Genomic DNA, 72,089 nt, shown 5'->3' on the forward strand with positions numbered 1-72,089 from the left:
AAAGACATTAAACACTCATTAAATATTATGACGAACTTTTCCATGTACTATCAGAGAACAAAATAATAGATATAACCTCAAAAGATATTCAATATTTACGAATCTGTTGTCAACAGTGAACACACCACACCAAAATTCATATGCATAAAGTACACCGTTCAACAAAATATAACCTCTGTACGGTAATCCACAGTTACCATCATAGCAGCTGTCAATGCTACAGGTCAAAGTGTCCCACCGTATTATGTCTTCCTAGGACAACGTTGGAACGACGAATTTTTGAACGGAGCATGTCTATAGTCAGCAGGGAAGATGTCAAAGTCTAGATGGTCCAATACATCAGTTTATATGAACTCTCTGACGAAACATTTGCTATCTTCCTACAGACAGCGAATATCCCATACTCATACTGTACGATTGTCACCGCTCACACAATTTATTATTATTGGCTGAATGGGCAAAAGCAAATAATGCCATCCTTTTGGTTCTGCACCACACTTGAGTCATTTAACCCAGCCCATGGATGTAGGCATTGTTGGGCCATTCAAAAACATCTATTAACAGGAATTTTAGCGCTTCATGAAGATAAATTCTGGCTTGAATATTACCAAATACAATAATTTCGAACTAACAGCAAAGCCCTATTAGAATGCCATTTCTCCAGAAAATTTAGTATCAGCATTCAAGAAGACTGGAATATCACCATACAACATATTAGTATTAGTAATTAAAGACTCCAAGATAACACCATATACAATCTTTGACGAACCAGATATTACCACCGAATCAACAACACAAAGTGAACGAACACAAAACCTGATGAAGAATGCTGGTGATGCAAAAAAAAGATTCTGAGTCTCCAGCTGTTGATTTCTTTTCCACAAAGACAATCAATAAGGCAGTTAAGCCCAAACCTAAAAGTTTTGTGCCTCCAATTAAAGTAGCATGCAACTTGATGTACGAAAAGAATGTTCAGCAGCTAACAGCTGCAGCCAACATCAACAGTCACTCGTGATTCTGAAGACAAAGAAAAGGACACACGAAAGTGACCCAAACCGAGTACATCTGGACTCAGCAAAGAAAAGTGCCCATTTGGAGTCTTTAGGATGCGAACAGCAATGAGGACATTGAAACTGACTTTGAATCATGTTGCGTGTGCAATAGGTTTGAGCCAGCAGACATTGACAAGTTCCCATACATTACATTGGTGACATGGGGTAAGTGTGACAAATGTCCACATTTGACTTATTTTAAATTATGTTTATAGTGATAAAATACTATGTTATGTACCCTATTGAAATTTTCATGGCAATTGTTGCCCACCATACTTGAAATGTTTTCTTTTTATAACATTAGCGCGATATTATGGAGTGACCTAGATTTTACGGCCGATTTGACAGGTTATAACCTTTCTGCTTATACGTCTATAATTCTCACAACAAAGTGAAATAAATATGCGGTTGTTTTGTGAAATAATGATGTTTTGAAGGATTTAATTTAAACTTGAGGTAATAATTCGACGTTTTTGCAACCAAGTAATTGATTTTCGACAAGTACCGCGATACAGTGAGGTTCCCTGACATATCATTTGCAGAATTGTAAGTAGTATTTGGGGCATAATATACTTTTGTTGTTTGTATTAAGAAAGCATCATTACTTGGTCAAAAAATTACTCAAATATGCTGTCCTTGATTTCCATGCATTTACAACACAATTATTTTCTTCCATGGCATATTTTGTATTACAAAATTAACGCAAATATTAGCCTGATTATGTAATGAAAATCACTGACAGGGTGCACTTTTTCTTCAAGACACTTTACTCCCATTATCATTAATGAAACTGTTAAACTTGAAAAAAATGCTTAATCCATGTGCCTTCCTGTTCCGAGCTTTGTGTTGATAGCAAAACAAGGCATTACTGTCTTGAAAAGTTGAAGACTCTTCTTTACGTGCTACGTTTTGCCGTACAACATTTAGTACTTCATAAGCGTATTTATCAAATAATAGTTGTTTTTCGCACATACACGGATAACGTTCGGAGTGCCGGAAATGTACGAAATAAGGCGATACTGCACGAAGTTCATTAGAGAGCTAATACCTTAAAATGGGAAATTTTCTCAAAAATTGGAAAATAAAATTTTAAACACCTATTGGAACGATTTTACTCGTCAAAACCAATCGAAACTCAACTTTACCTTGAAAATAACGCCATTAGCAATCGATGTATCAATTGTTTGCCAGTTTCAATGCGTCTGCATAAATAACTGGTACTTAAACAGTGCTAATTAGTGTGAAAACAGTTATAGTATTGTTAGTCCGTGTACAACAGCAATTGACGGTTCAGGAAATCGCAAAATATTCCATGAGTAATCTCCACACTCAGACCAACCAGAGGGAAACGGTTGATACTCGATGAAACCGCGTCCGGCTGGCCCTATGATAGGCGTCATCCTATTAAAAACAAGTAAGTAATAAGAGTGATGTACCTGTTTAAACACTCAAATTTTCCATCTTATCGAGGTTTCGGCGGCCATGTTTTCTCAATTCTGACCACGTGATTCCCCGCATTGTTTTCGTGAAATAGCGATCTTGTCTTTTAATATAGGACCTTGTGCGTGGCAGGCAGTTCAATCATCTTGATATATTAAGTTGTTTGTATGCCCCCGGATCGAAAGATCGGGGGAATATTGTTTTTGGCCTGTTTGTCATTGTATGTGTGTGTCCCAAAACATTAATAAAAACTTTAACCTTCTTCATAACTTTTGCAATATTGAACGTAGCAACTTGATATTTGGCTTGCATGTGTATCTCATGGAGCTGCACATTTTGAGTGATAAAAGGTCAAGGTCATCCTTCAAGGTCAAAGGTCAAAAAAATATTCAAATTCTTTACCAAAACTTTAACCTTCTTCATAACTTTTGCAATATTGAACGTAGCAACTTGATATTTGACATGCATGTGTATCTCATGGCGCTGCACATTTTGAGTGGTGAAAGGTCAAGTCACGATCATCCTTCAAGGTCAAAGGTAAACAAATAATCAATGCGACGCATTAGGGGGCATTGTGTTTTTGACAAACACATCTTTTGTTTTTTAATACACCGATGCTGGAAAAGGTTTGCTCCGCACCGACGTATACAGAATTATTTCTTAGATTTGATCTTTACTTTAAGTGTGAACTGACTATGGACCTCAGGCATGGTTCTTTCGCGAAACTCCGTCTCAGCATGCACGAAATAAAAGTAAAATATTATGCAAAATCATGCTTCAAACTAGCCTGGTCTAAAGTATATGACTTTCTTTAAAACAAACTATGCACTGTATGTTGTCGATCAATTATAAAACATAAATTGACATATACAAACACGTCTTTGAAGAGGTTTTGGTATATTATAATTATTATTATTATAAAGATTATACTATATCATTCAAATGAATAACAACGTTTATAGTATTTGGAACGGTATAAGTGATTATTCCACTTCCTTTTGTTTCCAGCGCCGGAAAGCAGTTTGCATTTTGTTAAAGTTTTTGTTAAACCCACCCACCACACTCTGTTTGCTAGGAATGATGTATTGTTAGCTTCATGTCTATTGTTGAATCGTCACATAATTTTGTTAACTTTGCTGAGAAAAGACTGCTTTTGCTTGGTTTGTTTTTCCTATATATTTGCAGCACATATCTCACTTGTACTGGAGTTCCTCTTGCAGTCAGCACATGTACGCCTCCCCAGGTTCCCACCATTTACTGCTACTGATGAGCTATTACCAGAGCCAAATCGGGGCTTTACCAGCCTTCCTTGGGAATTTCTGCAATTATGCCTCGACGAACGCCTTGTTCATTCTTCGTCCTGCTACATACAAGCCACTACCATTTACCCGATTTGGTGTTGTGAGCTTAAAGGGGATCTCTAACAAACATTTGGGAACACTGGGGACTGTGGCCTATATAATTATATTGAAGCAGACGAAAATTCATTTCTATTTCTATGTCTGTTTCTATTTTAAAGCTGTAATGGTTCATTTCATCCTTGTTAGTTATTATGCTTAAATATTGTTCTTATACTGGTGCTTTTAATTCATTTTTGTGTGTGTAAATTTTCATGTGTATTTAAGTTTTAATGTTGATTTTACGCTTCTAAGTTATTGTGCTGCAAATAGTGTTCTTATAATCATGCTTTTGATTTACTTTGCTTATTTTTCATGTGTTAAGGCAAAAAATTAAAAATTATAACTTTGTTGTGTGTTATTTGAAATTCATATACTAAAATAATACACATTCAACATACTTTTCAAAAGTAATAGATGCATATAAGTGCAAGAAATACAATCGATGATGATTATTTACTCATAAGCGCATTAATCATTTAACCGGACTTGAACGATTCAGCATAAACTTTATGAATGCAAATACGTGTTCTGTGAATAGCATTAGTCATTGTTAAAGTAATACAATTATAATTTCCGTGTGTTAACATTCACGTAGCGAACACAAATAGTATGATTGTAACACGTTGAAATTTGTCATCAAATCGTTATGTGCAATTGAAGTAAGCAGTGGTTCTAAGTGAATTTGTTAAGCAAATAGGCTGTTTGAAGCTACAGTTTTAAATAATGGTTCTGAAAACAAGTAATGTATTAGGTTTCGGAAGCGTTATATTTTGTCTCTTGCTTGATAAGTTGATCATAACTTTAAATTCATACCTATTAATCAATTCAGAATACGAATTAGAAACCATAAGAGTGTGACATGCTTTGTATTGACATAGGTCGGTCAAATATAATATATTATTATTTGCACGGAAGAAAGTTACAACTCTTTATTCATTTCGATAAGTTGTATCATTACACGCATATCGATGACCTAATAAACCTGTATAGTTATTCCTATATGTATTGATTCTAGCGTCAGTTAAAATCATGCTTCCTACATTGTATAACACGTAGGCATTTGAGATCTATATAATATATAACATATTGAATACACATATAAGTAAGGTGTCGGTACCCGAGTATCTATTCAACTTCAACAAAATATTAGCTGGGTCATTCCGTTTGAATTGTGTTTATGTTCTATATTGCATTTAAAGCATGTTCGATGGCCTATTTGTCTTAAACTATCCGATGGCATGCAATTATTGTAATCAAATGAAACAGCAGTTTTAAATTATGGTTCTGACAACAAGTTATATATTAGGTTTCGGAAGCGTTATATTTTGACTCTTGCTTGATAAGTTGATAATCACTCTAAATTCGTACCTATTAATAAATTCAGAATACTAATTAGAAACCCTAAGCGTGTGACATTGCTTTGTATTGACATAGGTCGGTCGAATATAGTATATTAATATTTGCACGAAAGAAAGTTAAAACTGTTTATTCATTTCGATAAGTTATATCATTTTACGCATATCGATCACCTAATAAATCTGTATAGTTATTCCTATATGTATTGATTCTAGCGTCAGTTAAAATCATGCTTCCTACATTGTATAACACGTAGGCATATGAGATCTACATAATATATAACATATTGAATACACATATAAGTAAGGTATTGGTACCCGAGTTTCTATTCAACTCAAACAAAATATTAGCTTGGTTATTCCATTTGAATTGTATTTATGTTCTATATTGCATTTAAAGCATGTTCGATGGCCAATTCGTGTTAAACTTTCCGAACGCATGCCGTTAATGTAGCGAAATGAAGTCGCCACCTTTTACTGACATAAAATTAATGTAGCACTTCTATTTAGGACTCATAAACATGCAAACAAATTACTTTATTTCGTTCAGTATCATATGAGTTTGCAATCAGTTTATAACATGTTTTGTACGGCATGTTAAAGCATTTAATGAAGAGCTATCCCTCAAGTTGAAGAGGTCATTTTACAAATGCAAACTATGTGCTTACATTGTATTGAATAAATGCATTATTATATTTCAGCTTTATCTTGTTAGGTATGTCAACTCGAAATATATTTATAACCATTTATGCTTTGTATCAGCGCAGACATTTTTTGCAACTTATAGGTACAGAGTATTGTTCAACATTGAGTGCAATATGGAGGAGCGACGAACCACACATACTGGAAATAATGTGCAACGTAAATAACATAAAAAAACAATCATCAATATTTTTTGAGGACGAACAAAACCAACGCGTTGAAGTGCAAAGAAATGGTACGTCGTGTAATCAACGCATAGGTTCTCTGCCGATTGTACACTGCGGATGTAATCTTGATAATAACGCAGTTTGCAATGTTTCGATGTCTGCCGGGGAAAACACACACGGAAAAGACCAATGTGGTCAGTGGCGCTGTTCAGCAGGGATTATGGGTGTTTTTACGCGAAGCAATCATTTACAGGTCTGCTCGACGGGTAAGGACTTAAAACCATGTAGTTATATGTCAAGTATTCACACATGTGCGTATGCGTTCATATAAAAAGTACCATATGAGATGTTATTGTGAAGCGATGGAAGACCATGCTTATTATTTACTCCTTGGAAATAAAGCTTCTGAATATCATATAATATTATTTCCCCTCTAGTTATGTTCGATTTGTTTGTGATTTAAAGTAATTATCGATTGCTGTGAACATTGTTCCTGAGTTGCAGTTTCAAACAGTTTAAACACATTTTTGTCCGGAAATAAGTTTGATGTTGACGGTTTCTGTTTAAAATGCTAATATTCGAACTTTAAACAGAACTGTCAACATCAAACTGTTTTGACTATTGAAGCCCCTCTGGCATTGATATTTACGTTAGCTTGTATATAACGTATGATCTGATTTCATCATGATGTACGAATACAGGTACGTAGTTTAATGTTAGTAACTATGAAACTAAGTGTGAAGGACTACTTCGAAGGAATTAAAATGATGTAGCGTGTTTTTTTGTAATTGACCGCGATGGCTTCGACGTCAATTACATAACTTGAACTGCATGTGTATCGTTTATTTGCGAGAAATTGTATGCACATTTCAGTCAATACGATAGTTCAACGCCGAACTGTGACATGTTCGAAAGATCTGCTATATCCAGAGGTCACACACTGGAAGTTACAAGGTCGAATTTTGAACAGTAACACAAACAGTGTTGAACTTATGAAATTAAGCCTGCACAACATTGGTTTGATTAACTTCGCTAAAGAACACAATGGATCTATTTGTGTTTGCAAACTCGACGAAGAACAGCAATCAGAATGGACCATTTCCATCATATGTAAGTTAACCCATTTTGCTGTTAATCCCACAAATCGAGGAATAAACTTATCTAATGACATGGGCAATTACCAGACTAAATATAATGACGACTAAATGTAGAGATTACTTTCTAAAAAATAATACAGACTTTGTCTCTTGCTTACAGATCCTACAAACGCATGTTCCGATGTAAATGTATCAAAACAGTTATCAAGGCACGCCTTATGTGGAACTGGCAATCCGTTGATCACAGAACTAATTGAAGAGTACTCGTCCACTGAATGTCCATCATTAAATATAAAATCCACTGTCAACGTCACGTTTTGTGAAGCTGTCAATAGAGATGATATGGAGGCAAGATTGTTTTTAGGAAATGTGAGCGGACCATTCAAACTTGAGGTTCTAAGTAAGTGGTATTGTTTTTTGCAACGAATATAAGCGGGTCCTAAATACACTTTCGACTGTTTTGATTGTTAAATAAAAGGCGACAAATTCGACTGCGTGAATAACATAATACAATATTTCATATGTTTTAATAAACAAATATACGAATTATTGTTTGCAGATCCAGCGATCGTGCGCAAATTTTACGTAGAAGAATTCGGAGACCAGACAAACATCACGCTGAATGAAACTAGAAGTGTTACGTTCATATGTGACGGGGACGGCAACACACCGCCTATATTAACGCTTGTATCAACATCCACACCTTTCAAAACAATATATTCACATCATCTGGAACACACAATAAAGGTGTTCTCCAGTCGGGATACCGGCACGTATCTGTGTTTTGCTTCTAATGGACTTGGCAACGATAGCAAATCAATAGTGTTCGATGTAATCATACTTAAAGGTAAAAAGAACTATTAATTGTATGTAAACATTCGTGTCGCCCATATACAAGCAATAATTAAATGACCAGTAATTAAAATATAATAAATACATCATAAGCATGCAACAACACAATTTGACCAATATCAAATTGTTTCTTAGTGTATATAACAACCGCTGGTGTTTTATATGTTTTATATGTTTTAATTTGTAAACTGAAATGTTTCACAAACGTGAAGAGGATTACACTGATAATATCCCTATACGTTTTGCACCTTAAACAAAGCTTACAGGAACAGTTAATTTCATTGTAATTTTGTATTTGCAACAATAAACAGGTGAAGAAGGGTCCTCTTCAATTACCATTCTTCTCTTTATTGGGAGCGCGTTAATAATTCTGAGTGTTGTATTGTATCTGATACAACGTCGCTGCAATGTGTTGAAGAGTTTGCACACAACAGGTACATTTCTGTTTGGTGTTTAGTGTTTGTTAGAAGTAAACTAAGCAAATCGGTAGTTCAGAAGCAAAACATATTAAAAGGTAGAAAGACTTCTATCGAGATGAGAAAATGGGGTTCATAAACGTGTATCGTATTAAGTTTTTGATACATGTCTTAATGTTTTGTCAAATGCACTTCACGTTTATATTGAAATGCTCAGCTATGATTTAGTTACATGACATGGCGTAATGGATATGGTGTCCGCCTAGCGACCGAGAGGTCACGGGGTCGATACCCACATTGAGGGCGTTTTTAAGATCTATCCCATAGACACCAAGTACTGATTCTAGTTCCAAGAAATGGACTCGATGGCGTTTGAAATAAGCCTTAGGCTTTCTATGCAGTCAAGCTAAAATAAATAGGTTTAAACTACCTTCCGTATATTTAGATTACGTTCATAATTCCATCAATGATATTTGAATTAACACTATTATTTGAATATATAATCATGGATAATATATATACAGTTTCCATGCATTTTGTTTAGAGCGACTTCAGAAGCAGTAACCCAGACAGACAATTCTCTTCAAAATAACGGTAAATCTTATGTTAAAAACGTGCCATGTGGATAAAGTTAGCATTATAACCCTTGCTAGAGCTGATAAATACATGTAAAAAGTATCGAATATCCATATATATAAACATACTTTATGCATATTATGATTTTAAACGATTTGAATAAACGAGACGGACATAATATTATTTGATTTGTCTTGTGCTTATATGACCAAATGCACATCTACTTTCTGTAGCGTGTAGCATTTTCGGCAATGTGATTTGTTTTTTATCCGGCACTAAAATTTTGCATTGTTCATAGACACAAGCATTGAGGAAGAAGGATCGCAAAATAAAACAGGCCAGGAATGTACCATGTCAACTGACAGTGTCCTCAAAAATAGTGGATTTTGTAATGAAACGTACGCTGTTTCTAATCGTTCGATAGAGAAGACGGAATGCGCAGCGGATGGTAATGCGGTTTTCTCATTTGATAATTTATGTGGAGTTTTCTTGTCCTATCCAATAATTAACTTTAACCACAAGTCTGAATTAAATCATCATGCATTGACCATTTGTTCATAGAATAAAACAATTGCCCTTTTTCAGTAGTCTTAAATCACTAGTCACTGTATTTGCTTGCAAAATCATCATCAACAACAAGATAAAATAATATAGCATTTATCTTTGCACGCAGTATGTATCTTTATTATGAAAATGAAATCACACATAGTCAAGGCTTTGTTAAAGCGAAATGCAAGTAAATAATCATTGAACATAAATTTGAAAGTATTTTGTGTTTTAATAGAAAGATCTTTTAAGTGCACACAACGTACATGCACAACTAACTTCAATACATTTGAAATTTCTTTCAAGCAATATTAATATTTGCAACAACTACTTCCAGTTTTAAACACAAATCACCCAAAACACGACATCAATTAAACACAAGCTAATATTATCATAATATGAACAGTAATTCTATCGAGAACTAAAAACCAGGCTCTGCCTATTGATATCGATCTAAAGTAAACTATATTACTTCAGCAATTTTATCAGGTGAATGTAACATATCTTACTTTTTTTCCTTTAGCCACAATGCCAAAACAGTTTAAACTTGTGCATTAAACGAAGTGCTAAGGGTTTCTTTTAACTGCATTAAAAAACTTCTAATAAGGAATAAACTTCCCACATCAAAGGGTCAAAGATTTGATTGTTAACACTTGCTAAAAATGACTACTTTCGGTGTCTGGGTTTATTTTTCCATTCACATGAGAACAGTCTAGTTGATTTCAGGATTAAACGATCATAATAAAAAGCTCGGAAACGAAACAACCGGCGTTGCAGTCCAAGAAATTCCAGGATTTTATAACGAGTTATATGCTTATTGGGGCAAACCTTCAACAACAACTGACCATACGAAGAAGAAAGGTATTTTGAATAATTTTGAAAGGTTATATACAGTGATATGAAATTGTTTGTACCAGGACAAACCTTTGTCCTGATTGTTAATGTATAGTATATAAATCATTATGTTTTAATTGAAGCACAAATAATGATATTTAATCATTTTGCATTAAACAACATTAATATATTGTTTCAGATTACATCAGAAAGGAACAGAGGTATGTACTGTTTATTTACCATACATCTAAATGATAAAAAATATGCTTACAATGTGTACACAAACAACAACACCAACAACAGCTACGACTTCTAATTCTCTCAAACTCAGAAACTACTACTGCTGATACTTAATATCAATGTTATTACTTATACTATTATTGTTTAATAAAAATATTATAAAGCAAGATTTGTGTTTTGAAGTTTTCTTTTCAGTTATAAAACAAGGCAAATTAAAAAAGAATTGGAAGACTGTACGTACGGTGTGGTCAACAAAAACACACGCAAGCACAGAGGTAACATAGTACATGTTCATCCAAACAAAAAAGCTTTCGATTAGAAACATTGTGTTTGGTTTCATTGGCCAGATACTATAACTTGATGTTTTGTTCTGGCCCCACCATACCATCAAATAACACGTGAAAGAAATTATACAAATGATATTGCTACTTCTGCTACTTCTTATAATTAAAGCACTGGTTAAAAAAATGTTATTATTTGTATTATTATTATTATTATTATTAGTAGTAGTAGTAGTAGTATTAGTATTTTTATTATTCATTTTAAATAAAATAACATTTTTCAGATCATGCTTCAAAAGACTCCGTTAGGTAGGTAGAAGATAAAAAATACTTTCGAACACTATATTGGTGTTCAGTGTAAGTAAAAAATGACGTTCCTTTTGAAATGTTTGATTTTGTTGAACAACTTAAAGTCATTTGCTCAGGTCCATTTCATACAACAGTTTGTTAAACACGTTCAAACGTTTTGGCCCACTAGCATAGTTAGTAGAGCGCTGGACTACACACCATGGAACCACGGGTTCGAACTCCGGCCAAGCAACAATACTTGCAATATGAAATCCTTTACACGGCTACTCTCTCTTACACTCGTTTTCAAATAGGTTTGTTGTCAGTATAAATTAAGGACTGCTTAATCAGCTTATTCATAAAAAGGATGAGGTTTAAAAAAAAGACGTGATATGACTTAAATACTTTTCAAATAAAATCCAACAATCATACTAAACAAACATAAAAACAAACGAACAAATGGAAACATTATTTTATAGCAAATTTCCTGAACGAAGCAAATGACATTTTGTGTTGCGAAATATCATATGATTAGCTTGCTTTATCACGATGCCTAATAACACCTGATTATTAACACCTTTGTTGGAAGTAAAAACAACAAAAAAGCGACCCTGGTTAAATTTCCGAGGATACTTAAGAAAAAAATGTGTTTACTATTTTTATGCTCATTCATGGGGATTTTTATAGGTATCATGAGTTTTTAAAACAAATAATAACTTTTTTTCAATAAAGTGCAACCGCGAATTTGAACGGTTAGAAAATGTAGGATCAGTGTGTAGACTTTATATTATTTGGACACAAACACATCTGGTTAAATTGAGCAATATACGTTAAGGGCGGTGCTTATAATATATAATTTTTTATGCATTTACATGTTTCTGTTATATACGTGTGAAAAACAGTTCAATAAAAATAATTAATATATGTACAAGAATAGCGTGGTATCAAATTTTAAAGAATATGTGTATATATAATATATATATTGATCCCAATACAAATAGTAAAATACTAAAAATGTTATCATTGAAGATGTTACCTGATTCTCACTTTGGTTATATTTTCCTCCCCACTTATATCTTAAAAGTCACTAGGTAAAGGTACCGTGTTTCTTATGTTGATATATTAAGTGTGTAGTGTACTGAGCGTACGAAAATTTATAAAAGCATTGACATGTCATTGGCATGTTATCAGTCAAACAATATGAGACAAATTCAAAATAACAACATGTGATATACATAAACAAAAGCAATGTGTGGTATAGCTATATCGTCCGAAACTAAAATGTCACACGCTATAATTAACTGTTTAAATGTGTCGTATTTTAGTTCACATGCGGATATAATCGAACAGAAAAATGGCGGTCTTTACAGCATGGCCAGGGAACCGAATGAAAAAGGTAATCATTTGGAGGAAAACGGGATTGCTTAATGTTTTAATAGAAATATTTGTGCGGGTCATTGTCGTTTCACATACAACATATATATAAATAAATAGTGTAAAAGAACGATATGCCTTTAAAATGGCGTGATATTCGTGTTCATTTTCTTTGTGACACGTAATCTATATTTTTGAAGTTTTTCTTAACGGCATATATTGATAGAATTGTTCCTATGTTTGTAGATTCAGCCGTTTGAAAGTGCTGTTAATGCATACTATTATACCATGTGCAACGGAGGACGTTAGAAGAAAAAGCCTTTGAACCATATGTGTGACTACTTGAAAGACTGATTTTCTACTCTGATGGCGCAAAGATAACATAATTTAATGAAGTTAAAAGTATGCAGTGAGCCTGAAGTGTCTGCTTATTGCTAAGTATATGTCATAATCTAAAATTATATAAAAACAACTAAGCAGCCTATAAATTCCTTTTTTGATACTATTGTGAGTATTCATTTGTTTTGAAAGTGTATTTATTTTGTTTTGCTTTTATATATTATGAATGTGTACGTGTTCGTGTCAACTTAAAAGTGGTGTTCACGAGTGTTTTACTGTATGTTCATTTCAAAAGCTGCATTTAGCATATGACTTCTTTACAATTTTTAATACAAGTTATTTGTCTGCGTGTGAATTGTTTCAAGTGTTTTGAACTAAGCACTTACAAAAATCTTACTTAAAAGTGTACTTAGATGATTTTATCATGGCTTAATTTTATTTTGGTCTTTCAAAACATGTTTTTATTTACCATATGTTGTGATGTTTTTAAGATGTGTACAAGGAGTGGCTCCAGCATGCATGCATGTTTTTGTATGACTGTATATACCATTAAATAAATTATTTAATACTTTACTTGTATCATTTACCGCATATTAATAATGTGGTATTATAGGTCTCGTTGTCGGATTTTGTTTAGCTTTATGCATTTATTGTCTTTTAAGGATATGTTTCAAAGCCTCAAATGTAAATTGACTATATGAAGAAATGTTTGTATCGCAGTCAGTAAATGTGTCCGCTTGAAACAATTTATAATACCATATATGGCCATGCCACTTGAGCTGGCACGAATGTATATTTCACTTCAATACTGATAGTTTAAAGACCTCTTAGCAAGATACAATTAACAAATACGTTTGTTAATTGTAAGATAATGCACTACTATCATTTGATAATTGTTTCCTCTTGCCTGAGGAGCCAATCATAGAAAAACGTGAAACATCTAACAATAAACAATGCCATGTCATAATTGTTCTACACACTCGACAAAATACGAAGGATTGGTGATCTGAACAGCGTTGTATAATAAAAGGAAATAAAATGCAAACATCTTGATCTAAATGGTCTGTGAATTTTGAAAACAAAACTCGGTTTCAAACAAATCTGTGGTTTAAAAATATAACTCTTGTTTAAATAAATATTCCTCGTGAAAAGTAAATGTATTAATGCATTGAACTTATTTTCTACGTGATCATAAATAAAGCGATCTTAATCATGCAATATAATCTGGAAACAAAACAAAATGTCCCATAGATGACATACTAAACGTCAGTTGTCGTCATATCTAGATTTTTGTTGCTCGCATTTAATTGGTTTTACACATTCTTTGACAAAAATCAAACATTTAAAATAAATATCTCTTTTTTGTTGATTTTGTATGAGATTGGTTACTCAGACTTGGATGGGCATTTTCTGGTTGTCATTTTGACCAAGGGAACAGTTAAACAAAACAGAACTTTTTCTAGACATGTCTGATTTAGAAACGCTTTGAAGAGCGTCTACTTAATGCCTCTCGATTTTTGTTTACATTATAACATATTTCCTACCGTCTACCGTAACTAGTATAAAACCAGATGAAAGATACTTACATAACAGAGCACTAACAAATCTATATTTTATAAGACAACTTCAATGTCCTTAAAAAATAACATGAGTTCAAACTTTAAAGTCAGGTTTTGTAATCATTGTTATAAGTCGAACTGTTGTCGTGTTGGTCATACTACTATTGTAAGACTGTAATTGCAATCGCAACTGCTTTGGCTGACATGCTAACTGATCAAAGAATACTATCATGAGGTTAAATCGTTACTCATTGTAAACAATCACTGGATATCTGATCCAAAGCGCGTGTTTGAAATTCAAAACCTCATATCAATGAATACAATCTAAAACATGTGTACAATTACGGGCGACTCAAAAATTACCTTAAATTGCATTCCCATTAAGGTCAATGGGGTCAGCTAACCAGACAATGCAAGTTGATCAGTCATTAGGTTTATATAGAAACACAGTTTACGGGTGAACAAGCTAGTGATAAACCCATTGTATATGATGATTAAGTATCATTTGAAGAAGTCAAATTATTTTATAATAAATACAAAATACTATTGACTGCTTAAACATGTTGTTTTTTTATTTAAAAAAAAGCTCAATACACATTGTCGGTTTAAAAACGAAACACATATATTTAAAATGTATTTAATAAAGTTTTGATGAAATGCATTTTGTACCAAATAGGTGTTATATCGCTTGATAATGCAGCGCACGTGTACACATATGAGTCGGGTTGCATTTATTACAGCAGTGGAAGGGGAGATCACTGTATGTAAATAACAGAAAACCTTCTATCAATTGTTTTATATCAAAACTTTGTTATAACCCTGTCGCCATTACACATCACTTGCTGACGCAATCTCCACGCAGAGTTGTCGTTCCTTGCTCTCACATACACTTCTGCGTAAGGCTCAGCATGCCATTTTGTCTACCAAATAGGTAAAACCGAACAAACGCATTCAATGTAAATTTGAGTGGATATTTAAGATCGCATGCATTAAATTAAGAAATATGACTTTTAAATTTTCGATAAATCGTGCAAAAACTTGTGAGTTTTAATGCAACTCTTTGGAACTATTTTATTGCCCATTTACACAGATGGAATCATTCCACGCACTTCACAAATGTAAACAATTGTGCTTATTTTTTATTGAGTGACGTTAGGCATTGTTTCGACGTATTTATGTATGTTGGTTTCTTATTATAAAAAAAAACATATCAATTTTATAATAATTAATTAAGACTGATATAAGATATCATGGTATGAGATGGTTTTCTTTTTAGCAGTGAATGCAATGTAACCGTCGTGCAAGAGATTGTTTAGTATACTGTAACCTCAATGATGAACGCTTGGAATGATCATGACATGAATGAGACGCTTTCATATCAGTAGTCCGTTCTGAGCCCAACACAGAGGTGAATGTAATGTAACCGTCGTGCAAGAGATTGTTGCTGACGGTCGATCAGTTATGTTATTTAAAATGGCTTGACGCCTTCATTTTTATTTTTCATTTTTCAAACAAACCCATATATAACAAGTTTTATAATGTAGGAAGCACACGGGTTTGTATATTATACGAACAATTTACAAACTAGAAAAAGAAGATTTCGCAGGTTTTACCGTTAACCCGCATGGTTATTTAACGCCGCGAGCTGAGTGAAACTTACAGGCTCAAACACGGTTACGTACATTGATGCTCCTGATGGTACCTCCCCCCTAAATGGCGGACATGTCAGAGGCCTGTTACAACCCGTTTTGTAATAAAAACCCGAATTGTAATCATTATTACAAAGTGGGTTGCGATGCATTATTACATTTCTTGTTGACAGTAACAACCCGTTTTGTAATAAAAATCCAAAATGTAATAAATTTTATCATGTCCATTAAATCAGAGATACAGACTTTTTGAGAAATTATTTTCAAGTTAAAATTAGTTTTAGAGTAGGTATTGACACTGTTTAGAGTAGGTATTTAGAGTAGGTATTTAGAGTAGGTATTTAGGGTAGGTATTCTCCCGACCTTTGTTCTTATAGACTCCATCAACAAATCATGAATGTAATAATTTATTACAAAGTGGGTTGCGATGTATTATTACATTTCGGGTTGACAGTAACAACCCGGTTTGTATGTATGTATGTATTTATTTTGACCTTGCGGTCAAGGATAACCCATGAAAGTGTAAGCACTTATTTCCACTGGAGTCCTTTAGTTTTGCTGAAGAGACAGCAAGCAGAAGAGACAGTATTGGGATACAAGGAATCCGGGTGCGATACCCTAGCTCTTTGCGAATAGATTCCTTGGTTCTTTTACGTGCTCAGTGTATAGCACCGATACCTGGGTTTCATACCAGTACATCTCTAGTTGGGTGGGAAACACTTGAAGCATTTCTGAAATTTCCAGTGCCCCGGCCGGGATTTGAACCGGGGACCTCTGGAATGGTAGACCAGAGTGTTACCACTCGACCACCGCACCACCCTTTGTAATAAAAACCCGAATTGTAATAATTATTACAAAGTGGGTTGCGATGCATTATTACATTTCGTTTTGACAGTAACAACCCGTTTTGTAATACAAACCCGAAATGTAATAAATTTTATCATGTCGCTTAAATCAGAGACACAGACTTTTTAAGAAATTATTTTCACGTTAAAATTAGTTTTAGAGTAGGTATTGACTGTTCCCCCGACCTTTGTTCTTATAGACTCCATCAACAAATTATGAATGTAATATTTTTTTACAATGTGGGTTGCGATGCATTATTACATTTCGGGTTGACAGTAATAACCCGTTTTGTAATAAAAACCCGAATTTTAATAAATGTAACTAAGTCAGACAAAGTCCGAGATACAGTCATTTTTTTAAGTTATTTTCAAATTAACATACGTTTTAGAGAAGGTATTGACAATTACTCCGACCTTTGTTCTTATAGACTCCATAAACAAATCATGAATGTACGAATTTATTACAAAGTGGGCTGCGATGCATTATTACATTTCGGGTTGACAGTAACAACCCGTTTTGTAATAAAACCCCAAAATGTTATACATTTGCCCATGTCGTATGAAGTCCGAGATGTTGATATGTTTTGAATTTATTTTCAAGTTTAAATACAATTTTGATTAGGAATTGACTATTCACCCGACCTTCGTTCTTGTAGACTCCATAACAAAATCATGAATGCAATAATGTATTGATAAGTGGGTTGCGACGCCGTATTACATTCCAGGTTGACAGTAACGACCCGTTATGTAATAAAACCCCGAAATGTTATAAATTGTCCGATGTCCGATAAAGTCCGAGATATAGATTTGTTAGAATATTGTTTCATGTTTTAAAATAATTTTAAGTAGGAATTGACTATTCACTCGACCTTCGTTCTTATACATTTCACCAAACAAACATAAATGTAATAAATTATTACTTGGTGGGTTGCGATGCATTATTACATATCGGGATGACAGTAAAAGTTATTCAAACGATCTGCGAACATATTTTCATATTTAAATATAGCGACTGACCAAATTATTTACGACGACATACATGCGTTTTCAATCTGACTTAATTCGTCGCTCATTGTGCATATATTTGTAAAGCGTATGTACTTTCAGTTTCTATTACGATGCGAAAAATAAAAATGTCTAAGAGAGGTAGAAAGACGTCCTCGATTGTTGCGCCAAAATATCAGTTGACAGTTACAAAGATATCAGTTAACAACAGTTTTTTTATATTTAAAGTGTATGTATATAATGGACAGTTTCAAGGATTAAAGATGTTATCAAACATCAGTTTATTTAAGTTAATTATGATAGTTTACAATTTTATTGAATCAATACAAGTGTGCAGCTTCAACAGAAGTTAAGCAGCAATGACTTTAAGGTCTGCACTTTCATAACTCATTTCACCCTATTTCAAGAATGAAAGCCTCCTATTTTTTCAAAATCAATGGGTGAAAACAAAGAACAATGGTCGGGGGAACAGTCAATACCTACTCTAATACTAATTTAAACATAACAAATAACTTCTAAAAAAGTCTGTATCTCTGATTTAATGGACATGATAAAATTTATTACATTTCGGGTTTTTATTACAAAACGGGTTGTTACTGTCAAAACAAAAAGTAATAATGCATCGCAACCCACTTGGTAATAATTATTACAATTCGGATTTTTATTACAAAACAGGTTATTACTGTCAACCCGAAATGTAATTATGCATCGCAACCCACTTTGTAATAAATTATTACATTCATGATTTGTTGATGGAATCTAAAAGAACAAAGATCGGGGGAACAGTCAATACCTACTCTAAAACTAATTGAAACATGAAAATAACTTCTAAAAAAGTCTGTGTCTCTGATTTGATGGACATGATAAAAAAATTACTATTACATTTCGGGTTTTTATTACAAAACGGGTTGTTACTGTCAAAACGAAATGTAATAATGCATCGCAACCCACTTTGTAATAATTATTACAATTCGGGTTTTTATTACAAAACGGGTTGTTACTGTCAACTCAAAATATAATAATGCATCGCAACCCACTTTGTAATAAATTATTACATTCATGATTTATTGATGGAGTCTATAAGAACAAAGGTCGGGGGAGCAGTCAATACCTACACTAAAACTAATTTAAACATGAAAATAATTTCTAAAAACGTCTTTATCTCTGATTTGATGGACATGATCAACAATTTTTATAATGCATCGCAACCCATTTTGTAATAATTAATATAAATTCGGGTTTTTATTACAAAACGGGTTATTACTGTCAACCCGAAATGCAATAATGCATCGCAACCCACTTTGTAATAAATTATTACATTCATGATTTGTTGATAGAGTCTATAAGAACAAAGGTCGGGGGAACAGTCAATACCTAATCTAAAACTTATTTAAACATGAAAATAACTTCTAAAAATGTCTGTATCTCTGATTTAATGGACATGATACAATTTATTACATTTCGGGTTTTTATTACAAAACGGGTTGTTAGTGTCAAAACGAAATGTAATAATGCATCGCATCCCACTTTGTAATAATTATTACAATTCGGAGTTTTATTACAAAACGGGATGTATATCCATATAATCAACAACGAGCGAATTACAAAACAATAAATATGCTAGGAAATTATATGTGTACAGTGTTCTTACCCGGTGAAAACGCAATTTTCTGGTAAATAAAATATGTACAGTACATTAATTAACCCAACCAACACATTTTCACAGACATTTAAATAATTTCGTAAGGCGCAAATCGCCTTTCTAATTAAGATATTTCTTACTCGGTATCAATATGACGTTTCCGCAAATAACGATAAAATTAGGCACGGAAACAAAACTTTAATCAGCGCTGAACTAAATGTAATTTACCGTAGTTTGAAACAGTTCATGTTTTACTTCTATTATCCATATAAAATGTATTATAGCGTAAACCAAAACACAGGTTGAAGAACATAATTGGGTGCAGTGTTATGTTAATCGACCCAGTGGTTCAGTAATCAAATTGACAAACGCATGTAGATTTGATTCGACAGGACCTCTGTCAAAGCAATATATCGTCTTAGCGTATGGTAGCCGTTATATCGCGAAGAATATTGGAATTAAGAGCTCCGGTCAAACTACGTGTGACGAAATGTTTTCCTATGCTGTATGCTACGCGTTTTATACGTTGTTATTAAACGAACATGCTCAGTGGGTATGAAAAGACACTGTTTAATAATTTAAAATTTATAATTATCTAAGGAAAGAATTTGATGGATACAAAAGTAGCGATTGGTACTATCAATATCATGGTTAGAACTCGTTTATATGCTATTTATCCAGCTCGTAAAAATATATCAATATCTGTTTCAAGATCTAAAATGTCGTTTGGTTCAAACGCGTGTAAACAGCGTTGGATAATTCCCTCAATTTATTACATGTTCACCTATGTATGTGAAGTATGTTCAAGTATGTGAATGTTTAGTTTATCACGAAAATCTTCTTTCGATGCAGGTTAAGTTTGCATAGAAAGATCCCATGTGTTCCATCCATACAAAAGATCCATACCATTACATTTTTTACAACAATTGCACCATACTTCTGTCATTATGAATGTTTACATTTTTTCGTTGAGGAATATCTAATATAGCAGCATCAAGTAAGAGTGAATAGACAGACGATTATTTTAAATGCTATAATTAAGATAAGTTTTTTTCCAAAAGTCCGCAGTTAATAGTATTCGTTTTGAGGTAACAGGTAGTTGTTAGAATTATGTCTTATGAATCCAATAATGTTAAAAATATCGACTGTTCCTTGCAAAGTGAATATATTGTTCATTTAAATCAAATCCATGAAAAATGCTTGCAGATCTTATCCATGCGCTTTATAATGATAACGGTCGCACTCTCAAAAAATATGACAAGTAAGTGGCGGTAAATTGAAAAACTGAGACAACATAAAAAGTGAGGGTAGTTACAACTAACTTGGTTTGATGAAAAACTTAATTTTCTTAAGGGATAACACTTATTGATTTTCTAACATCAATAGCACTCTTGCCATGTCAGAAAGTATAAGAACCGTGGAAGTGCGTTTAAAAACTATTGCAATATAACATTTAAATTAAAACAGATAATAAAATACAAATTAACCAATCATTATAAAAAGACCGTGCTCATAGTGGACGAAAGTGAAGCAAATCAAGCCCAGACAAAATAAAGACAGCAGTGTCTAGGTTAATGAGTAGCTTAAAAAATTGTGTAAATTTTTGTTGTTGTTGTATAATGAGGCTGAAGAGCTTCGTACTGTTATTAACACTTACGGCAATAATGACACATCGAAAAAACAATATGATGTCTCTAAATCGAATGACCATTGAATTCGTTTTGGTGTTGTATATAAGAGTTAATATTTGTTGTCGTAAGATAACAATGAATGGTCGAATTTAAAGCTTGTTTTCGCGTTGAGACGGGGAATGAGATGCGTACATTATGATGGAATCTACGACGAACTTGTAGACCCTCTATTCCATAAGGTATTTGAGTTGGTTATCTTGATAAACACTTTATGAAATCATTCAGATAATTTTCGATCAGAATTTGTGCTGATTGTTTTTTAAATCGAGTTTTCCTGGCAACATTTTAAATATAATTAATTTGACATTTCGTAATTAATATAGAAGACGACAATTAATGCTTCATCATCGTGTTAAAAACGCTCCTCCATCATACAGCTTCGCGTGAGTTTTAGAGAGTTTCATATACAATTACCTTTGTACATATTTCGGTCCGTCGGATCTAAGTAGTTCAGAAACCCGCGTTATGAGGAATTTAGCTTAACATACACTTAATAAACCGACTCTATCTTCGTCTGCGTTGGGTTTAAATATAGCCTTTTATTTAACAGGTATACAGTTTAAAAAGATTCGTATCAGGCCGTTTTCTCAATACATAGTGTGACATAACCGTTGAGATCTATTTCTACCTTGAGTATTATATTGATTGCGTACCGGTGACTTGTTAAAACCTGATTTTATGTTTAAACAAGACGATGTTTGTATTTATGTAGTGTCAGAAGCAGTAAAATGAAGTTTCACTTAAATAGTTTACGAACATAACTATCGGAATTGTTACCGGTATATAGTTTTTCTTCTTTTTCTTCTTCTTCTTCTTCTTTTTGTCAAATTCTTCTTTATATTTTTATCATTATGACATTCATACTTGTACTTATTATAATTGTATTATTATTGCTATTAATGAAATATATATAATATACTACTACTACTTATACTACACCTTATTATAAAAATAATAATAATAATAATTAGTGATGGGACCGAATATCCGAATATTCGAAAATTGGCCGAATATTCGCTCCAAAAGTCATATTCGAATATTCCATTTTATGCACAGATACTTTTTAAAAAGGTATAAGTACATGTACAAAGTCGCAGTTCGGGTTTAGTGCAGACGACTTTCCTGAATATTGTTTTGATAACAGCTGCCATAAATGAACGAGATGTTAATTGACAAACGGGAGGGTGTAAGGTGAGGGACATAATGGATATGGTGTCCGCCTAGCGACAAGGAGGTTACGGGTTCGATCCCCACCGTGGGAGCGTTCTTTAGATCTCCCCCAAAGACACCAAGTACTGGTTCTAGGCCCAGGAAACGGACTCGAGAGCGTTTATATAAGCCTAAGTCGATGCAATCGAGCTAAAATAAATAGGTTTAAACTAAACTAAGGTGAGGGACCAATCACCAATTTACTTGAAACTTATATTGATGTAATATGTGCATACTATTTTCTGAAAATCAGTCGAAAATGAAAATTAATTTATGTGAAACACATCAATGTGTATCGATAATCATTCAATTTGTTTGATATACAAAATATGTGTTTTGATAGGTCTTTTAACCTCAGGTGGTATATAATACAGTATCTTTTGACTTGATCTGACAGCAGTTGGCTTTTATTTCAATGCGACACATCTATCAATAGCAATTAGTGACCCATATCATAGAACACCATTGTTTTAATGCCTGATAAAATCAATAATTTGCCGATAAATCGATGATAAGATATCAAAAGCTAAACTGGTGCACTCGAGGTATTAGTGAAAGTAAGTTTAAGCAAGACAGACATTGAATAGTGAAATTTATTGTTAATTTATAGAACGTACGTCGTGTTTTACGAATGTCGGGACAAATTGTCTCATACCAGGACGCCGGGCAAAAAACCCCGAAAGCGGGACCATCCCATCGAGATCAGAACGAATGCCACGTTTGTTATGAATGCTTTGTCTATATATTAAATCAATGTTTATTTGATAAAACCACAGCGATGGAGCACGGCAGATAAAAGGGAGAGGAGTCAGATGGTGCAGAAGGAAATCAGGGCAAGCGAAGAGGAGAGCAGAAGAGCCCGTTCAGTTGAAATGGGTGGACAATGTGCCTGGAACAAATAGACAACAACAGAGAGGAAGTTGACTTGGGCAGACATCTGGCAGTATGACTAAGTATGGCGCTAAGACTCAAATTCCTGTTAAGGTCAGTTTACGACCTGCTGCCATCCCCAACCAACCTCCACAGATGGGGTCTTGTGGAAGACCCAAGTTGCAGTCTTTGTAACAAGCCAGGCACCATGGAACACATCCTGTCATCATGTCAGACTTAGCTGACACAGGGCCGCTACAGATGGAGACACGATGCTGTCCTTAGGGAGCTAGCCGATGTACTTGAGCGCGAGAAAAGGAAGAAAAGAACAGCAAAGAAAACAGCATCTACAAAGATCAACTTTGTCAAGGCAGGGGAAACAACCACAAAGCAAGCTCCTAGAAACACGTCGATCTTAGATGAATCAGACCAATGGGAGATGAAAGTCCTCATAACGCGGGTTTCTGAAAGGGAAGAAACTGGTCTTTCCCGAGATCGTCCAAACTACACTGAGGCCTGACATAGTGATATGGTCCACCAAACACAAGAAGCTGGTGACCATTGAACTCACCGTCCCATGGGAATCAAGGTTCGACATGGCATTTGAGCGGAAGAAAGCCAAATACACTGATCTCTTAGACCAGTGCAGTTCCCGCGATTGGAAAACATGGCTGTTCCCGATCGAAATTGGCGCCAGAGGCTTTCCCGCACAATCACTGTGGAGGATGCTAAGTGCCATAGGAATCAGGGGAGGAGAGAGAAAGAGAGCTGTTGGGAGACTAGGTCAAGCAGCAGAGAGAGCGTCCAGTTGGCTATGGATTAAGAGAGAGGAGAAGAGCTGGCAGCTAACCACTGACCCGTAATGCCTGATCAGCACTGCGGTTCCAACGCCCGGAGAGTGTCCTGGGATTAAATGATGAAACACTTGTTGATGGGCGGCTCCCAGCTGATGAGTCAGTGGTTTCGTGCAGCACAGACTGTATTCAACACATTTCTTATCTGGGGAACCAGTGACTTCTAGGAAAGACTAGATGGCGACCGAGAATAGATTGGTGAAACTGGAAAGACAGATGACAACCAGGAACAAACTGGCCAGGTGCAGGATGGGGTAGCATCCCAAAATGCAGTCTTCGTAAGAGGACAACCATTATTCAGCTACAGACTCCATTACAGAAGAGTACCCCCAAAGTCTTCCGAGAGGGGGGAGGATGAAAGACTTACACGGACAGATTCAACGGTAACGACACGGCTAGTTCAATCGACTTTGACTGGAAAGAAGGCAGAAACAAAGTGTAGGTGTGGAAAAGTCTGCAAGAATCTCAGGGGCTTGCGCATTCATCAAGCGAGAATGATGTGTGGGCAGACAGCACGACAGCAGCAGCGCACAGATGTAATGTCTGGTGAGACGATGGAGGATCCTAGTCAGGAACAAACCCACAGTACTGGGGACCTCTTAGCGGCTGACATGCTGGATACAAACACATTGCGATCGGAAACGGATGCTCAAGAAGTCTTCGATGATGAAGACCCAATACTGGCGTTACTGAGAACACAGAGTGACCCAGAGGCAAACACCGACTTACCACACTCCACAACAGCTCACAAGGGTGATGAATCTCCGAGGAAGCCAAGAATATCCTGGCCGAAAACGTCAAACAAGAAAGCATGGAAAGACCTGGACGATGACCTCCATGCAATACTGGAGACAGCACTCCAAGGAGCAGTTGAAAGAAAGCTGGTTGCTTTAACCAACCTTGTCTACACAGTTGGGAAAGAAAGATTCGGTCTGACTATCTATCCAGAAAACCACCAAGAAACCTGTACAGATGAATAGAAGGCAGCGACAGATAATGGGCATCAGGAGTGAACTGAAGGTTTTGCGAAGGAGATATAGGCATGCCAGGGAAGAAGAAAAGCCAGGGCTGAAGCAGTTAAGAGACAGCCAGTGGGAACAACTTTTAAACCTATGCAAGGCAGAACAACTTCGTGAGAAAAGAAGGAAAAAGGCCAAACGTCGTGCTAAGTTCATTGCAAATCCATTCAAGTTCTCTAATAACCTGCTAGACAAAGAGAAATCGGGCAAGCTAGAGAGCAGCATGGAAGAAATTACACAGTTCCTAACTGAAACGCACTCTGATGATATCCGAGACGTACCGTTAGGCAACTGCCAGAGAATAGAACCAGTACCAGAACCCACAACACCTCTAGACACTAATGGAACCTACACTGAAAGAGGTTTCAGAAGTAGTTCAAATGGCAAGAGCAGGGTCGGCCCGAGGACCAAATGGTATCCCTTACAAGGTGTATAAGATGTGCCCTAAACTTTTTCGAGGCTTATTGAATCTTCTGAAAGTGGTTTGGAGGAAAGGTAAAGTTCCAGATTGTTGGCAACAGGCAGAAGGAATATTTACACCAAAGGAAAAGGATTCGAAGACCGTCACCCAATTCAGAACCATTTCCTTACTGAACGTTGAGGGGAAAATCTTCTTTGCTGTGCTGGCCAATAGAATGACGAAGTATCTGACATAAAACCAATAAATTGATACCTCAGTGCAAAAGGGAGTCGTCCCAGGGTTCTCTGGATATGTGGAACATACAAGCGCCCTCAGTCAGATCATCAGAGAAGCAAAGGTTAACCAAAAAGACCTCACTGTTGTCTGGCTTGACCTTGCCAATGCTTATGGCTCCATACCACACAAGCTAATTGAGACCGCACTGAAGCACTACCACATCCCAGACCATGTGCAACAGATTATCAATGGATACTTCAGTAACATACAACTTCGGTTTGCTGTAGGAGAACAGGCAACACCTTGAATAAGGCTCGAGAAAGGAATAGTAACAGGCTGCACTATTTCAGTCGTGTTATTCGTGATGGGAATGAAATTAATTATCAATGCCGCAAAGAGGGAAACCAGAGGACCAAAGACAACCTCCGGGATATACCTTCCATCCAATAGAGGTTTTATGGATGACCTCACCGTAACTACAACGACACATGTGCAAGCTCGTTGGGTTCTTGGAGCATTGGATGAGACAGTGACTTGGGCAAGAATGAAGTTCAAACCAAAGAAATCGAGGAGCATGGTAATCAAGAAGGGAAAGGTTACTCAAAGGTTCACCCTCTAGGTACAGAGCGAAGACATACCATCCATAGTACACAATCCTATCAAATGCTTAGGAACATGGTACGATGCCAGCCTTAACGACACAAGCAGCATAAACCGCACCAAGAACCAACTCCAAGAAGGTCTGAAGCTGATAGACCAGACATCACTTCCTGGGAAATTCAAGGCATGGTTATACCAACATGGATTGTTACCAAGACTCATGTGGCCTCTAATGCTGTATGAGATAGCAGTTTCTACTGTGGAAGGCTTTGAAAGAACCATCAACAGATACCTCCGTAGATGGCTAGGGGTCCCACCAAACTTCACCAGCATCGGACTGTATGGGAGGACCAACCAGCTCCAACTCCCAATATCATCAGTTGTTGAGGAGTACAAAGTTGCTAAGGCCAGGATGGTGGTGACACTGAAATAATCTTCTGATGACCTGATCTGGATGGCAGGCATAGAGACTAGAACCGGAAGGAAGTGGTCGGCAAGCCAGGCGGTGTCCCAAGCTGAAAGTATACGCAGACACAAAGACATCGTCGGAACTACTACGGAGGGCAGACAAGGGCTTGGTATGATAAAACCACAGCGATGGAGCACGGCAGATACAAGGGAGAGGAGTCAGATGGTGCAGAAGGAAATCAGGGCGAGCGAAGAGGAGAGCAGAAGAGCCCGTTCAGTTGAAATGGGTGGACAATGTGCCTGGAACAAATGGACAACAACAGAGAGGAAGTTGACTTGGGCAGACATCTGGCAGTATAAGCCACTAAGACTCAAATTCCTGTTAAGGTCAGTTTACGACCTGCTGCCATCCCCAACCAACCTCCACAGATGGGGTCTGTGGAAGACCGAAGTTAAAGTCTTTGTAACAAGCCAGGCACCATGGAACACATCCTGTCATCATGTCAGACTTAGCTGACACAGGGCCGCTACAGATGGAGACACGATGCTGTCCTTAGGGAGCTAGCAGATGTACTTGAGCGCGAGAGAAGGAAGAAAAGAACAGCAAAGAAAACAGCATCTACAAAGATCAACTTTGTCAAGGCAGGGGAAACAACCACAAAGCAACCTCCTATAAACACGTCGATCTTAGATGAATCAGACCAATGGGAGATGAAAGTCGACTTCGGGAAGAAGCTGGTCTTTCCCGAGATCGTCCAAACTACACTGAGGCCTGACATAGTGATATGGTCCACCAAACACAAGAAGCTGGTGACCATTGAACTCACCGTCCCATGGGAATCAAGGTTCGACACGGCATTTGAGCGGAAGAAAGCCAAATACACTGATCTCTTAGACCAGTGCAGTTCCCGCGATTGGAAAACATGGCTGTTCCCGATCGAAATTGGCGCCAGAGGCTTTCCCGCACAATCACTGTGGAGGATGCTAAGAGCCCTAGGAATCAGGGGATGAGAGCTGTTGGGAGACCAGGTCAAGCAGCAGAGAGAGCGTCCAGTTGGCTATGGATTAAGAGAGAGGAAAAGAGCTGGCAGCTAACCACTGACCCGTAGTGTCTGATCAGCACTGCGGTTCCACCGCCCGGAGAGTGTCCTCGGATTAAAGGATGAAACACTTGTTGATGGGCGGCTCCCAGCTGATGATTCAGTGGTTTCGTGCAGCACAGACTGTATTCAACACATTTAATCAGAATTAAGTGACTCAGATTTTAACCAATTTAATCGTCGTGGTTCTTAATTCCAGAAAAAATAGCTATAACAAAATAATAAATATTATCGATGGGAATTAATCAGAATCAATTAGGAGTATTAAAATAAATTAGAATTACGGTAATGTGTTTTTCGGAAATATCTTATGAGAATAAACATTATTTATTTAAACAATATTTAAGAACATAATATTTAATAGCAAAAAAAATCTTAAATTATTACTCTTTCAAGCTCTTCAAAGCTGCGCATATGATGCGATTTATAAGTGGCAATATAAAATACTACGGACATATAATATAAAGTTAAAAAATCGAATATTCGAATATATTCGAATAATGACCAACGAATATTCGAATATTATTTTCAGTATTCGTTCCCATCCCTAATAATTATACTTCTACTACTACTACTACTACTACTACTACTACTACTACTACTACTACTACTACTACTACTACTACTACTACTACTACTACTACTACTACTGCTTCTACTACTACTACAATACTATTACTGCTACTACTACTACTACTACTACTACTACTACTACTACTACTACTACTACTACTACTACTACTACTACTACTACTACTACTACTTCTACTACTACAACTACTACTACTACTACTACTACTACTACTACTACTACTACTACTACTACTATTACTTCTTCTACTACTACTACTATTCTTTTTTTTCTTGTTTGATTATTATTATTATTATTATCATTATTATTGTTATTATTGTTTTTTTTAAAGTATTATCGAGGTATTATTATTATAATTATTGTAATTATTATTGTTCTAATTTGAATATCATTTAAAAGCATTTAAAAATGGGAGTTAATATTCAGTAAGTATAGAACTCACGAAATATGATTGCTGGCAAATTAGCAATTGAATAAAAATTCAGATTAATTTTATTTATAATTATCGGCTTTGCAATGACATGGTCAGTGATTATTTTGCCTTACAGCTTAGACGATCAAAGCAGCATGTGTACATTTATTGCAGTCCGCCTTCTACTTTTGTTCCGTAAGTACCAAGCGTATGGATTGTCGGATTAAGGTTACATTAGATCGTTTGTCGTGTTAACGCTATTCAAACACAATGGATCGACCATGTGTGCTTTAATACTGTATTGAACTATTTCACGTGTATCTTCAAAAGTCGTCTACCTTTTTTATGCCTTCTTTTTCGCTTCTAAATTATTACATGAATCCTTCTGGTTACATGTACATGCATGTTTAAAATTGTTCAAATTCTTTCTCAATACTTAAGACAATTTGATCCTTTTTTAATAATAAATTTTATTAAATTTAATTAAAAAAAACTACCTCTTTAAATCATAATCAATAAATTGTAAGACAGACTACGTTTATAACTGACAATATTTCAAGATCATGACTTCACTTTAGCAGGTATAAATATCCTTGGGGCAACTGGTTCCAGTATCACTTCAGTGAGAAATGTGTCTATAGAATGTAAATCTGAACGGTACGGAGTCGTTTTCAAGTTCCAAGAACAAAAGTCATCCGACTATATCAGGCTAGCTGAATGCCAGTTCGGACCAGGTGGCCATTCTCAATTGATGGATGAAACATTCAAAGGAACCTATGACGTGACATACGTTAATTACACGTGTGTACTGACGATACTGTATCTAACGGTAGACCAGTGTGGAATATACACGTGTGCAGAAATGTACAATGAATCAGAAACTGTTGAAAAACAGATCGGCTGGAACTGCGAAGGTCAGTTAAACCAGTGAACCTTGCTTCATATGCTGAATGCAGCTGCAATTATCGGTGCTTTGCATAGGCTAATTTATAAGATTATTCTATCGCTGGTTTCTACAAAGCTTATTTTGTTGTTTTGACGGTTAGACTTACATAATAATAATTCATTAATTCTATTGATGGATATAACTTTGGTTTTTACGATAAAGGTGCATTTTTAAAGCACCCTTTGTTATTAATTTTTTAGTAAATCGTGTCATTTTATAGTTTTCACATTGTTCTTCATAGCAATCAGTTTTTGTATTAGGCGTTCCGAAATCCACTGAAACTACAGAGGGTCACTGGATATCCATAATAGTTGTTCTGTCTGTGGGATGTGTTGTTCTAGCTGGTAGCAGCACCGCCTTCATTGTTCACTTTCACTTTAGACGGAAGAATAACCAACACACGAGTAGTAAGTTACAGATAAAAAATCTGCAAGATAACGTGTTCAAAATGCAATCTATGGATAAAAACCCAATTATATTGCAACGCGCTTTTATATCTTTTACGCGATTTAATATAAACGTTAAAGCATGGTTTATTGATAGCTAACTGAATTACTGTTTAGATGATGTACACATATTAAATTCTAAACCATTGGTCTAATTTTAAGACGAACATTGTGTTATTAATCATTTAATGTATATAAATGTGTAGCTAAGCAAAGCTATGCGTCACTTTCCAATATATATACTTAATTGAGCATTGCATAAGTGTAATGATTTTATATCAAACTTTAGAAGCGATATTAATCAATGCAGTTTAAAATAACGCAACACATGTATTTAAATGCAAATGAGCATGGAACTGATTGATAATATGAGTTCCAAACAATTTTCATGTTTAGTCAAGGTGAAAATAATAATTAATAAAACGGCCAAGCGGGTAACAAGGAAATCACATAATATCCAAGTTAAGAACAATCCCTTGTAAAAGCGTTACAACAAACTAAGTGCTAGACTTATTGTTTGTTTCTATGATGTTTCATAATATAAGGTTTTTATAGTTAAGTTAAAACTTGCACATTGTAAAATAATAACATAGGTTGATACAATTACATCACTTAACATTTAATTCGTTTTACTTTGTTCACGTATAAAGTGGTAATTCATAATTAAATAATAATACCTATATAAAAAAACTAAGTAAAAACACTTGTTACTTTCCTAGATGAAAATCGTCAGGAGCTTGGGGATTTCTCGGAAGCGGCACCCTTGACAGTTCCTCAGACTAGAGCCGGTAACACCATGCTTGATGAAGAATCTAGTACACCCATTACATATTCAGCTACAGATACACACAATGCCTCAGTTGATGATTTATTGGCTTACAGCCATAATTTAAACATGACACCCAAGGATACACTGACTGGTGACATAACACAAGATGATGGACAGATGTCCTTTACAAGTCAAAGCATTCAAAATAATATAGAACAAGTAAGTCAAGAACAGAAGCCAGAACAGGAAGAATTAGCTATACCCATGGAAATCGTTCACCACAAGGTTGAGTACTTGAATAGGAATGCCGCCACATTTGGCACATATGCAATTTCAAATAACTGTGTTCATATAAAGCGTTTTCAAAACTATACATGTATATTCAGATTTCAATCATTATGTGATTCTTATTTAATGTGGACATGTACGTATTAAACAAGTTTGTAAGTGTGATTGTTTGTTGGTTATAGCCATGATCCATGTTCTAAAGTACTTAAAACGTGTTAAAGTCTGTTTGATTATGGGATAATACAATGACCCATATTTTAAAGATCTGTATATATATATATATATATATATATATATATATATATATATATATATGGTAAATTTGAAGAAAATTATTAAATATTGAGCTTCATATTTTTAGCAACCCGAGAACACCCCCAAAATACTTGAAGTACGTAACGATGAGCATCGACATGAGCGTTTACAAGTCGATGGTATGTGTCATTAAATTAGCAATCGTTCTCTTCTTGCGTTCGTTACATACATAGTTAATTATAAACATATGTATAGCGATTTATGACCCATTTCATATATGGGATAAGATTAATGCCACACTATGAAATCCCGATTTCTTAGGTACTTAAAACATGATGACTCGTGGAAGAGTATGTGTTATGTCATAGACACGTGGTGTTTTCACGCAGCACAGGTCTTTCATAATCTGAGGCTATGAGTAGATCAGAAAAAAATACTACTGCTGATCACAAATATCGCCCAGGTGGATGTTGAGACTGTAATTCACTATCGGATGTCCGTTGCCTAACCTAATCGATAATTCTTGAATGATGTTTAAAGAGTATCAAACGGTAATGTGGATTTTTTCTTTGTTCTTGCCCAAGAAGAGCTTGTATTATGTAAGAGTTACCGTAGTGTATTCAAGAGCTATTCGGAAGGAAATCTAAAAATGAATCCAAATATTTGTTTATGGAATTTCATAATGTAAAAAAGAGAGATGTTGTTATTTTGTCAAAGTTAAATGTATAACATCCATAGGATGCTAAACAGTACACACACACATCAACATTTGCGTTTAGACACACTCTCAATAAAATTGAATTTGATTTGTTTATTATGAACTTGTGGTTTAAAAAGCGATATTTTAATTTTAAGCAAATGAGTTGAGTCTAAGGTTATTTTATTTGCAAGTGGGGTGTACCTGGTACATTGTCTGCAACTACTTGCTAGATACATGCAAATCACTTAATCTTAAACAATTTCAAATTCGTTTTACTTTGTACACTTGTAAAAAGGCAACTAAGATTGTTCAATAATACTACACATATAAACAGCACATACCTAAATTTAATTTATTTTATGCTTTCCGATGGTTTATAGAGAAATCAGTGCATTAAACTGGTATTTCACTGTTTCAAACAGTGAAAAATAACAGTGAACATTATCGATAATTTTCATTATTTGACAGGAGCTATTTTTTACATATCTTTGGTTTCCCCATCGTGATCCCCAATGTTACCAAGTGAAACTACTCTGCATTGAATGTGAATAAAAACATACGGAGAAGCCAACCTTGAACATACATGTAATTACATTTTTGGGCACCAAATGGTTAATTATATTTACTGGAATGGCAAAAAATCCAAAATAATCATTAGTAATAATAAAACAAATAGACAGTTTGTTGGATTTGGTGGAATATCGATTTTAATTCACTTATGATCATAGAAAAAAATATATTTTCTATCTCTCTAATCCTCTTTAGCATTGTTTTTGGAGCGCTAGATGAAAATGGATTTGAAACCTGGGGATAACTAGGAAGCGGAACCCTTGACATGTTCTGAGTCTGCAGCCTATCTGCAACCCGATATTTAATAAAGACTGTAATCAATGCCTATTAAATTCAGATCCGGAAAAAGAAAGTCCGGTTGAAGAACGGGATGAACAGACGACGCCTAAAACAAACTTCCACCAAACGGTTGCGTTTTTTGAAAGCGGTGAAGCCAAACACAATACAAGTGTAAATACAAATAACTTTTATTCTATAAAGCTTTTACAAAACCAAACATGTTAATTGTACTGATTTGTTATACTTATTTACAATGTACATATTAAACACGTTGTAAAGTACGTTGATTGTGTTAACAGCATGAGTCGTATGCTTAAATACTCTTATAGTTTTGATATATAGTTACATATAAATAAATAAATAAATAAAAAAAAAATAAATAAATAAATATATATATATATATATATATATATATATATATATTAATAGTTTAAACACTATGAAACTGAAACTTATTTATCATGTTCAATGTTATATTCATTTAATTTGAATCTTCATTATGACATACGTAGCTTTATATTTATAGCGATCGGACAACTCTGAAGAACGTAAGAGAATTCATGAAGTTGGGCAGTCAAGACTAGTCAGTATGTGTCATTATATTTTTATGCGTTTACATCTGGTTATTATTACGTATATAGGTCAATATAAATAAATGTATAGTAATAAATTGTCATGATATGTACAACGCCTTTAATAAAAATGGGATAAGCTGTAAAATCGTTATCTTAATCAAACGAAATGCTTATAACTTCAGTTTAACGGTCGTTAAGCTCATAATTAATATCTAAAAAACTTTAACTAACTTCACTTGCACCGTTTACAATGTGTCTTAAATGTGAAGATGTAAATAATCTTTGTGACGCTTTCATGAACGTCTGTGTTTGATGTTGTAGTGTTGAACATGCCATAGTATTTATAATTTAGTTATTAACTGCTTTTCGGGGGAGGGGCCGTATTCTTCGGACAAATTTTGGTTTTCCATAGTCTAATGAGGTCGGATTTGAGGTAACAATAAAGTCTTTATAAACCTTGATGTATGTGCCGTTAGATATTGTGTATCGATCGCTAATAATCCCAATGCCGTCGAACTGATATCTTTACAAAGCTTTATTCTACTTTAAATCGAATTGCAAATCGCATACGTTGGTCCAAATGCCGATCAGAACAAATCGATGTGCAGTGTCTATTTATATTCGCACTTACCTACCAAGTTCTAAATGGGCTTTGTGTAGCGTAGACAAGTCGCCGCATGGTGCGCAAAGCTTAGATGGGTTTCTGTGTGTATTAAGTGCATTGTACATTGTGCAGGGCTTACTTAAACAAATTCGTTATCTTTTGAAAACAGAACATATAATCACCTAAATAATGATTCTTATAATAAAATAGGTCTCAATTCAAGAAATTTTGCATATGTCATAGGAAGAACTGAAGTATTTAAAAGATCCTAAATAACAATTGTTTGAAAACTGTTTTTTTTCCATTTTAACTTTTTGCAAAGTTTTACATTTAAAGCCAGAACACCTTTGTTAAGAAAAACATACTTCCGTGAGATTGTTCAACTTTGTAAAACCAGGCCCAGTTGTTTGAGAACTTTACCGTAATATGAATGTATATATGTAATGTACTTGTGTTAAGTGTTATGTTCCTGTTTTTAAATAGTATTAACCTAAGAACTAACATCTGTCAGTATGCTAATGCGTTTTATATTTTAATGACGTTTATCGGTTTTATTTATACAGGTAATACCAACCAGGAGCTCATATCAAATATTGAGAAAACCCTGAAGAAAAAGTGAGCTTGACAAGCAATGATATCAATCTGTGTGTGCAACTTTGCCGACATTTAAGACTTTAACAAAAAAAAACATATGATTACAATGACAAGATTGTGGATATGTGTTTTGATATGGGTGTCTTTTAATATGCTTAAAATGAACTATGAGTGCCCTTCTATATACTAAAAAGTGTTCTACTTGTATTTTTATTTTCGTTTCTATATCTTTGTTTCTAAAATTGGTATTCAATAACTTGACTACCAATTAAAGAAAATGATCAAATTTTATTTTTCTTATTTCACAATATATATCATTAAGTTTAGGGTATACTGTCATTTACTTTTTTATTCATAATGTTATATTAGACGATGGAAACAGAAATAACCAACCTCAATTGTTTATTTCAAATAAAGGATTGAGATACATTTTAATGATTTTAAGACTTAAACAAATACAGTTACACGTGTTTTTCAACCTTGATCGCTTAACTTAAGATAAAACAATCAAGCATCACAACATTACATTCCTCAAAGAAAGCAAGTTCCAGAGTTCGAATTGGATTAATTAAAAACTATATTTAATTAAATTATTAAAAACTCGTTTAAACAACGTGATGTTTCCATCATTCGAACATTAAAAACGAAGTATTCACCTCTCATATTTGTGTAGTGAATTAGTTTAGGGCTGGTCTTCTTAATATTGGATCATGGAATCTCAATCCGGACAATGGAATAAAAGTCTTGATTTAAAATGCATCCTGAAACCGTAGAAAAATGCTTTAACGCCAAAATAGTGAACCATCAGCACATATGCTCATTTTTTAACATCTTTACGAAATCTCCCTTAATTTGAATAAAGAAGATATATACGTATATTTTTACATATTTGGTAATAACGCAAGTTTACTTCTATGTCTCTGCAAGTTCTATCGTGTAGAAAACGTTGTTCAAATATGTACAACTTCAATGTGGAATGGTATTATTCATGGAACTGGTCACTTACTTTATGATACTCGGATTCGTTTGGGTTATCTTGCGAAACTGTCTTGCTCTAACAAAGAGCATTCTTAAAATGAAAGTTAATTGACTTCAGCTTATTACTTGTTAATCGTTAAAAATCATTTAATTGTATTAACATGATTTATGATAACAATTCAGATTTAAATTACTGATTTGTGTAAGTCTAGAAATATACCTAGTGTTTAGCAAAACGCGTTGCCGAAATAGTTTGCTCAGGTGCGGTTCTTTACAAATGCAAGTAAATACGAGTAAACGTATCAGTTTGTTCGCAAACTTGGTCGTTATGAATTACATTGAACTATACAGCAGGTAATGTATGTTACCAATGTAGAAGATAATTTATTTGTTAAATTTTTATCATTTCACCGATTGGTTTTGTTATCAAGGTACCTGTTGATCCATGCAATATGTAGGTATTTTATTCGTTGCTGTTTTATGCATGATGACATTTGTTTATCTTATGGAAAATGATAAAATCATTATCGGTATCTTAATGTAAGGGTACTGAACATTATAATCCAAGTATTTCTTGCCATGGAGGGTAAAATCGACGTCCTGAATTACAAGACAAAATGTGCTTGCCAAATTACTAGTCCAAAGCTCTTATAATTTAATAACTCTTTATCGAGTTACAATTGCTTTTTATAATATCTGTATTATATGTAGATAAAATATGTTTTTATTTTCTGTCATTTTGATGTGATTAGTTCGCATAATTGATTTCATAATTGATTTATGTATGCGTAGCGCACACTCATTACTAATGCAGCTTGTAAACGTCTAATGTGAAAGTGCAATTAAGTGGTTCGCTATTGTTTGATTACAGTAACCAATAAAACTAGCGTTGACAGGCATGTTAGGAAACCGACGCAAAGTGCCTATTGACCGGTTTAATCTCCCGTTCGTCCCCAGTCAATTGCCTTAAATGGACTTTCTAAACATGTTTTTCCTTGGTCTCAGTTATTGTAAAGTCAGTATGGTCATGATATTATGTTTTGTTGGCATTATGTAACTTCAATTAAATGAAGTGACTGTTTCCTTTTATCCTTGTGACGTTTAGGGTAATTTGCATGTGCGTCTTATATTGGTGCATTTAACATAAAACATTAGGTAGTATGTAAAAGTAACGTACAACATCATCAACGTATTTCTCGCTTCTGAAGCTGTATGTGTTTTATGGAGGTTAGGTTTAAATGCAAAGTTTATATGAATATTGCAATCGAGAAACAGTATGATATACATTCGGTATGGTTGTCTTATATTTAAGGCTAATGCTGAGTTGCTTATACATTACAAGATAAACACAATAACTGGAAACGAAACATGAATGATTACCGCCCGGGTCTCAGCCTTAGAACGGTTAATGAAAAAAGTTTTAAACCGGTTAAAAAGGTTGCTGAACAAAATGTTTAGCCCAGAAATAATGATGAAACACACGATTTTAAATGATATGTAATGTATCATATTAGACCGCAAAACACATTTAAAAGCAATTCACTAGAACTTATTTTATTCAATTGTAATGAATATTACTATTACTAACAACTAAGTTATAAAACACAACTTTACATGAAATTTATTTTGATGATAGAAACGAGGTATTTTCTTCCTTTTCATTCAATCGTATTTGTAAAATGTAAGCACGTCTTAAACAAGTTTTCTACGATGCTGAAGTGAGTGCGTCCAAAACGGTACTGATATGTTTATAGCGGACAAAGCCGGACAAAAGGCCGCTTGACGTTTAATAACAAATAATTTAACGATTTATGAAATATTGCACATATCTTTAATACACCGTTGCAAATTAAAGCGTCTGCATGGTATGCATGTGATAATGTTTAACTATGAGAGATGTGTTCAATATATCGCAGTGTGTATACATTGTATACATTTTCGCCATGGTTAAGTACCAGACATAAGGCTTTTCAAGGAGTTAAAGCGTATCACGCTTGAATGCTATTAGCTTTTGCCTTATACAGCATCTCCGGAAACAACTTAGATCAAATATAGAATTCAAAAATCCATGCTGATAAGATCAGATCTGATGCACCATTTATCAGAGTTTAAAAATGAACATTACCGACTAAGGGTATACATCGGAGTCCATAGAAAGCAATTGTACACTCATTCTCAATTCTATCGCTTGTAATGCTATTTCTTTTAATATGATAGTTATGATTCCTCGAACACGGTTAAGATCAACTTAAAATAAGACGGGTTGTTGGATTGAAACCACTCAGCCATGACTTTCTGACACTTCTAAATCTATCGTGAGCGTGGAGTCTCGTGCGGATCTAGTTTTCGTTGCACGTGGAAAAAGAAGTCCTCTAATTGTTGTTCTTTTTTTTAATAATATACAAAATCTCGAAATTCGATCGTTTTTTCTGCCATCAGATACAAATGAGCCTCGCTATTGGAAAATCGGGTTTACTGCATTGAGTAAACTGTCGTCCCAAGTTAGCCTGTGCAATCGTTTCTTTCCTTCCACATTGGTTTTTGGCTAAGAAGAGACTACCATTAAACGACAAATTATGTCCTTGATTAGACTATACGGACTTCACAGGCTCATCTGCACATTCATTAAGCCCCGTTTTCCCAGAATGAGGCTCAAATATAATGAAACGTTGTTGAAGAGCTGGGTATGTTTGTAAAGACAAGGCAAGTAACCGCGTGCAGCTTACGTGACCATAATCAGACCCGGATTTGATAAATGCGTCAACCTATCACCAAATCAGTGGGTTTCCATGCACAGTACTGTAAAACCAGAGACAGATACTTAAGCATTGTGTCATAAAGCGTTAAATTATTTTCACTGAAAGTAGATTCTGCCATTGTGTCATTGTTTATTGGAGAATGTTGTTATCGCTTAATGCTATGAGTATATATATCCGTCAGACATGTTGATTAAAACGCATGGATAACTCAAATTCATAAATATAAATGCCGAGAAATGCACATGTTCGAACGTTTTAAAGGAATAATGAGAACATAAAGATTCTTCGATAATTTGGAAATCATGCAGTGACATACACATTTTTTATTGCAAAGCATCATGTTAAGGCGAAACTCTTTTAAACTTTGTCTCGTTAATTAAACGTGTCCGTTATTTTGATGCACCGGTTCTGACACGAGTTGTTACGATGCTAAATTCACTAAATAAATATAGTAGGCGATTTATCCGAATTAGGGTATTTGACATTGACACACACTTCTATTATGGAAGCATACTGGTTAATTCTACAAAGTGTTTAATGGCGAGATATAGACGATGTATATTTGCAACTAGAAAGTTAAAGAATAAACATGAGAATGCAAACAAATGATATCTACAATACTTTTAAGACAATGATATAAGTAATGCGTGTAAAAGATGATAAAAATGTAAATATTTACAGGTGCAGCATATTATAGAATTTAAAACAACATACTTTCAAATCACAACGAAGTAAAAGGCCTGTTAAAAAACATAATATGATAAATCTCGCAGCCGTTGTATTTCATTTCCTGATCGTCGACACATTAACAAGTGGCCGTACCAATTGTCAACACTTCACTGAGTTAAATACACACTTCACTACTTCTTGATGACATTAATCTTCTGATTTACTTCGTATGTACTAAATGTAGTACGGACTTGTACAAGAAAAGTTTTCTTACCCAAATCGTATAGTTTCTGATTTGCTTCATATTTAAACAGCAACAAACGAATTAAAAGTACTTTCTCCGCTTACTGCTATCAACAAGAAACAATCGTATTGTATTTAGATTCATCTCTCAACCCCGAGCGATCTAGCGTCTCATAGCGTTCTACCTTTGTTCTGAAATTCAATCATTTTACATCAGCAGAATCATCATTTACCAGACGTCAAATACGCTTACATGTCATCGCATAGTTTAACGACACTGATTGCAGCGGTTGCAGGCATTCGCTCACCTTAGTATAGGCTGTATCAAAGGCTAAGCGTTAAAAAACAGTAAGCAAATTATTTTTATATATGACCGTTTTTGTATGTAACGTGTTTGTAAACATTATACACGCCAGAATTGCCATTTTATTGCCACTAACTGCTATTAATCGCGCTAGTATTGTTTCATTTACAGTTTGCGATATAATAAAACATGCCACAATTTGCATTAGCGATACTTACAATCCTTGCAAGGGCATACGCGCATCCTCTGAAAATAAAATTATTGTCAGAAACTCTTGTCATTTATTTTATATCACAAGTGCATCATTTTAAAAGCTATGACATAACCGCATGCTCTGAAAATAAACATTATTTTTAGCACTAACTATTATTTATTTTATATTACAAGTGCATCCGTTTAAAGGACGACCACAACTGTTTAGAGGCTTCACATACCATTTGCTAGCGGACTCTCGGAAACAAATATCCCAGGATCAATCTCATCATAAATCCTACTCATCACTCCGTTGAAAGGCGGTCGGACATTTCGTTTTAAGCGCCTTTCTATTGCGGGGTTGTTCACAGGAACGACGTTTTCTTTTAAATAATATTAAACAAAATGTACATATATCTTTCCGTACAGTTAGTAAATATCAAGATAAATCCACATACAAAGTCAAGCGAAAAGATTGGGTTTGTTAAGGACTCAATGTGAATGTTATGCATTTGCAGAATGTGCATGCGTTTTTTTTATTTACGGATATGCGTTACGTTATTGTATATAGAAATTATATTTTGTTTATACCTGTTACATGACTCCCAAGACTCCGTCTGTAAAACCGGCACACACATGCAACAGCAACGGTTATCACAAGTACAACCAACGCGCTTGCTCCTGCTAATATGTTATTTGTAACATTAACATGTTCTTTTGGGGCTTTTGTGACACTTGAGTCTTCAACCATGGCTAAACGAAATAAAACCACTTTAAGAAATTAAATTGACTAACTGCTCAATAATATTGTTCATTTTATTAATAGCCTAATAAAAAAAAATATTTTAGGCCTAATGCATTCACCGATAATACATAATTTTATTAGATTTCTGAAAAGTACATTTGCATTCATCAGAGATAAGCAAGCACTTGATTAATGAATTTGATTAAAGGGGCCTTTTCACAGATTTTGGCATTTTATAACTTATTCATTAATACTTTATATCGATAAATGTAAACATTGGATCGTAAAAGCTCCAGTAAAAAATCAAGAATAAAATTAAAAAAAGGAAAAGAACATTGCCCGGACCAGGTTACGAACCAGTGACCCCTGGAGTCCTGCCAGAGTCCTGAAGTAAAAACGCTTTAACCTACTGAGCTATTCCGCCAAGTACACATACTTGACGTATTTTATACCTTATATAAGCAATCTTCGTAGTTTCACAAAATTTAACGACAAAAACAGAACTCTCCAAATTATTCAATCGTTTCGCGTTGCAACGCTTTATAATTTTTAGGTTTTAAAATCGTCAAAAGATGCATATAATGGCTATATTAGACCATGGTAAATGTCCAGTATTACTGTTTCCTCACAAATATCATAACTAAAACGAAAATTTGCGAATCTGAAACAACTTTTTTCAATTTTGTCAATTTACCAAAGCGTGAAAAGATCCCTTTAATATCAATAAGAAATACGCACATGTACCAGGACGCTTCAGGAAGTACAACTCGGTATGCGTCTTTCCAATACCATTGCCCACTTGCAACATGTACATCCCGTAATCTGATTCTGTGATATTTTCCAACGTAAGATTGCTACTTACTAAGTTCGTGTCAGTAACTCTAGGACTGAGTGCGATGTCAGAACATGATGGACTGATGTCCGTGCATTTTCTCCAGATATAATCAGAAATGTTTGGTAGTGGATTAGCGAATCCGAAAAAGGCAAACGTCACTTCTTCGCCCAAATTACGTAAAGCTATATTGTTTATATCAGCTGCTGTTCTTTTAAGATCTTTTCGAACCGGACCTGAAAAGACATTCACGGGATAAAGTTAAGCAATTAATAGCCACACGAATAATACAAAATCTTGGATATGGGCGTTATTTTCAAATATATGAATTTTAAAATTATTTTACAATTATCAAATGTTAAATGTATATTTGCTCAGGCGTAATTTATATAAAATTTCACACACATGCCGGAATACGTTCCATTATCTGATAAATACATACACAAGACACTCAGGTAAAGATCCCTTCCACCAAATCCAATGGCATTAGACGCCGTACAGGTGTATTTTTCTAATCGACTGCATCTAGCACGCGTTATTACATGCTGAATACCAGTGGTCGTGTTTTGTGCGCTTTCACCAACGATTTCGTTAAGTTGTAAATTATTATTCATGAGTTTAAGATCTGGCGGGGGAAAACCTTTTCCGACACAGTCAAATATGACGGTGTCGTTTTCCTGTACGGTTACGTTGGAAATGCCGTCAAATGTATCTATTTGAAATTTTTGCACAACGGGAAGGTCTGAAAATAGTGATTACAAGTGCATAGATCATTGCTAGAACGGACAATAGTTAGGTTTGTCTCTTACTCACTGAAACAATTGTTCGTTATCCATACGCTGGTTAGTGACAAAATTACTCTATTAAAAGCTAGTTAAATAACACAAAAATATAGTTACAAAGACACTAATCTAAATCATTTAAACCAGTCAAAATGAAAATATTAAATATAAAATACAACTATAACGCATGGCGTAGAATAAATACACTGCACATGTAGGGAAAACTGCTTAGAGTCGGTTCCAGTATAATTCCTTCCATCTGAGTTGGTCGCTGTGCAAGTGTAGATTCCAGCGTCAGTTCTTGCAACTGATTTTATCAACAGATTCTCGTTTGAAAATGCACCATCGCCTTTGGTCCATCGAATCGCCGTTTCTGGGGGATTTCCAAGTTGATATTTACACGATTTGGTAAAAGTGTCTCCTTCTTTAAGGTATACATTGTCGATGCTCAAAACAGTTGGAGGATCTGATAAACAGATATTTCGTTTTTATTCACAAACATAACCATGCAGTGCATATAGGAGGACCATTATCGGATAATTAATTTATATCCGATTAAGATGGATATATAATGCTATCATAATGAACAATATAATCTTTGTAACTATATAAGGACCATACAATATTGTTAAAAACTAAGATTTTGTTTATAAGATTAACTTTTGTAATAATTCGCTTCTTTGTTTTAAGAGCGAGATTTGTAATCGGTTTCATATATAAGCAATATACGTACACAAAATGTTCAAATTTAACTCCTTTGAAAGCTCCTGATGTACATTTGATACCACACATATATATTTGCCGGAATGATAGCGACGAGCTGGTTTAATCTGGTAATGAATATAAATAGTGTTTTCTCTCTCTGCTTCATATTCATATTGATCTGTGACTGGGTGATTGCCTTTGATCAGACTCATACGAGGCACCGGCCAGCCTTCAGCAACGCAACGTATTTCCGCGGTTGTATTTTCAATAAGTGAAACATTGGACACGGTGTCAAATATTTCAACTTCAAACCGCGTTATTTGTAAAAGTTCTGAAACAAGCAGTGACGCTTCAATGTATCGATAAATATAAATTGCGAATGAATACATACTAACTGAATACATGTAAAAGGTATAATTTAATAAAATACCTCCATGTTTAATTTAAGACACAATCGTCTTAATACTAAATATCGATCAATGGGGGATATTCCCTTATCTGAACTAAGTTCTTGTTTGCTAATACACTGAATGTGTCTGTACCGTTATGTTTCAATAAAGCGTTAATCATAAAATTGGATTTTAATTTAGTGATCTTAAAATAAGTGTCATTTTGTTTTTATGCAGCTGTTTCTGTTCCTTAAATATCGTTATTTTGTAACTGAATTCCTTTTATAAATAATATACAATAAACATACCACCATACGTGACGTTGATAGCGTTGCTGGAAGTCATGTTTCCTTCATACTGAACGACACACTTCCATTGGTCAACTTGCTGTTTATCAAGTCGGACATTCAACGTGCACTGTACGCAATATTTGTTTAAGCATTTACAACCAGCTGTTAGGGGTGGGACGCATTTTATATCGCAATTCTTATCAAAATCAGGTATTTGCAAAGCACTGTAAAATGTATTGTCAGCAACAACACCCGTAATTGTCGACTGAATAATAGACCTTTTGAAAAATAAAACAGCACGGGCGTGTTTATCCGTCCATTGGCATGTCAAATTAAAACTTTGTGGGGAAACGTTGCTGCTGGTTATTTGGATATCACATGACGCTGGAATAGATAGATAATCAGATTGTATAATAAGGCAAAAATCATTCAATAATGTAAACGCGAAGTTAGACATATTTAATATTTATAATTACATGTAATCAATGAGCACACCGAAGGTAAATCACGCACGTGTATATAAATATCGTATAATAATAATTTAAAAAAATGCGAAATTGCGAACCATTTTATCATACGTAAAACACACGCACTTTTAAATGAAACAACATTACTTAATGTAAAGCTTTTCAAAATCTCAAAGAAGTAAGAAAAACTCGATAAAACCGTGGTTACGCTAGTTAATAAATACAGTCATAATGAACCACAATCGCAACAAACACAGCAATGACAACAATAAGACATGTGTTGTTTTTTTCCAAACAAATTTCTGGATATTTAGGAACAAAAAAAGTTAATAAAAATAAAATATGGCTTTTCAAACTGCCGTCTTTGTACCAGAACATAAGTGCAATGAAATTGTTTTTCCCGTCAAAAAGACATGTTTCCCATTTTTTGCTGTATCCGTTAAATCTCAATAATAAGTCGGGATTGTTTTCTTTCAAACATCGTTTTTCATTCAAGTCTCGCATTATTAAGCGATTTAATTCTGACGTGTCATTTTCCTTTAGATCAAGATGGAGACATTTAATTACAATTGCTGAACATTTGATCTCGTGTTATAACGAACAAAACAAGAGCACCGCATAACGGGTGCCACGCCAGGCTGCGAAAGCTTGTCAGATTTATTTTAGAGGTCACAGTGACCTTGACCTTTGACCTAGTGACCCCAAAATGGGTGTGGCATGTAGAACTCATCAAAGAACATCTACATATAAAGTTTCAAAGTTGTAGGTGGAAGGACTTTGATTTTAGAGCCAATGTTAAAAACCTTTACAAACCTTGACACGGACGGCGGACACGACGAGCTGGCTATGACAATACCTCGGGTTTTCTCCGAAAACAACCGAGCTAAAAAACTACTAATTTAACTTCACTGCATTAATGAACCATACACAAATAAACACAAAAGACTTATATTTTTCATAAACAATGCTTTCCAATAATTGCGTTAATATTTTTTTAATTGACGATTTTGCGGACTTAAACACGCAGTTGAAACTCGTGATTGACCGAAAAAAATGAATTGTTGGTTATAGTTTTATTTGACGTCCAATCAGGACAAGGTTGTTTTTTTTCGAACACGTGTACATAATGTTACGTGAAGTGTTCGCATCATGCACTTTCATATTTAATTATTTTTACCGATCGACCACTAAATATGAATTTACAGTTAATGCAGCACGAAATTGAAGTCATTTTGTTCTGAAATTCGGGCAAAAAACCAATAGCATTTCCGAAGACAACTCATTTGGGTATGCATATTTACTATATTGTCTCGCACATACACACAGAATCATTTTTTTGACATGTGACACGTTCAAAAATGCAGTCTTTATCTCGCAGATTTATATCTTGCACTTTTCTCACCTGACTTATGAAAAGACCATTTCTCAATAAATATAATTTGTATTATTATTCAGCAGATTATGCAACATATGAAATATATTTCTGAATTCGTCTCAATGTTTTTGTTCACATCACACTTATGAGCTTATAAAGTTAATTGACTATTTAATTCTTTTTATTTTCATAATTTCATGCCCTTAAATGTTCGCAAATTGGTCTAGCAAGGGATTCTTATCAACTTTTGTCAAAAAGCTTTGTAAATGGTAGTACAATAATATTATGAGTAATATATTACCAAAAATAACACTTTCCAGATTGTATTTACAATTGTTTTCTTTCCTCCCATCTTATAATATAAGGAGAATACCAGAATCTCTTAATGAAGAGCAAGAAATACTTACCAAATGATAATATGCGCAGGATGATCCAAGTTTCGGTTCCTAAATACAAAGCCAAACGGATCAACATTCCACGCATCATGCTGCTGTATACGTAAGTTGTTTGCGAACTTAATATAACCGCTATAATGCTGCGTACTCTTTAATTCATGTCCGTATTTTTCATAATTATATAGTTTAAAACTGAATTCAATCGCACAATAATATTTCCTTGTATCGCTTTCTAGTACAATGACTGCGTCTGTTTCGAAACAATTGCACATGACCTTCATTCTAAAAACAGTGAAGTCTTGTAAAAGGACCCTGAATGGTAAACAAAGGGAAACAAGATCAGAATAAAACATGTATATTAAGGAAATAGTTTTAAACATGGGAATACAACTTTCATTTAGGCAAGAATGTCATGTATTGTGTTTGATTGGTCATTTACTAGATCAATTATTGATAATATATACAGCTTCAGTTGTAATCAATATATATATTCTTTTTTCAATGAGTGTTTGGTCCGAATTTTAACATGTTTGATTGTTTAGGAGACTTGGCGCTTAGACTCATTTCACTGTCTATCATCACCACCGGAAATAGATGACCATCGAAGCGATAATAAACAAAACAACCATGGAGAGCAGTGAGTACTTACCTAAAAAATCTAATAATTACTCGCTCCTGGATAACCAGTGCGTGTTAAGCATCTTACAGACAGATTAATATGTTTAAAAATGTGAATCTATATTGCAATTCGTATTGATGAAGCTTTATTTACTCAAATGTATGACTGCTTGGTACCGATTTGAAATTGGTACTTCTCGAAGAAACAGCTTTTCTTTTATGATTACATAGTTTGTCATCGTGTATGGAGTTGATTTCCTATTCTTTTAGGCTATATATACCATCTGAACGCTATTTATGGTCTCGGTTTGATTATTGTTCGTGGAAATCTATTAAAATAAAATAAATGTAGTGTACGGCGAATAGTTGTTTATGGCAAAAGTCGTGTACGGCGAATCGTGAAAGTCGTGTACGGCGAATAGTTGCAGCGTATTGGCATTTTAACACTAGTCTGGTAACTGATTATAACCAAATAAAAAGTTAAGTGAAAACATTCCCTTGAATGTTAATTCATTTTATGTTTAACCCATTTTACCACGCCTATGCAGTAAACTGCTATTTTTAGTGGTTGCAAATACCATTTTCAGGCGAAAACTCGTTCTGATTTATGATCCAAACATACACTGCGGGAACACGTTACACTTGTTTCGCTTTTTATAACAGAATCTATCCACAATATTGAGTTATGCTAAAAAATAGAAACCAGAATGAAGTATATGCCACTGCAAACCGATTTTTGAATACGGTCTTACCGTAAACCCAGTGATCCTAATTACATCTGTTTGAATTATTGAGTCGATGACCGTATTATAAGTCTATGCTTGTTGTGGTATTTGGGGTGAGATAAAGATAGAGATGCTGTCGTGAATATTATATGAGATTTTAGACGTAACGTTGATTGGCGGTTGCCGCGAATTAGCACGTTATTATAATTATTATTTTGACGTCATATAGATTTGTATTGTTGTTGACGGGCAGTTGAATTAAAGGATCGAACCTGAACAGTCGTGTTTTGCATATCAACTCGAAGTACACCATTATACCTTTGTGAAATTGGTGCCGTGAACAAACAGTAAAATGCCGACGACAAAAGAGAAGTTACTAGGCCAGCGGCTAGGTTTGAAAAATATTATTGACCGTTTCGTCAGTAAAATAGAAGAAGCGAGCGATGAAGACGATGACATTCAGTTTCAAGCGCTTATCGAGAAATTAGAAGAAAAAGTGGCATGTCTGCTAGTCCACAATGATAAAATTCTCTCGCTCACCGACGCCGACGCTGCGCCAGAGGAGATGGTCGAGGCAGAAGAGTATACCTTCGACGTAGAGGTCAAACTACGAAGATACAAGCAGCGTCTATAGCGGCCTAACATTGGCATCACAGACGCCGCCGATTTATTATCGCATGCATCCGGTTTCGGTAGTCAGCAAGCATCCGGTCCACTACCACCAAACAACCAACGCAGGGTGAACACCAATTCATCAAACAACAGCGGCCAGTCAGCGCCCGAGATAAGTGCATCTAGTACTCATAAATTGCCGAAATTAACACTTCCACGATTTGACGGTGATATATTACAATGGCAATCGTTCTGGGATTCATTCGAATCGTCAATCCATAGCAATGTCAACTTGACTGATGTGCAGAAATTCAATTATTTGAAAGCACAGTTGGAGGCTACAGCCGCCATGACTATTGAAGGATTTGCACTCACGAATGCAAATTACACGCGCGCAGTCGCATTGTTACGTGAAAGGTTTGGTCAAAATTGCAAAATTGTTTATGCAACCATGCAAGCGTTATTGAAATTGCCATCACCAACTTCCACAGTCGCGAGTTTGAGAGGGTTTTACGACCGCATGGAAACGTATATCCGGGGTCTTGAGTCGCTAGGACAACATCAAGATATGTACGGTAGCCTATTGGTGCCAGTTGTATTGGAAAAATTGCCGATGGATATACGTAAAAATCTCGCCCGCGTAAACGAGAATAATGACTGGTTTTTGCAAGATCTGCGACGAGCGATTAACAAGGAAATCAACATTCTCGAGATCGGCACCGGAAGTTCCTATGCGTTGCCGGAAGTTAGCGACTACAACTCAACAGCATTGTTTCATGCAAGTGCGAATGGTAAGAAGACTTCATACACTCCTAGCAACAAGTTTGGCAAAAGGAATACGCAACATTATTCTAGAACATGTGCATTTTGTGATCAAGAACATTTAAGTTGTGAATGTAAAAACTTTCCTGACACTGCTGCCCGAATGAATGTTGTGAAACAGAAACAGCTTTGTTTTAACTGCTTGGGTAAACACCGAATCACAGAATGCAAGTTAAACAGACGCTGTCAAAACTGCCACCGGAAGCATCACACTTCTATCTGTAAGGAGCTACAAAGAAAACCGGAAGTTGAATCGCCGCAACCGGAAGCCGCCGTATTCTTCTCGTCTACAAAGAGGTCGAACGCAGACGTTGTATTAAAAACCGCCATTGCCCCTGTTTCGTCGTCTCACAATACAACGGATGCCGCCATATTAGTCGACGAAGGCGCACAGCGATCCTTTATCACCAGAAAGCTTGCTGACGATCTTCAACTAGAGAGTGATGGAATAGAAACACTTAGCCTGACGGGATTCGGAGGAAGTAATAACAGAAGCTTACAGCAACTAGAACGCACAACAGTGTACATAGTTTCGAAGAGAAAAAAGATACCTGTTAGTTTACTCATCGTCCCCACTATTGCGGCTCCCATCAGATGCGGATATCTTAGATCGACTGCGGAACTTCCGTACCTGCGGGGATTGAAGTTGGCTCATTCCGTTACAGGTGACACGTTATTTGACATTTCATTACTCGTTGGAGCTGACCACTATTGGGATATTGTCGAAGATCATGTTGTTTGAGGGAACGGGCCGACCGCCGTCAAGTCTAAGATTGGTTATTTATTGTCCGGTCCGATGCCCTCCACGTCTCATGCGTCAGCTGATAAGCACATCTTGAACGTACTTGCATCGCGCGCCCCAGAACACAGCATATTAGAACGTTTCTGGAGTCTTGAGAACATGGGTATCTCACCTTGTGAACCTGACCGGAAGTCTGTCGAGTACCTACAGCAATACCAAGCGACAGCTATTGAGTACGACAACGGAAGGTACCATGCCAAACTACCATGGAAGCAAGACCACCCTGCTCTACCAACAAACCACAACATAGCCTTGAAGAGAACTGTTGGGGCTATTCAGAGGTTGTGCAATGAACCGGAAGTGCCTCGGGCACATGGTGACAGCATAGCAGAGCAGGAAAGACGTGGCTTCATCGAGCGGGTACCACTTGGTCAAGAGTCAGCTGAACAAGTGCACTACATTCCTCATCACCCAGTGGAAAAAGAATCATCAACGACACCCATACGCATCGTCTACGATTGTAGCTGCCGTCAGTCACGTGATTCACCAAGCTTGAACGACTGCCTGAAATCAACGCCACCGGCATTGAACGAGCTTACGTCGATTCTTACAATCGTCACAGAAATCGAGGCTGTACTTAACGATCGGCCATTGACGTATGCATCAACAGATCTAAACGACCCCGCGCATATCACGCCGTCGCAGCTGTTATACGGTCGCCGAGTTACAACGCTGCCACACGATGACGTCACATTCGATGCCGGGAGTACTGTCGCTGCAGCCGATCATGCTACATTTAACCGCATGGCAAGGCGACGTGAGCTGCTCATACAACAGTTCTACAGACGCTGGAAGACTGAGTACCTGACGTCACTCCGCGAGCACCACCGAATGTCTGGTTCCAACACGCAGACGATCAACACCGGGAACGTGGTGCAGATCCATGATGATGGCCCTAGATGTCGAAGGAAACTTGCCGTGGTCGTCGATGTTGTAACCGGAAGGGACGGGCATGTTCGCGCGGCCAAAGTGCGAACCAGTAACGGACTGTATACCCTAAGGCCAATAGCAAAACTTTATCCACTCGAAGTGATAACTGCCAATGGAAACTGATGGACAATCATGATATTGTTGTGATGGACTGTTTTTTAAATATTTAAGCATTTTGTTATGATTATCGTATTCGTATACTTATGTGAAAACTCTGTTTTATCATTTTGCGGCCCCCAGTATGTCGTGAATATTATATGAGATTTTAGACGAAACGTTGATTGGCGGTTGCCGCGAATTAGCACGTTATTATAATTATTATTTTGACGTCATATAGATTTGTATTGTTGTTGACGGGCAGTTGAATTAAAGGATCGAACCTGAACAGTCGTGTTTTGCATATCAACTCGAAGTACACCATTATACCTTCGTGAAAGATGCAATGCAAACGAAAACAACATATGGACATAATCGTGAGTTAGAGTGAAAAGCGTGAATTAAGGGTATACAATTTTGAGTGATAAAGGCACTTCAATAAAGGCATTCCATACAACGTTCCTTATTAGTTTGTCTTCCTATTTCAGAAATGGATGAGTCTCTGGATAAGGTATCAAGCACTTTTGGTAATAAGGCTACCAATTCCTCATAGACATTGTCAGTATTATCACGGCAACCGTATACATGTGTTCAATTGGACTCTTCCATTAATTCCTGACCTAAAGCAACGTTGGAGAGAGGGTCATGTTGGTCATCAACACTGCTACTCTCTTGTACCCTGACACGTTTCTCAAATGGACTATCTTTGGGTATCGCAGTAGCTCTTGTAATATGAATATTGCCTTTGATGTCATCAATTGTTATAGTTCTACCCTGCTCCCGACACAGATCTGGTATAGCTTTGAAGTTAATTGTCCGCATCTGATGTCCATCAACTTTTCTGACACGTATTCCATCATCTTCATGACAGTTTATTAGATGCAGTATCATATTCTTGAAGCATGACTGCTTCTCGGGGCAGTAATAGAACATGTATGTGGATATCTTTTTCCTGTAATAAATGTAATAATATGTCTATAAACACCGACCGACCGACCGACACAGACAGACAGACCTTCATCCAGCAAAACAATATCCCCCTCTTCTTCGAAGGGGGGCATAATTAAGGGAGTAAGAGTATACTTTTTAACGTTGACATTTGGCAATTTAAACGTTGAAATTGACGTAACGTCAATTTTAAATTGATTATTACTTAATCACGGAAAGTATGTGAATTTGAAGGCACAACAAAGGAATTTCTATAATTCGAAATTTAAATTTTTGAACATAAAATTGTTAACTGTCCATTTTGGTTTCGAGCATTTCTTATTTTATATATCAATTGGAAAATCAAATCCTCCAAGAAAACCACGTTTTTTTTACGCAGGGGTTACGTTTAAGTCGACTTGCGTGCAATTCATTGGGGAGCACGTGAATTAGCAAGCAACAAAGACGCATTGATAATATTGCAACGCCAAGCAGTCTGTTCTCATATAAAAAGTTAAGAATGAATAAAGATACCATTATTATACCAAGAACGATGAAATTAAACGTTGTTTTTTAGTTAAATTTATTTATTTATTAAATTAAATTGCAATGACAAACTTTCTGCTATCAATCGATGATTTTAGAATGAATGAACGTCATTTTTTCTCCAAAAGAGCGTGAAAATTAAACGGTTTTTGAATGAGGTGTTTTTGTTAACGTCAGTATGTTTGTATACACACGTGTTTTGCATCTTTGTGCACATGACAGTCAAACGGAACCCCATAAACATGATCATTTTAATGTGCTTCATTTGTTTCTGCATTTCCACTTGTTCCAAAATAGACGAATTGCACCCAATTAGGATACAAACATATCTCAAATAGGGGAAAATGTCACAGATAAAAACAATACCGTTCAGAGATTCTCTCTTCTGCGTTGTGGGTTACTAAACTCAAAACTATTCGCCGTACAACACAATTTAATTTTATTTTGCTATACGCCGTACACATTAGGTGCTATTCGCCGTACACAACGGAGTTTCTATTTTAGCCAAACATTTGCATACTAACTAGATTTTTGGGCTGAAGCTTGCAAAAACCAATAGTTTATATATTTCTGTTTGCACACCATTGAAAAATTCGTCATCGTACTATCGCGTTGTCGCCATCGTACTATCGCATTGTCGCCATCGTACTGTCGCATTGTCGCCATCGTATTATCGCATTGTCGCCAACGTACTATCGCACTATCGCATTGTCGCCCTCTGGATTTTGATGTGTAACCACGATGGCACTAACCGTATTCCGTACATTAGAACATTTCGTGCTTACCGTCAACTTTGAAAATCAATAAGTTAGTGTGTTACTTTATCAATAAGTTTTATTAAAAGCGTGTGTTGCAATTAGTCATTTGAATGACACACGATATTCGACATGGTTAAGTGTGTTGACTACGGGTGCAAAGAGCGTCCGGAAAAAAAACTTCGAAATACAAATACCGGGTTTAATAACTGAAAATGCTTTATATATTTTCTGAAATTTCGCAACACTATTCTTATTGTATTAGTATAACTAGAAACACGGAAACGCATTATTTGTATGCCTTATTGTAGATTACGATTACGGATTATTCAAAATGCCACTACTTTTTATAAGCATGTACGCGTGAATGGTTTAGCAACAAAAATGTATTTGAATCCTTCGCTTATTATTTAGAACTAATAGGTGAATCAGCAGAATAGTTATAAAAAGGACAAATGCATTTCAACTTATAAATAACTCAAGTTATGGTCTGGGTCGCCAAAAAATAGTGAATGTGTCAAAAATATTATGTGCGCTTATTAATAATATTCCCTCAACTGAGAAGAAATTATGAGAGAATAAAAAATAACTATGTAGACATACTTATACTGATATTTCACCCATATAATTTACTTACTGTTTACTTCACAGACTAGTAACAGACAATGCATTTATAATATTAATAACATTAATATTGTTTGCTAACATCATTTAGTATGTTATAAACGGCCACCGGAAAAACTTTGCGAAACCGAAATTTCGCAAACTTAAGTACCCTTTTTCTTAAAGATTTGCTACTTTGAGACATAGTATGCGATAAAAGTCTTATCGTTGATTAATAATTGGTTATTTTCACTCAAAAAACGCGTTTTCTTCACTATGAAATTTATAAGCAAAGTTGGGGTTCCCATGGGATTTTTGCATTTTCCCATGGGATTTTCGATTTTCCCATGGGATTTTTTCTCCCATGGGATTTTTTTTCTCCCATAATTTGCAAATGGGAGAAAAATCCCATGGGATTTTGAACATTTTAAAAAACGTGTTTTATTTGCGTTTGCAAGTATTTTAACGTTATTTAAGGACTGTATATTGGTTTTATGCCAATTATATATAAAAATATTTAGTAATAAAAAAATCCCATTTTAAAATGGGAGAAAAAAATCCCATGGGATTTTTTTCTTATTTTGGGAGATTTATTCATGAAACTTTCAGAAACATCATATTTTATGAAATGATGAACAACTACGATATTTTAATGCGTTTAGTCGTGTTTAAAAAAAAAAAAAATCCCATGGGATTTTTAAATCCCATGGGATTTTTAAATCCCATGGGATTTTTTTTCCCATGGGATTTTTTCTCCCATGGGATTTTTTTCCAATGGGATTTTTCAGTTTCGTAAGCCGAATAAGTTTCTTAATGCGAAAAACAACAATAAAGGAAATAATAATTATAATTTTGAATAATAAATTGAATAATATAAATAACATGAATATTTTTAAAATGAGTTACAATTAAAGGTTTATGCTAGTAGAACTTATCATTTCTTGTTCGAGCAGATGGTTGAGTCCAATTGGTGAGTATGCCAGCTTAGAACCAGTATAAATGCATCGCAGACAGACAACGCTGTCATACTGTACACACCGCTGAGTAACAATCTTTATTGCATTTCATTTTGCAACAGAAAATGAACTCCGTAGTATAATTGATCTTATATATGCCCTCTGCTTTTGAAAGCGTGCAACACATTAACATAACAATAAGTCCATGCCAAAAACTATGTGCAAATTCCATTCAAAGCTATATACACATTATAAAGGTCAGATGACCCGCGTCATGCGAAAATGGGTCTTATGTCATATGCGGCCGAAGTTGGTCCATCCTAGCTTGTCCAACCGCGCAGTCTGGTCAGGTACTACGCTGACTGATATATAAAGTCAAGCCATGATTCGTGGTCTCATATCCAAACTCGGTAGCTCCTGTGCGAAACTTTCACCGGAAACGACGGCACCGAGACGGGCGCTCGAACTTTGCGGATGCGCGTTATATGTTATATATAATAGCGCGATGTGTTTTTTCTTGCCTCAAATTAGTAAGCCCAATCAGCGTTTTATTGTGTTATTTGCTTCTACTATTAACAAGAACTTCAACTGATACGAACATGAATTTTATTTTAATATGTTTATTTAATGCTCGGAAAACTCATTGTATATTTAGACTACTACTTATAAAACAAAGTCGGGTTTTCAACATCTGTTTTCGGCATAAAAATTGTTATTCCAAACCAGATTTTACGCACTTTACTGTACAAAATACCGTTAGGGCCACCGTGGTTACTCATTAAAATCCAGAGGGCGAGAATGCGAGAACGCGAAAGTACGATGACGACAGTGCGACAATACGATGGCGACAATGCGTTCGTACGATTGCGAAAACGCGCTAGTACGATGACGACAATGCGACAGTGCGACAATACAATGGCGGCAGTGCGATAGTACGGGGGCGACAATGCGATAGTCATATCGTACTGTCGCCGTGGTATCATCGCAATGTCGCCCACGTTCTATCGCATTGTCGCCATCGTATTGTCGCACTGTCGCCATCGCATTTTCGAATTGCCGCCATCATACTATCGCGTTATCGCATTGGCACCATCGTACTATCGCACTGTCGGCTATCGCCGTCGTATTGTCGCACTGTCGTCATCGTATTTTCGCACTGTCGTCATCGTATTATCGCACTATCGAACTGTAGTATTGTCGCCATCGTACTATCTCACTGTCGCCATCGTATTGTCGCACTGTCGTCATCGCACTGTCTGATTGTCGTCATCGTATTATCGCGTTCTCGCATTGTCGCCATCGTACTATCGCATTGTCGCCATCGTATTGTCACCCTGTCATCATCGTATTGTCACATTGTCGCCATCGTACTATCGCGTTCTCGCGTTCTCGCCCTCTGGATTTTAATGTGTAACCACGATGGCACTAACGGTATTCCGTAATACTGCTAAAGCACAGTATGATTAGGTCACTCCCAATGCTCAAATCTCTATGTCTATTTTAGTAACAACACATGTCTATGGAAGGATATTTAGGTAAAGGCTACATCATTCGTGGTGAATATTTACATTATGACTGATGCTTATTCTAATTTGCTTTATGACAATTCCAACATGCTTGTTGTCTATTCGTTTATACTTGATGATTGCTGCAACATTACATCATTCATGAATAATATTTACATTATGCGTGATGTTTATTCTAACATGCTTCATGACAGTTCCAACATGCTTGTTCTCTATCGGTTATACTTGATGATTGTTTCAACATGCTTGGTGACTATCCAATGTTTGTGTGTTCATTATTCCTGAAACCAGTCATAATCGGTTTTGCCACTAAGCGTCATTAACAACGGCAGTTAGCAACAGGCAGTAAGCAGAATGCAAGTTACTAAATTATGACATCAGGTGGCGCGCGTTTATTTTCCGTTTGTTGAATAAATTACTTTTCGGAAAAAAAGCGAAAACATCCGAATCATTTTGACTAGTAAACTGAATAAGCTGAATTAGTTCCCTTCGTTATATAATCTCCATTAAACTAAATACGTTCATTATTGCCATGAAGACCAGTAAGTTTACACAATGAATTGACTGCCGTGAATGTTTTTGATATTTGTAAGATGCAATTGGCACTCAAGAAATTATACATGTATTTTATTCAGAACATAACGGGGCTGATGTGTTGGAATTGTGGCCCTTCCCTAGTCCAAATAATTACAGTAGACGTAATCTACCGATGTGCATTGCATATCGACCTCATATTTATAAAGTAGCCCAAACCCCCATTGCCACAGACCTGTGCGTGAAACTTTCAAATTTCTCTAGTCTATTTACCATGCTATAATTACAATTTCTATAAACACATATTTATCATTTTATGACTATATAATGTCTGTGGTATACAGAGAAACCTGAAAGTTACAAGTACTCGTGTCTAGTACTGTACAACTATTGTACTCCTCGTTGAGAAAACAACTACTTCATCTACATGTATTAAAATATCATAAAACATAATTTTCAATCAAGTTGGAAAAAGTCAATAAATAAATGTCATATAAACAGGTTTGTCATGAACGTTGACGTCGCTCTTGGTTACCAGAAAAATTCCCACGCACGGATTTCAACCGTCATTGTTTACAATCAATTAAGTGCATAAGTACTTGAATTTGTATAGTGTTTTTTAAAAGTGTCCAGCTACAGGTGGTTAGCGTGTGGCTATAATACTAGTTAGTGAAAACATATTTTGGAATGATAAGTAATCATATTATAACGAAAATTCAACTTTTCTTAAAAAAAATAAGTTAAATATATTTTCAACAAGGTATCCAACTCGAAATCATCCGAAAACGGGATGCATCGTTTTAAACAGCCATTACTTCATCAATTTTGCGATTTTCACGATCTTGGTCTTATTCAACGCAGAAATAAATTTCCTTTCTGGAAATGTATATGTCTTGCAATATTTTTACAAATACTGGGTCAACTTTTAAAAAATAACACGATACACAACTCGCGTGACCCAGCTGTGATCGATCAGACAGTATTCATGACTGAAATCTTCACGGGGAAATGGGCATTTTCCCTGCAAAGTTCACGAACCTCGATACCATTATTCAATAAAACGTATGAAAAAAACATTCTTACCGTGCTTGCCGTAGAATTATGCATCAAAACTAACTGTCCGGCGCATTTTCAAACCTTTGTTTACATACATTTCAACGAACTGACATTTTAAACACAAGAGTGATTTCATTGCTCCAATGCGGAGTTGTGTCTTTACAACTGGAGATTTCATTCATAAATACGGTCTGATCGATAACAACTGGGTCAAGCGAATTATGTATAGCTTTATTTCTTAAAATTTGACCCAGCATGTGTAGAAATATAACAATATATATACATTTCCTAAAAGGAAATTCATTTCTGCGTTGAATAAGACCGGGTCATGAAAATCGCTGCAAAATTAATTTAGTAATGGCTGCTCAAAACGATGCACCCCGTTTGCGGATGATTTCGAGTTGGATACCTTGTTATATATAAAACGGTAGTGATTTTTTTTTATATAGAAAATTTGATTTTTCGTTTTAATATGATTATTTATCATTCAAAAAGATGTTTTCACTAATTATTATCATAGCCACACGCTAACCACCTGTGTGTCCAGCACGTGAGCCGGGAGAACAGGGCTTAATGTATTTTTTGTTAAGCTCTATAATATTTATATCCAATCTGTATGAAAAAATGTCGGTGAACATTATTCCGGTGTTAATTTTTGAAAATATTGAGGCATTCGTTAATTATGGATCTAAAACGGAACATTAATCCGCAAAAAAAAACACCGGGCATATTGCATATTAGATCGGACACATGAACTTATTTCGAAAGAAAGCAATTAGAGTTTTAAATTCTACATGAGTAAGTCTCGCTGTGCACGATTACGCTCTTACTGCTCGTATATATTTGACTCTTGGCAAATACCTAGTGTTTTATTTGCTTAATCTAAATTGTGTCATGCATCTATATGTACTTAAAGCAGCATGACCAACAGCTCTTTCATATGTGAAAGAGATTGACACGAAATACCTACCCATCTATAATAAAGTTTATATGTGCACTTCAATATTATAGTTTTAAAGCATTTTATGTGGTGCAATATAAAAGTACTCTAGTAAATTTGAAATTATGTAATCGATTTCCTCTCAACATACATGCAAAGTTCCAGATAACTTTTTCAGCAAAATCTTGGTTTACACTCTATAATAATCCAGCCTTAAAGTCTATTATTAATTCTTTTTTTTCAGGTAAATATAATTTTTGGCACATCCGCATTAAGGTTTATAGTCTAAGAAGAGCTAATGACAATTGCCGGGTTACAGCAGACTTTTTGCGATAAAAGGACCAGATAATGGAAAACGTTCGGCTTTTCGACTGTTGTAAAGATGGTCTGTTATTCATAATAACGTTAAAGTGCTGTTGATTTCATAATTGTAATGAGGGCCTAGACGAGTGGGAACTCATTGATAAAATGTTTACATTATATGCATTGATATTGAGTTTTACGCATGATCACACATTTTGAATTCTTATTTGATTTTCCAATGTGTAACCGTACGCACAGAATTTAAGTCTACTTTTTTACTAAATTTAATTCAATTTTTTAAGACTTTAAGCGTCTTATCTGGAGCTCTGCATACATGCATTAGTAGCATATATTGAAATATATCCATAGACTTTCTTTGGTTATTGAAGGTAAATTACTGTACAAAAATTATGGTTAGTCATTAACCAAAAAAAAGTTAAGTCTACAAACACGCGGTTAATTTCGGTTCAGTAGCAAATATCTTACAAAGGTGCGCAACTTCTCCTATAACATAAAATTTCCGTTATACGCCGTAAATTTCCGTGGTCCTCCGTAGCATTTCGGAATGACTGTCAATTGACATCATTGTATCATGCATGATAGTATGTTGCTTTGTGCTTGGGTGAAACTCACATCTTACCATAGCGTTAATTTATTAAACGCATTAATATTTGATTTCATTATGCACTGCGCCTATTGCACAAGTCTCTCTGCACAAACCAACATACACATATGCAGCATGCAATTAACGAACAAGAATGTTGCATCTGTACACATGCATGATACCATTAAGCAGAATGTAAATAGACATTGGACATCAGGCAAGATGTAAGTGTCATCAAGCATGAAAAGGTGTCTACATACTAATTGAAAGTACCATCAAGAATCATGACACAGTTACAAAGAAGGATGTAATTTTTACCTAAATACCCTTCCATATTTGTCGGCACTGTGTGTTTGCTTAATTTCACTGAAGAACGTCTACTGGTAAATCTTACAAAAAAAGTGATAAATAAGACTGAGTAGCAATTTTTTCGGCGTTGCTGTTTAACGTCAAATTTGGCCTTTCAACGAACTTCTTAAAAGCCCATTGAATTTTAATGAAGAAGTTTCCCGCTTGAAGGTCCGAATGAATTAAATCAAATTTTGCAATTGGCAATTTGATAGAAATCCCCATAAAACATTGCACATAGCTTTCTGAAATAAACAGGCCACATTGAACGCATTCACGATATCCAACAGCTCTCTTTGCAAAGACCTATCTAGTGTTTCTTGGCCGTGTAAGATCTATAATTAGAACATCGTCACCTAAACATCTACTAATAGAAGAGCATATTTTGGGGAAACAAATTCAATAAGAGTATAAAACGTCCACGATCAATAATGTGTAGTTTGTTAAAGATATCACGGCAGTAAAAACATAGCACTTTAAAGAGACCACAATCTGGTACATTTGGTCAATTGTTGCGTCCGTGGCGGACAATACATTTTTAAAAAGAAAGCGTACAAAAAAGCAAACACAAAGTTCTTCGTAAGCTTGTTTTAATCTTAAAAACACATAATCGACAGTCATTCCAGTCAAATACAATACTATCAGTCAGCACTCTAGAGATCAAAATTGCGGATATAAATATTTAATTCAGGGATATCAAGTGTATCAAGTTCGAATTCCGGAAAAAATAGCCGGTAGTCTGGGGCATTAGGTCCCTTACAGGGATAAAAGGTAAATCCCCGCCCGAGCCGTAGCTAACTGATTTATTGTAGTCTTTCTAGTTGCAATTTCTGGTGAGTACAATGCGGAATATTACGGATATTTGCAACATGTCGAAGATTTTCGGAAAGTAGCGAAGAGGTTTTCGTCAGTTAATATTCATGTCCGTGCCGGCCGCTAACTTATCAGAATCAATAAAAAAGAACCAGGAAAAATCGGTACCGATCGCAAATTTCCGGAATTCCGATAAAGCTTCAACATAATTTGTTCTCAAATGATCGCGTACTCGAACGAATCTGTCCCTACGCCTCCAACTCCCTTTAAATCTCATCGGACGTACATTGATCTCAAAATCTATCCTTGACGACTCAAATCATATTTCCTGAATAGTTTGGCCTATTGACGTCCCTGTAATTATAACAATGGTCTTTTGGATAAACACCGCTAAGTTGTTGCAATATAATAACCGTTTAAAATAGTTACCGGTTTTCATTTAATAAAATGATTAAGTCATATTCGAGATTTCAGCGATTGCCAATATTTTGCTTTTGTTTCTCATAAGCATATGGTGCTTGGTATCCGCTATTGACTCCTATGTAGATTGCAAATATTACATAACCCTTACAGCGGCCGAGCGCAGATATCTGCATTTGGCCGCTAAAAAGAAAAATCTTTGCGCATTAATTTAATTCAAATCTCATTATCATAATCAAAATCATCATCATCGTCGTCGTCGTCACTACTACCACCACCACCATCATCATCATCATCTTCTTCTTCTTCTTCTTCCTCCTCCTCCTCCTCAACATCATTAACAACAACAGCAACACCAACTTAACATCATCATCAAACAACAATAAACATCGGTAGCATACAATGTGCTTCATCAACCATACATAATTATATGCGTTAAAACACCATAATAGAACAACATGAATGAAGCTGTCTATTACTCTTTTATATTTCCTATACCAATATTTTGTTTCGTTAATTGAAGGACTAGTTGAAATCTTCTATAAAAGCCCTCCCCCCCCCCCCCCCAAAATAAAAAAAAATAAAACATAATAATAATAACCCTAGCAAACAACAATAAACATAGGTTAGTTAGTATACACTGTGCTTTAGCAACCATGCATAATGAATGTTTATGACTTCGGACCGTTGTGATCAAATTTAAAAAAGCAAGATGGTATGTATGCGGCACACAACACATAGATAATTATAGTTTTATACCTTAAACGTAGTTCATCAAAATAAAGATAAGTTATTATCTATGTAATACTTAAATTAGGTTTATAATGTATGCATATTTGTCTAAAACTTGTGAAATGTGATTCGTAAGCCGACGACAACATTATCATTCGGACCCTTCTCCCCACCTAACAATCGAGATTAAACACCTGTGGAGATCCCGATCGTATCAATGAATAAACCGGTTCAATGATGTCAAGTCAAATAAAACATACTATTACTATCCAAATAAATATCTATCAAAAAATGTAAATTGATATACCTACTTAACTAAAACTAAACTTAAACGATTAGCAAGAAAAATATATAAAGAAGAAGCAGGCAAAGTAGACAAATTAATTGTAACATAATTATGTTTTCTCAGTCTCCCACTGTTGAACAATATAAATAGTATTTATCGCCACCCCAAAAGGGATCTTTATCACACGTTTGGCTCAACTAATATATAATTGTGACAGGACAAACTGTCAACAAATACCTTGTTAATGTTTTATACATAACTCCAATCAAAGGTCAACTTCCAAGGAAACTGCGGCATGTTAAAACTGTTGATTATGACAAAATGTTGTTTAGTACAAATCAGTACAATAGCGTCTGTTATGTGGCCTATACTAATCCAGTTAAATAAAACTTTAATCGCAGAAAAGTTTAGATTCTTTACACCTTTAAAGGGGCCTTTTCACAGATTTTGGCATTTTTTTAACTTATTCATTAAATGCTTTATATTGATAAATGTAAACATTGGATCATAAAAGCTCCAGTAAAAAATCAAGAAAAAAAAAAGGAAATGTACATTGCCCGGAGCAGGGTTCGAACCAGTGACCCCTGGAGTCTTGGCAGAGTCCTGTAGTATAAACGCTTATGCCTACTGAGCTATTCCGCCGAGTACACATTCTTGACGTATTTTATACCTTATATAAGCAATCTTCGTAGTTTCACAAAATTTAACGACAAAAACAGAACTCTCCAAATTATTCAATCGTTTCGCGTTGCAACGCTTTATAATTTTTAGGTTTTAAAATCGTCAAAAGATGCATATAATGGCTATATTAGAGCATGGTTAATGTTCAGTATTACTGTTTCCTCACAAATATCATAACTAAAACGAAAACTTACGAATCTGAAACAACTTTTTTTCAATTTTGTCAATTTACCAAAGCGTGAAAAGATCCCTTTAAGAAAATATATATAACAGTTCTTTCCTGTTTTAACAAAATGATACATTTAAAAATAAATTATGAAGTATCGCTAGCAATATTAGAAAGAGAAGTAGAAGGAGAATTATTATCAATAGTAGCAGTAGCAGCAGCAGCAGCAGTAGCAGCAGCAGCAGTAGCAGTAGCAGAATCAGTAGCAGTAGCAGTAGCAGTAGCAGTAGCACTAGCAGTAGAAGTAGCAGTATCAGTAGCCGTATCAGTAGCAGTAACAGTAGCAGCAGCAACAGCAGCAGGAGCAGCAGCAGCAGCAGTAGCAGTAGCACTATCAGAAGCAACAGCAGCAGCGGCAGTGGCAGCGGCAGTGGCAGTGGCAGTAGCAGTGGCAGTAGCAGTAGCACTATCAGTAGCAGCAGCAGCAGCAGCACTGGCAGCGGCAGTGGCAGCGGCAGTGGCAGTGGCCGCGGCAGTGGCAGCGGCAGTGGCAGCGGCAGTGGCAGTGGCAGCGGCAGCGGCAGCGGCAGCGGCAGCGGCAGCAGTAGCAGTAGCAGTAGCAGTAAGAGTAGCCGAAGCAGTAGCAGTAGCGGCTTTTTGCTTTTTTGTTTTAGAAGTGTTTGTCGTATAAGAAGAACGCAAGGAAGACAAATTAATTGTAACATGTGTTATCTTAGTCTCCGTTGTAGTAGTATTTGTTGTATCTACACAGCCATTTTTCAGTCACCTGAGAGACATGTTTTTATAAGAGATTTAATTGTGGACCAATACATCGTGTATTAATATCACTGTACCCACTGGGACACCACATGGGGCGAGGATTAACAGATAAACTAGGCCTTCAATTAATTATGCGCCTAGAGGCAAACAATACTATAACTTACTGATAATTTTAGGATTGGGATGTGTTTGTATCTTATTTGAAATTAGCTAGCTTAATTCAAAAACTAATTATAGCCTCAATATTATCACAAGAACATCATCACATATTCATTGTGCAATATATAATCATATCACCATCCCAATATGCCAGAGCGTTAGTATTTATTGTGCATACATATCCTACAGCAACATTTACAAAACTTATTACAAACCAACCGCTCAAGCTTTAATTAAGATTGATTTCAATTTATATTATGACATACATTAAAGATCACTGTCAATTAATTAAAAAATAGCTTGATGCTTCGTACTCAGCGATTTTAATAAAAGAAACGTTGCGTACACAATAATTGGGGTTAATAAAAAAAGTCTGCAATTAAAATAATCAAATTTAAATAATACTAGATTTAGTTTCAAATTGTCGCTCAAAAAATGTATCAGTTATATCAGTTACTAGGGAATCGATTTGTTTAATCTCCGCAATCCAATAATAATTATGGTGTTTGTATGACAAATTAATAGCTATTCGTCATTGAATGTATGATACTCATAAAAATATTGAAACAATAACCACAACAACAACAACATATGTGATTATGTATATATCTTCTTCACATACTCTGTGTCATACTTTCAAAATTATCCTCATAAGATTCATAATAATAAAATAAACACTATTGCAATCTTAGTAAAAACCAACTTAGCCGTTATGCTAATGATTTTATGTTCAGTATGCGTGTACATTTCAATATTATATAACAACAAGTGTTCACAAATACCTATGTTTAATAAATATTAAAAACATGAGAACCAATGAAGGTATTTCATTTTAATAGACTAGTTTTACCGTGTGTGTACATTCATATAAAATCTTTTGAAAATCACACTTGAGATAATGTCTTTAGGTTTTGCTATTTCTTATCGATTTAAACACCATAAAACCACCGTATTTTCTCTTACATTCTAAATTTTCTTACATTTCCTTTTTAAGCCAAAATATTTATGTTTTCATGATTCTAAATTTTCGGACATACGGATTTTCGTACAGTCAGTTAAACAGCGCTATTTTATCAGATTTTGACCCTGTTTTTGCTTATCTGATGACCCTTCGGTCATGCATTTTTACAACCGGATTAAAGTAATAAAACAGAATCATGCCTAAGGGCAATCGACCATTACATTTGCGTACTTGGGTAAATTACCTTGTAAACCTCTAATAAGCAATGGTTCCTTCCAACAGCGTTTGAAATGATATCGTATTAAGAAAGCCAAACGTTTATTGTTTTTACTTTTTATATATTATTTCAGTTGATTGCAAAGCTGTTAAGTTGCATTTTTAAAGTAAAGAACGAAGGGAACAACACAATAAAATTATGTACACTGATGTATTATTTCTACTTCAATTAAATAATTGACAAACAAACATAACACACTTGTCTCTAAATATTTTTCGTATTTAAATTTCCAACACGAAAAACAATATCTTTAAGTGAAACGGAAACTTATAATTATTACGGCATATAGTAAAAGCAGAGTTGTCTGAACCATAAGTAAAATAAAAAATAAAAAATGACACAGCTTATTTTTTCCCTCAAGTGTTAATGATATAGAGGATATTTGTTGGATTCGGTGGATTATCGATTTTAATTCACGAGTGATCATAGAAAATAATATTTTCACGAGTGGCGCAGCCACGAGTGAAAATATATATTTTATATGATCACGAGTGAATTAAAATCGATAATCCACCAAACCCAACAAATTTTCTTTTTATTTTATGCTTTTTTTTCAAAGTTTATATACAGTGTTAAAGAGTTTAACTAAAGAATTTCGCTGGGAAAATTACGTCATTTCGTCGAAAAAATGACGTCATTTAACATAAACAGTGAAAATTATCGATAATTTTCACTGATAATTTTCATTGTTTGAAACTGTGAAATTATTAGTTTTAATCCACTGATATTTCTCTATAAACCACCGGAAAGCATAAAATAAAATATGGATAAACAATTAAAACTACATAAAATCAATTGTGTTGATTACTCGTTATTGAAATATTGCAATGCCAATTATAAGACATCTGATTAAAAACAAAATGTATGGTGGAATACCTAATCTGGAAATACAAACTAATGATACTATTAATGCAACAACAACAATCACATCTTTTCAAGCGCAATCAGAAAACTGCTACAGCTTTGTATTAACAAACATAAATATGTTTGTGCTTATAGATTTAGATAAAATTCAAATCTTTAAGCGTGCTATGAATTGAATATAATTTATATTTAAAAGTTTTGCTACTCTGTTGATAACTAGCAACAGCAAAAAGGAAGATACCATTTTTTATCATCTAATTTTATTTATATTTCATTGTTTATTTGTTTATGATCACAAGGATTGTTTGGATAACAGAGTGTGTCTAGATATACCGGTACCCTTAAAAATATTTTTATGAATTGCAATTAAGCGTAGAAATTAAACAGGCCCTAATACAGACACCATTTTTATCGGAATGCGATTATAGTTTCAATAGCAACTCGTAACGCTTTTTGGATTGAATGTGTTATGACTACTTTTAGCGACAAATTGACTTGGTCAAATACTGCATCTTAAACGGATAAATAAAATTGAAACCATTTATTTTCAATATTATCAACATTATTATTTAGTTATTAATACATTAAGCAGCAAACTCTATTAATCAAAAAGATTTGATATTACATCCGAATTCACTGCAAAAATGAGCTGAGCGATAGGTTTTACGGTTGTTGAAATTGTTCATGATGAGAATGACGATGACGACGATGATGACGATGACGACGACGAGGAGGAGAAAAACGACGATAACAATGACGATGATGATGATGATGATGATGACACTGATGATGATGATCACGACGATGACGACCATAACGATGTTGTTGGTGATAGTGACGATAATGCTGCTGCTGTTGCTGATGACGATGCTGCTGCTGATGATGCGGTGGAGGCGGAGGAGCAGGACGAGGACGAGGGCGACGACGACGACGACGACGACGACGACGACGACGACGACGACGACAACGACGACGATGATGATGATGATGATGATGATGATGATGATGATTGATGACGATGATGATGACGATGATGATGATGATGATGATGATGATGATGATGATGATGATGATGATGATGATGATGATGATGATGATGATGATGATGATGATGATGATGATGATGATAATGATTAGATGATGATTATGTTGATGATGATGATCATGATAACGTTGATAACGATGATGTTGATGAAAATAACGATACTGTAAGTAGTAAATTAACTCATTAATTGTTATTATAATACACAAGCACATGCTAATGGATCTGTATCCGCAAGGCGGTCAAATGAAAACTCACTTGGTATAAATATGAAAAATTGAATCAAAATATCATAATGCGGAGTGTTAAAATGTGTTCAAATCAAGCGAAATTGTTGCAGTACTTTTCTACCGAAACCAATGCTTAGCCCAGTTATTTTAAAAATAATTTCAAAATACCACGATACACGTCAATTGGCTAACAAATACATTTGTAAGTTTAACCTCACTCAAAAACAGTATTTATTGAAGACAGGGCGTCAACAATGTCCGAGTTTCTTTAACGTAGCTTAAGTACCTAAAGTACCTTTCCGTTTGATTTATCGCAGGATCCTGGGTCCGCACCCACAGTCTTTTAAAGTGTCTGCATTAAAAAGATAATAATTGTTGTTTGTAATAATCTTTGACAGCTCATAAAAACATGTAAATCCTCAATTCGTAGAGTTTCAGTATGATTTCATTTATTTAAAAAATAAAGACGGTTAACATATTTTATACACACATATATTAGTAGCTATACGCCATATAACATAGGACATAATGTATATTATAAATCAAAGCGCTGAAGGCACTTTAGTTGTTCGCTGTTGTCGTCCTTGATTAGCTTGTTCGCATTGCATATGCTTATCATTGTGCACAGGCTAATCTTATTTGACGTGCATTAAGCCTCGTTTTCCATGAAAGCAGCCAATATGTGCATATTTTAATGATAAACACTAGACTGGCCAATGGCGTTTACAAGCTGGTATATACATTCACTGCTAGAGCAGAATCATTTGTCGTCTGCTGCAGACAGGCAGTGGTAATCGTTCCTAGCAGAGTGAGTTGTGGTTCTTGCCGTACTTAAGTCTTCTAAGCACCTACTGATTTGCATTTATTACCCATTCTCTTGAAACGCCGACTAATAAAGTGCGATAAACCGCCTTTAAGCGCTTGGCACATTAACAAATAAGAACATTCCACACCTAACCGAGAACCGACGTCTTTAATCGCGAAACTATTACCAGAAATTGAATACCGCCAGAAACAACAATGTGCTCACTTCGATTAAATATAAATACACTATATTCATTGCGTCCTAAGCAATCAAACATATCAACCGAAAATACCAGCGAATACAGTATTATATATGACATCGATCTTATATATCGCCTCAGACATGCGAGAGCGCCACGATGAGTAAAGAGTGTGTGTATGAGAGTTTGTTTACAGGTCCTACTAGCCTCTTCACGAGATTTGTGTAGCCCGTTCTGAATGATGAATGAAATGGATGTAGTAACAGTTATATGAACACGATATATCCGTACCAATATCCATGTGAGCATATACTAATAATAATTAATTTTTTAATCGCCATAAGCTTGAAAATAAACGTAAATAGATACAACAAAGACCAATTCGGAGACTTTAAAAAATTTAAATTACCTCCCCTGCAATAGAAAATATATATGGAGACTCGCATTCTATGGAATATCAAAATCTCAATAATCTTTCTCCGAATTTTTTTTCTGGTAAAAATCATCTTAAATTTAGCTGTATATTCGTATGTAATTAATTAAACAAGAGTTATAAAAAGGCATTGCAAAAAATATCGCGTTTTACTTGAATAAGTTACCTCCCTTAAGCCTATCGGAATATCAAAAATACGTATATAAACAAAACGCGTTCCTTGCATAAGTGATAATAAAGCGCGTGCCCGTGCCACTCGTCCTCCAAATACTTACTAAATATAGTACAACGTATCTACAATCATTGCGACTAACTCATACCTCAGTAAATAAGTAACCAGGATAAATATACGTTTAGGTAATTAAGATATAAAACATACATATAACAAAAATATCTTTAAAAAAGATATACGGCGTTGATTGTGGTTGCAGTTAATGATAGGTAAAGACTTCAATGAATGAGATCAAAGATAGCGAATGTCTTTTTCTGTGCAGTTCTTAGCTGCAGCAAACGCAGTACGGGATGATACGCGGAGTTTTCGCGGCTTATTTTACATTATTACATATTGCTGGTCATAAACGTATAGATACAAAACAGAAAACCAAAAGAAGAATGGAAGTGAAACATATGAGTCAACCGGCCACACGCGAAGTATCCGTACATATTTTAAATATTTATACGCGCGTTCTTCGAACAAACCTGTTTTAGTGGTTTGTCTGGCGTTGCTATTTGATTCGATTATTAACAGTATCGAGAATCATTGCGCTCATGCTTAATTCATTAGTCAATATGATGGCATAATTCTTGTTAAATTAATTAAAAATAATATTTATCATGGTATTGTTGTAAAACACATTAAGAATCTGTTATTGACATACCATATGCTGGATATCTTCATTTAACATCTGTCCGGTCTAAAGAAAATTCCAGTTCACCTAGTTCACGCTATAGCGTATTTATTATGTAACGATTATTTTCCTGGCCGCGAACTCCGATCAGCACATAGGGTAGAGACGCAGCGATGACCTGTATGTAAACTCTGACATTCACACACAGTGGCCACAAATTGACCCGATATACCTCGCGAGTTGAAATGCAATGCATTAAAGTGAGTCTTCGCTTCCACTGCTCTCTATACTTTAACATGTTAACATGTTGACAGGAATATGGAAGTTAGTACTAAATATGAGAACATAGCCTTTAAATGCAAACGTTCTCGCGCTGAAAATCTTCTGAAAATAAAAGGTGGACGCACAAACTGTATTGATGTCGAGATTGAGTGTAAAACTGTTCTATCTATTAAGCCTTTTCATTAGATATAAAATTGTTTCATGCTGAACACGCAGTAAAACAGTTTTCCAAAGACGCGGACATGTTTCCAATGTTCTGGTCGTATTCTCAAATCAGCCAATGCAGTCAATGAAGTGTATTCATCTGTACTTGGCCGCGGGAAGTTTTATTTGAATTCTATTGGACGCTAACAAAGGTCAGGCTAAGGTGAAAAGCTGGCGTATACAGCTAACGCCGAAAAATTTACATGTTCCCTGTCTGCCGAACCCGATCCATGGACTATAGCCACAAGAGGTTCTATGTACCTATGTAGCCGGATTGCGCCCTCAGAGCGCCCAACAACCGACACAGATCACGCTACTCTCCGGTCAAACACAATACTGCATAGGACTGCTGCCTTTGTCACCATATTATCAGAATCATTAACGTGCAAAATGGAAACTTTCAACTGTCCTTTCACTTCATACATAAGCCATTTTCGATCTTCAATGATCGCTTATTTCCGAGAGATGCATTTTTTTTTCAAACTTCGAATTTTGATATATGTTTAACTTATTCATTTAGATTACATTATTTTCACTATAAATATTGACTTTGATCCAATTATCATCTGAAAAATACGATTTCGCGATTTCTTCAAAGATCGAGCAAGCCTTTTTACCTGTTTACTTATATATATCTAATTTAAGGTTACACAGATGTAAAGTTGTCGTGGCCGAGTGGGTAAGGCGATGAATTGAAATCTTTTGGGATTTTCCCGCGCAGGTTCGATTCCTGCCGACATCGCATACTTTTTGCGACGCGTTTTATTTCTTTTCTAACGTAATTTGATTTAATATAGCACATAAGCTATGTTTATTGTTAAATATGTTGAAAATTGTATGCACATCCTTCAATTTTAAAATTAAAAACAACGTTATGGCTAAATTGATTATTTACTGCTGAAAATACGAATGATGCATGTTGCATTTTTATTTTTATTTCAAAAAGTAAACGGTAAATCTGTTTATTTTTTGGTATTTTTGCTGTATATAGTGTTTCTATAAAAACTTAATTTAAATATAACTTAAATGATACTATTTTGAATTTTATGACACTTTGTTTTTAACCGACCCAATTTTTACTTGGCTGAATCACTTACATTTCATGGCGCTATTCCATAGATTAAAATTTGTAAAAAATAAATGTCTGTAAAAGAATACTTATTTCATCTTGTTTTAACTTTAAAACACCTTTACTGCATCTGTATACACCAACTGCATGCCCATATTTGGAAATTTGAATGAATTATGGAACTTTTATATACCCCAGGGGTGAAAATAAACTGGACAAAAGCCGAGCGTGAGGGTGGTTTGAAAAATCGGTTTATTTTTTTTTAAGCATGGAAAGCTACCTACAAATTTGCATGTAGTTTAGTGAAATGATGCTGATTAGGAAAATAATTAATTAAATTATATTTGGATATGTGCCCATTAGAGGTGCGCAAGCTTAAAAAGTTAGAATTACCGAAATTCCCGTTCTTACACGTTGTAGCATGGATCGGGTATTGAACACGATACACGTGTGTATTAGCACCTTACTGTAGTCCCGGCGGGGTTATCAACTGCACCAACACACCGGTAAGCAACCAGGGGAATATCATATGAAAAAAGAACTATCATGCATGTTTGATTTGTTAAAGTGTGTCACAAAATTTCCCTAACTGCCGATGTCGGCTATAATTTCGGTATAAACATGCAAGAAATTAACATATATATAATGTTAATGCCGATATGTTATTGGACATTTTGTATGTCAAATGTTCATTATTGTATTAAAATTAAGACGATTGTATTGAACACGATACACGTGTGTATTAGCACCCTACTGTAGTCCCGGCCGGGGTATCAACTGCACCAATACACCGGTAAGCAACCAGGGGAATATAATATGAAAAAGAACTATCATGCATGTTTGATGTGTTAAAGTGTGTAACTAATTTCCCTAACTGCCGATGTCGGCTATAATTTCGGTATAAAACATGCACAGAAATTAACATATATATAA

At 35.1% G+C, this 72,089-nt stretch overlaps 4 protein-coding genes across 5 annotated transcripts; 3 read left to right on the plus strand and 1 right to left on the minus strand.

The window, feature by feature from the left end:
- Positions 1–9,031: 9,031 nt before the first annotated feature.
- Positions 9,032–13,410, plus strand: LOC127865709 (uncharacterized). Its single transcript, XM_052405658.1, has 8 exons — positions 9,032–9,075; positions 9,356–9,505; positions 10,330–10,464; positions 10,637–10,658; positions 10,873–10,952; positions 11,243–11,267; positions 12,572–12,642; positions 12,867–13,410. The coding sequence occupies exons 2-8, from the start codon at positions 9,409–9,411 to the stop codon at positions 12,878–12,880; spliced, it is 444 nt and encodes a 147-aa protein (XP_052261618.1). The 5' UTR covers positions 9,032–9,075; positions 9,356–9,408; the 3' UTR covers positions 12,881–13,410.
- An 8,582-nt stretch (positions 13,411–21,992) lies between these two features.
- On the plus strand, positions 21,993–35,400 carry LOC127865701 (uncharacterized). Of its 2 annotated transcripts, none has more exons than XM_052405646.1 (9): positions 21,993–22,129; positions 29,188–29,246; positions 29,630–29,965; positions 30,258–30,404; positions 31,163–31,431; positions 31,862–31,934; positions 33,363–33,475; positions 33,831–33,891; positions 35,047–35,400. In XM_052405646.1, exons 2-9 carry the CDS (start codon positions 29,207–29,209, stop codon positions 35,100–35,102), a joined length of 1,095 nt encoding a protein of 364 aa, XP_052261606.1. In that variant the 5' UTR covers positions 21,993–22,129; positions 29,188–29,206; the 3' UTR covers positions 35,103–35,400. The 2 variants fall into 2 exon arrangements, with proteins under 2 accessions (XP_052261606.1, XP_052261608.1); XM_052405648.1 differs by having other exon boundaries at positions 29,633–29,965.
- A 2,302-nt stretch (positions 35,401–37,702) lies between these two features.
- LOC127865685 (hemicentin-1-like) lies at positions 37,703–46,339 on the minus strand. The gene is made up of 10 exons (XM_052405620.1): positions 46,215–46,339; positions 43,984–44,349; positions 43,315–43,617; positions 42,787–43,047; positions 42,242–42,541; positions 41,706–42,035; positions 40,814–40,975; positions 40,465–40,605; positions 40,249–40,276; positions 37,703–39,918 (listed from the first exon to the last, which is right to left on the minus strand). The coding sequence occupies exons 1-10, from the start codon at positions 46,291–46,293 to the stop codon at positions 39,837–39,839; spliced, it is 2,052 nt and encodes a 683-aa protein (XP_052261580.1). The 5' UTR covers positions 46,294–46,339; the 3' UTR covers positions 37,703–39,836.
- A 2,269-nt stretch (positions 46,340–48,608) lies between these two features.
- On the plus strand, positions 48,609–49,721 carry LOC127865535 (uncharacterized). The gene has a single exon (XM_052405381.1). It carries the CDS (start codon positions 48,609–48,611, stop codon positions 49,719–49,721), a length of 1,113 nt encoding a protein of 370 aa, XP_052261341.1.
- The last annotated feature ends 22,368 nt before the right edge of the window (positions 49,722–72,089 follow it).

Source organism: Dreissena polymorpha, chromosome 2, assembly GCF_020536995.1.
Source record: "Dreissena polymorpha isolate Duluth1 chromosome 2, UMN_Dpol_1.0, whole genome shotgun sequence".
In the NCBI taxonomy this organism is placed as follows: Eukaryota; Metazoa; Mollusca; class Bivalvia; order Myida; family Dreissenidae; genus Dreissena; species Dreissena polymorpha.

What these genes read in the sequence shown, in the direction of transcription:
- LOC127865709 (XM_052405658.1), top strand. Translation starts at nt 9,409, where the DNA reads ATGTCAACTGACAGTGTCCTCAAAAATAGTGGATTTTGTAATGAAACG. An exon ending in GACGGAATGCGCAGCGGATG is followed by an intron (nt 9,506 to 10,329) that starts GTAATGCGGTTT and finishes AGTTGATTTCAG; the next exon opens with GATTAAACGATCATAATAAA. An exon ending in TACATCAGAAAGGAACAGAG is followed by an intron (nt 10,659 to 10,872) that starts GTATGTACTGTT and finishes TTTTCTTTTCAG; the next exon opens with TTATAAAACAAGGCAAATTA.
- LOC127865701 (XM_052405646.1), top strand. Translation starts at nt 29,207, where the DNA reads ATGTGTACATTTATTGCAGTCCGCCTTCTACTTTTGTTCC. An exon ending in TGAGCGTTTACAAGTCGATG is followed by an intron (nt 31,935 to 33,362) that starts GTATGTGTCATT and finishes TATTAAATTCAG; the next exon opens with ATCCGGAAAAAGAAAGTCCG. An exon ending in TGGGCAGTCAAGACTAGTCA is followed by an intron (nt 33,892 to 35,046) that starts GTATGTGTCATT and finishes TTATTTATACAG; the next exon opens with GTAATACCAACCAGGAGCTC.
- LOC127865685 (XM_052405620.1), bottom strand. Translation starts at nt 46,293, where the DNA reads ATGATGCGTGGAATGTTGATCCGTTTGGCTTTGTATTTAGGAACCGAA. An exon ending in TATCAACGTCACGTATGGTG is followed by an intron (nt 43,618 to 43,983) that starts GTATGTTTATTG and finishes TGCTTGTTTCAG; the next exon opens with AACTTTTACAAATAACGCGG. An exon ending in GTTTTCCCTACATGTGCAGT is followed by an intron (nt 42,542 to 42,786) that starts GTATTTATTCTA and finishes CACTATTTTCAG; the next exon opens with ACCTTCCCGTTGTGCAAAAA.
- LOC127865535 (XM_052405381.1), top strand. Translation starts at nt 48,609, where the DNA reads ATGCAAGCGTTATTGAAATTGCCATCACCAACTTCCACAGTCGCGAGT.